The sequence below is a fragment of the Oncorhynchus kisutch genome, linkage group LG11 (assembly GCF_002021735.2).
Source record: "Oncorhynchus kisutch isolate 150728-3 linkage group LG11, Okis_V2, whole genome shotgun sequence".
Taxonomy (NCBI): Eukaryota; Metazoa; Chordata; class Actinopteri; order Salmoniformes; family Salmonidae; genus Oncorhynchus; species Oncorhynchus kisutch.
In genome coordinates, this window is record NC_034184.2 from 22646532 (window position 1) to 22714955 (window position 68424).

A 68424-nucleotide genomic window follows, 5' to 3' on the forward strand; every position below is an offset into this window, starting at 1 on the left:
AATGCCTCACACCCATTGCCTAGCAGCCACACAGAAGAAATCAACGGACCAGCACTGGACACTCCGGCCAGCAAGTCCTCAACTGGGACGTACTGGCCTGTGCACTCAGACATAGTAACACCCAACCTGGAGTTAGGATGGCCGATGGTCATGCATGATAAACTCCAAACCAATATAGATCTGCTTTTCCATCCAGCTAGACTAAACAGCCCCACCATCAAAGAGGTGATCCGTAAACAGATTCAGGGTGCCAGACAGGTACTGTAATCCTGCAATGCATTGTGTCCACAACAATGGTAATGCTAATGCTTGTTTATGGTGTGCAAATCACAATATTGTATTTTTGAAAGCTGCTGATAGTACCTTTGTGGACTAATAGTAGAAAGCCTCATGTTTAGCTAATATTGCCTGCTCCCCAACTGGGACTGTCACTTTGTGTGTGAATGTGATAGCTCAAGAATCACAAATGTAAACTATTACAAGACAAAGTGACAAATTCAATAACCAGATTCCTGGCCCCATTTTATTTAACTCCCAGAGAAAAATTATACACGATTCCTTTTCACTAGTCAGTAGTGTCTGAGAAGGTCAGGGCAGGTCTATAAAATCAGGTTTTGCAACTTACCTTCATGAGTAAAAGTGTAGGTGCCCTGCAAAAGAAACTTTAGGTTACTTGCGTAACCCCAATTTGATGAAAATGCGAGTGGGATGTGTCACTTAAGGGTTGTTAACAAGCCCACCAACATTCTCGACCATGTCTCTCTTCCTTGCGCTCTTGCAAGCTGGGAAAGGTGGTGACAAATATTATTCATATTCTCATAGAACCGGGGTTACGTTTCCTTTCAACGTGTCACTTAAGGCATATGGCCAACACCTGTAATGCAGACATGCTCTCCAGGGTAGTTCCAATAGCATCACCCCTCAGAGGCTTCAACACTGAGGGAGAATGCTCCAGGAAGATGCAATGACATCCAGTCGGTAAAGACTTCAGAAACGTATGAGGGCTGGCCCAACATGCCATAGCGCAAATCTCCCATAAGGAGATGTTTTACAACAGTGCCTATATTTTCCAATGGAATAGCCTCCACTATCTTAAGATAGCTGTTGGAGGTGCCCAAAAAGCACAGAAGTCATTGTCACTCTAGAGCAATTCTGTCACTTTAATCTAATCAAATTCACCAGGCACATTCAGGACACAAACGGTGGAGAAGCTCTACTTCCGTAAACTGGGTGTGAGGTACCCAGGAGGACCCTGGGCAAACTGAAGGCATGAACGGTGGGTTGACAGTGAGTGCAGCCCACTCACTTGCTTTGCAGGCATAGGTCAGACAGTAAAGTGGGTTAGAAAGAGAAGTATTACATCTCCCCGCTTTCCAGCGCCTCAAGCCCAATAGAAGGGTCCCAGTGATGGAGCTAAAAGCTTGGAGACTGGTTTTGTGTTAGCGACACGCACCATAAAAACGACATAACAGAGGCTGTTACCCTACTGTGCAACTGTCGAGGGCTGTGTGACAGGTGAGATAACAGTTAACTTTTCCTTTAGAGATCTTCATGCTGTCCAAAAAAGGTCCTGCAATGAAGCATATAAACCTTGCAAACAGAGGGTTAGGGTTAGAAAGGGTTATGAATGATCTGTGTAAGTTACACCATTTCTCCAAAAAACGCATTGTCTCTTTTTCCAAAAAGTGGACGTATAGGAGGGGCACTGGAACTCTAGATCGTGAAAGATTTTCAGGTGCCAGCTTGTCGCATTCAGATTTATCCTCCCACTGGTCATCCCCAGAGTACCATGGCTACTGGGTGAGGGTGGCAAGTCTTTGCGTATGTTTGGGTCTGCAGATCCCTGCGTAACAATGGCTATCAGGACTGGTTATAAAGCAGGAGAGTGATCTCTGCTAACCAGGGCCTGTGTTAGGTCTCTTCCCTGCCTCGCTCACTTAGAGTAATGGCACCTGGTAGTAAAGAGAAGGTGTTAGTGTGTTGCTCGTGCACTAGACGGTTAGAGGTGAAAATGCCATAAGGCGAGGGAAATGGTTGGCCATAGTAAAAAGGCAAATGGCAATCTGTCATCTAGCTTTGTATGTCTGAAGAGACCCGAGGGAGAGTGGACATGCTGACTTCCATCCCTGGATAGAACCTGAGAAGGTGCTGAGGGTCCAAGGGGGGTAAGAACACTTGGGGGTAAGAATGCACATCCTCCATCATCCCATGTGAGCAATGTCATGCAAGTGTGCTGTTACAAAGGGAATGTTGTTTTTCCCCCAATGCAGATGTTCCTCACCACTGTCGGGCGAGACAGAGATGGGGACGGGCGGCTTTTGTTAAACCCGAGAGAGACGGGTAGGGCAAGGAAGCCGTAGGCTTTGCAAACTATCCTGCTCTGCTGCTTAAGGCTGTGCCCTAGGGTGGCTGGCCCATCCTGCCCCCCTTAGGGTGGTTAAGAGAGTGGAACTTTGCTGTGGCCACAGCAAAGGACTGTTTAACTCCAGGTTGCCCTGGTTTAAGAGCTTAGCCTGGGTATTGTCAGTCTGCTGTGTTGCCAGGGGTCTTGGGCCAACTTGGTACCCCTGCCATGCTGTGAGGCTGGGGTGAGTTGCAGTGACCAACGGGCTGCCACAGGGCCTGGGTTTGTGGGGCAGGCAGAAGTTGAAGGCTTTGCTTTCTTTCTTACGCATGTCACAAATCTGCCGCTTGGTGTAGCATGTCACACTTCTGCCGCTTGGTGTCGACAGCGGGGTTAACCTCTCTGGGATATGTGGGACGATAACCGAAGTCTAACTGCCCACACGCGGTTCCCTCCGGCCAGCACTGTGCTAGCTACACCGCACCTTAGCAAAGGTAGCTGTTAGCTAGCTAACGCAACACTAACCTCGCGGCTGTAGTGTGCCCACGTTGCACACCCTAGGTAGTATTAACTGCAAGGCTTCTACTAGCTAGCTTACGCCTACTAAAGATGAAGAGCTTACACGTTGTTTTTACAACAGGAATCTTAGCATAGCCCTGTTCTGCATAATGGCCACTGCTTCTCCATCCCAAAACGAGCCTAGAAAAGCACTCGAACCCCTCCTCGGCCGGTGGCTGAAAGGGGAGGGGTTAGAGACAGCAAAGCATTTTAACCTCCTTCTCAAACCCACTCTAGAGTCATTTACAATGCTGACAGGAGTTGTGGTTCTCGAGTTCTTCCTGAGCATGTTACCTTCCCAGGCAATGTATGCATTGAAGGTGAAAATCCTTCCCTGCCATCATGGAGGATCAAGCAGAAGAACATGGGGGTTTGAGTGCTTTTCTAGGCTCGTTTTGGCATGGAGAATCAGTGGCCATTAAGCAGAACAGGGCTATATTTTTCGGGTAAATATTCTCCCACTACCGTAGAGCTGTGAGGCTAACCAGTTGGTCTACTTAACATGAACAAGTAAATGCAGGTTTGAACCAGATTAGAGAAGAGTGCTAGCAATACTGGTACCGTGATTGCAGATAGTAGTGCTGGTGTGGTTAGCTCGCTCTCCTAGAATTTAGAAAGTCTACAGATCAGTCTGATTTTATTGAGAAATGAGGTCAGCAAAATGGATATGTACATGTGCAGGCATAAGCTATAGTTTTACTGTGGTTTCTCAAGTGATTTAGACTACATTGTCTAGACTGTACTAGTTACAAGTATTCCAAGTATTAGCCAGATGAGGTGGGTGTGTACTGTACATAGGTAATACTCCCATCCATATGTCAAACCAAGTCAAACCTGTCACAGGGAATATGGTAAACACAGAGTGGCCATAGCTTGTGATCACACACTAAGTCACTCCTTGAGATACTATACAATATATATTTATATTTATATATATATATTTTAAAGGAAGCACAATGTGACATATTGTGTATATTATGAACATTTTTCAACCAGGTCTAATAATGATAGGACTCGGACACAGATATTGTAATGTTCTGTGTTTTTTTTCTGATGAACATTTACTTTGATATACTGAGTAATTTAATAACCTCTAGTGACTCCCCATCCCGCATGAGGGAGCGTAATCATCAACTGACACTAATTAGCATAACGCAACGGACATAAATATTCCTAGAAAATATTCCTATTCATGAAAATCACAAGTGAAATATATTGAGACACAGCTTAGCCTTGTGTTAATCACCCTGTCATCTCAGATTTTCAAAATATGCTTTACAGCCAAAGCTAGACGAAGTAGAAGTTTATTGATAGCCTAGCATAGCATTTTGTCCAGCTAGCAGCAGGTAACTTGGTCACAGATATCAGAAAAGCAATCAAATTAAATAGTTAACCTTTGATGAGCTTCGGATGTTTTCACTCATTTTTCCGAAAATTGTATTTTTGTAGGCGAAATGGCTCCGTTTGTTCTTCACCTTTGGCTGAGAAATAACACGGAAATTGCACGAAAACACCGAAAAATATTCAAAATTAGCTCCATAATATCGACAGAAACATGGAAAATGTTGTTTATAATCAATCCTCAAGGTGTTTTTCAAATATCTATTCGATAACATATCCACCGGGACAATTCGTTTTTCAGTAGGACCGATTGGAATAATGGCTACCTCTGTATTTTACACGAGAATCACTCTGGGAGCCATCAGGTGACCAGTTGCGCAATGTAGCCGCTTACGGATATTCTTCAACATAAATGCCCTAAAACTACGTCATAATGCTGTACACCTTGGGGAATACGTAGAAAAAGTAATCTGGTTGATAGCCCATTCACTGCTCAATAGGGATGCATTGGAACACTTCCTTTCAAAACATGAACAGGATTTTTCTCAGGCTTTTGCCTGCAATATCAGTTCTGTTATACTCACAGACAATATTTTTACAGTTTTGGAACCTTTAGAGTGTTTTCTATCCTAAGCTGTCAATTATATGCATATTCTAGCATCTGGTCCTGACAAAATATCCTGTTTACTACGGGAACGTTATTTTTCCAAAAATGAAAATACTGCCCCCTAGTCACAACAAGTGACACAAAAAAGGGATCAAAGCTTTCACCTGGATTTACCTGGTGGGTCTATGTCATGGTACTGTACATCATTTGAACTCTAAAACATCAATTAATTAACATTTTTACACATTATAAGGGCATGCAGGGGCATGGTAATCACAGTCACAGTAATCACATAGAGCTCCTGAGCTTACAACAATGCCTCACAAAAATATTTTGACACTTTATTTTACACTTTTATTGAGAGGGGGATACAGGTACACTACCGGTCAAACTTTTTAGAACACCTACTCATTCAAGGGTTTTTCTTTTTTTTTAAACTATTTTCTACATTGTAGAGCAATAGTGAAGATATCAAAACTATGACATAACACATATAGAATCATGTAGTAACCAAAAAAGTGTTAAACAAATCCAAATATATTTTATTTTTGAGATTCTTCAAATAGCCTACCCTTTGCCTTGATGACAGCTTTGGCACACTCATGGCATTCTCTCAACCAGCTTCATGAGGTAGTCACCTGGAATTCATTTCAATTAACAGGTTTGCCTTCTTAAAAGTGAATTAGTGGGATTTCTTTCCTTTTTAATGCATTTGAGCGAATTAGTTGTGTTTTGACAAGGTAGGGGTGTATACAGAAGATTGCCCTATTTGGTAAAATACCAAGTCCATAATATGGCAAGAACAGGTCAAATAAACAAGGAGAAACAACAGTCCATCATTACTTTAAGACATGAAGGTCAGTCAATACGGAACATTTTAAGAACTTTGAAAGTTTCTTCAAGTGCAGTCACAAAAACCATCAAGAGCTTTGATGAAACTGGCTTTCATGAGGACAGGCACAGGAATAGAAGACCCAGAGTTACCTCTGCTGCAGAGGATAAGTTCATTAGAGTTACCAGCCTCAGAAATTGCAGCCCAAAGAAATGCTTTACGGAGACACATCTCAACATCAACTGTTCAGAGGAGACTGTGTGAATCAGGCCTTCATGGTCGAATTTCTGCAAAGAAACCACTACTAAAGGACATCAATAAGAAGAAGACACTTGCTTGGTCCTAGAAACACGAGAAGTGGACAGTAGACAGGTGGAAATTTGTCCTTTGGTCTGGAGTCCAAATTGGAGATTTTTGGTTCCAACCACCGTGTCTTTGTGATACGCGGTGTGAGTGAATGGATGATCTCTGCATGTGTATTTCCCACCGTAAAGCAAGGAGGAGGAGGTATTATGGTGTGGGGGTGCTTTGCTGGTTACACTGTCTGTTAAGTATTTAAAATTTAAGACACACTTAACCAGCATGGCTACCACAGCATTCTGTAGCAATATGTCAGGTAAGACACTAAACAGAAAACAAGACCCCACAAAACCCAAAAGGAAAATAACAACTTATATATGATCCCCAATCAGAGACAACGATAAACAGCTGCCTCTGATTGGGAACCACACTCGGCAAAGAACAACGAAATAGAAAACATAGACTTTCCCACCCGAGTCACACCCTGACCTAACAGAGAATAATAAGGATCTCAAAGGTCAGGGCGTGACAACTTTTTTGTTTACTACATGATTCCATATGTGTTATTTCATAGTTTTGATGTCTTCACTATTATTATACATATGTAGAAAATAGTACAAATAAAGAAAACCCTTGAATGAGTTGGTGTTCTAAAACTTTTGACCGGTAATGTAGGTGGGAGCAACAGTGGGAAGGGTGGACGTGGTGATTGAACCGCCAGTTTCCATTGGGGTGTCATATGTGACATGTGCTTGGGAGTGTTACCACAGCTCTACACAATCCCTCATACTTTAATTCACAAAAGATCAAAAAGGAGGGTCCATCAACAATAAGGTGTTAAACTTGGTATGCTAATTATTTTTAAGAAATCATCATGTTAACCATAACCTTTTCTTTATTTTCCCTTATTTCCTTACAGGTTATTGCAATTGTAATGGACATTTTTACAGATGTGGATATATTCAAAGAAGCGGTTGATGCCTCCATCAGAGGAACTCCAGTTTATGTGCTTCTGGATGAATTTCATCTGCAAAGCTTTCTCTCAATGGCTGAGAATCAAGACATCCAAATCCCAAAACTTAGGGTACGTTCACATACTCTGTTACAATGTTAATTCATCTACTTGGTAGATGGTTGATAATCAAAAGTATCGCCTGATCCTCCTCTCATCGTATATACAGTATTGATTTGTCCTTGTTTTTTATTTTCACCAAAGAAAACAAGTGACTATCTTGAAGTTATTGAGGGATGATGATGTTTCGGCAACGTGAAAATAAGAATTCCAGCGTATGGTACCTCTGTATCCGATAGATAATGTACTATGTGAGGTGCAGCAGTGGGGAGGGTGAAGGTTATTGCAGTGTCTTGTGTTATATACTGTAGATGGATTTCAGAATTAACCTGAACCACTGAAAACTTAATTCTCACTCTATCTTGCAGGGCGAGGCAGTTTACAGGTTGAGGTAGTTATTACCAGAGGTATTTAGGACACAGCCAAAAGATTTATGCTTTCTTGTCATAGCATTTTACAAGGCTGCAATAAAGCTCTCTCGCTATTTCAGAGAGTCAATATATCTTTCATGCGAGAATACTGATAATAATCAGGCTTTGCATAAAGCGGTGTATTACCGTAGAATTGTCTTGCTAAGATGCCACTTTGACTGTCTTGTTCTACAGAACATGAGAGTACGCACAGTGAAGGGGCAGGATTACATCTGTCGTACAGGAGCTACATTTCATGGAGCAATGGAGCAGAAGTTTCTATTGGTGGACTGCCAAACAGTGGTGTATGGATCATACAGGTAAATGGAACTAGGAGGCCAGTGTTTCAGAATAAGGATTTCCCCATATTGATTAAACTGTTCTTTGGCTATAAATACAATCTACTTTATTGAGTCATTGTGATGTTCTTTCTTTGTATTGTAATTGTGACTATTTGAACAGGTTAAGGATTAAGTAGATAATTTTTTGGCTTTTTTTTTTTTACCTCTGTGATGTAAATAATGCATGGAATATAGGTATGAAAGCTTGGACAATTTAAAGATTTTTAGAAGTTCTGTTCAATGTGACTTTACAGGGCTTTTTGTAGAGACTGTATTTGATTTCTAAGTGGAACACAGAACTTTTCTTGAGATATGAAAACATTTAAGATTGGGGATTTGTGTCTGAAAGGGTTGACTTTTCAAAAAGAGTAACAGATAAAGCAATATTAATGCTCTACTTTAGACAGCCAAAGGCTTATCTTTGATAGAAAAATGTGCTATAACATAGAGATGAATTAGAGATGCTAAGGGTTGACAGCAGACAATTTATTGATAATGCAAAACTGTTTACCTTAGTTGACCTCGTGCATAGACTGAGCTGAACATGTCTGTTAGAGTTGACATTTGACACTGAAGTAATTGCTGCTCTACGTTTCTTCTACTCCACCCAGCTTCATGTGGTCCTATGAGAAAATCAACCTGAGTATGGTGCAGGTCATAACAGGCCAGCTGGTGGAGTCCTATGACGAGGAGTTTCGAACGCTCTTCGCTCGCTCCTCCATGCCAGCAGTTCTCGCCCCTCCCGAGGGTGTGCTACTAGAAAGGAATGGAAGGCATGCTCTGGCAAAGTATGCTTCTCAATCCAGCCAAGCCTTTGAGAGGAAGGACCAGTTGAGACATACCCTGGACACAGTGTATAGCAAAGCCTGTGAGAGACAGATGGGCATGACGAGCCCTATCAGAGAGATGGAGGAGAGACTTTATGAGGAGGAGCCATTTCAACACAGACCCATGGTCAATCATGGTGTGAGTGTTCAAAAACACATCCATCAGTTCCAGTCTGCAGAGACTGCAAACTTCCTGAAAAGACACAGTTATGCTGGGGAGAGACAAGAAGTCTTGCATGTTCCACACAACACAAGGTATGGGGCAAGCAACTGGAATGTGGCTGGAGATGAAGGTTATCACTGCGCCCCGGGAAGAAGCCACTTTTCCAATGCTATGGATGACAATTCTCAGGGGGCACAGATGTACAGAGGTCACAATATTCGGCAGTCCTACCACGGAAATGACAAACACTCCCGCTCCATGCAGCAGAACATACCAACTTTGGAGCACACGGCTAAGTCCTTCTTGAGCACATATAGGATAGAGTCTTACCTCAATAACACTGACACTCCTATTGGAGAATCATGTGATTATCTGGACCAGTATGAAGCTCTGGAAAACAAAGCTAGATCATTCATTCCCTCCAGAGTTAGGTCATCCCTTGTTTTCAAGTCCACTATTCCAGAGCAACCGGAGACAAACAGTTACTCAAAAAACTCTTTCATACGTCAGGTCGATCCCTCTGCAAGGCAAAACAATGCAACGTATTACTCATCAATGCAACGGAATCCAGCAACATCAATGGAAAACAGAATGAGACAGGATGAGTTTATAATGAAGAAGCAAAGTCTGCAGATTTTGGATGATCCTAGGAATAACATTGGCTATGGCCCAGGAAGAGACCCACATCAGTCTGTCTATGCCAGCCTGGGTAGAACCAAAGGGGGACTGGTAATCAAAAACCCTGAGCTCCTCCAAGACAACTGGCACAAAAGGCACAGTGTGGCAGACCCAAAGTCCAACATAGACTACAGAGACAATAAAGAGTCCTCCAGTCACATGTATGGTGGAGCCTTTGTGAGGACACAGGCAGATAGTGGTGGAATAAGAGTGGGTGCACAGAATGGAGGATATTCTTCAAATCTGATTGAGGATCAGAGATCTGTCTCTCAATATGATGTCAAAAACACAGTGGACATAAAGAGACCCCCTCTTTCCATTTGGAAAGAGCCTCCCTCCAGAACTGTGTCTGCAGCAGCCCTTGATATGAACAGCAAAGAGCCCACTTACAAGTCCACCAGTACAGCACTGGGCTCACCTCGTTTCCTCAAGAAGAGCTCCAAGAAAATCAGATCGTTGCTCAACATACCAGAGAAAAAAGAGGGTTCCTCTCTAACCAAGGAAAATGTCATTCCAAAAAGGGGTGGTAGCTCAGACACTATAGTGACTGAGGAAGAAGAACAAAGACCAAACAGAGAGAGGAAGGTTGCATCGCAGAGTGGCACCGCAAATCCAACCAGATCCCCTACCAGGCTAAAGATGGACAAGAACCACTTTGCAGATGATTTAGGTAAATCCTCAGCCCCTCGTTTCAGCACTGACGAGCTGCAGCAAAACCCTCCTGCCAGAGCTACATCCATTAGGACACAGGGGCAGCCTACTGCCATTGATGAAAGACATGAAAGGGCAAGCCTTGCATCAGGAAACTGGCGTAGTGATCAGGGGGGAAGTAGTCGTTTGTATAGCAGATTTGAGCCTTTCTGCTCATTTGAGAAGAAGGAACCCCACTCCTTACAATCTGCAACAGACCCTGCACCCATACATGCACTAGAGAAGACCAAGAGCATGCACTCTGCTAAAAGTAACTCCAACAATGAACAACACAACCACACTGGCCAGCAGACAACTAGCCACCATGAAAACAAACTGGGGAAATTTATACAAAGAGTAGGGAATTTCATTCACAAAAATAAGTAGTAGAAAAGAAAGTTAGCATAGTGAACCAAGCTTACTGGTTAAATGATGACATTCAAAAAAGCAATCAAATTGTTGACAGATTGGAAACAGTGTACTGCACCATTAAACTTGAAAACTATTCACATGAATAGCTGACATCCATTCAGGTCTATTTAGAGCAATGGAAAACTGATCATTACTTCAATTAAATATCAATGTTTTGATTATTAGTAAACTTTCTACGAGGCACAAACATACAAGCAGGGTCCGGGACAAGGTATCACGGACAGTGAACTCAAGTCAGAGGACCACAGCTGAAGTCAGACCAGCAGAACTGGGTCAGCAGCACAGTCAGGTGAACAGGGGACAGGGACAGCCAGGTATCGTCAGACCAGGTTGTCCTGAGGCACAGTCCTAGGGCTCCGGTCCTGTGGTAGGTGAGACATAGCGAGAGAAATAGAGGTCAATAAGAGGTCAGATGCAGGGAATCTGAGTGGAGAGCCGGCCAAGCAGAGACCACAAGGGGTGCCACTGCCAGACTACGCTCAATCATAGGACTGACTGAAGAGAGAACCTACTGGGCACAGACGTCAGTTCAATGTCTAGCTTCATTTACATTTGGTTGAGTTGTCAACTAACATGAAATCAACAAAACCTTTCACCATGTCATTGGATTTAGGTGAAAAGTTGGGTGAATAAAATACAAAATGACTTTTTTCAAATCCAATCAGTTTTCCACATTGATTCAACATCATCACACATATATATATAAACAATTATGACGTGGAAACAACATTGATTCAACCAGTTTTCTGTCTAAGACGAAAAGAGAAAAGCTAAAAGAGTGTGTGTGCGTGTGTGTGTGTGTGCGTGTGTGTGTGTGTGCGTGTGTGTGTGTGCGCGTGTGTGCGTGTACACTGCAGTGAGGAAAACACTGAACACAATTTGTTAAATCGTATTTGCTCCTCGAGTCCATAATCTGTTACATCAAATGAATGAGCCTCATAGAAAGTGTTATTTAGTTTTTCAAACCCAAAACTAGATCAGCTACTCGAAGGCTGTGATGAGAGACTAAAAGTTAACTGTGTTAGATAGGATCGATTCATTTATTAGGATTTATGGTACAGTAGCTTAATTTCCATATGAAACACATTAAATGTCATTCAATTTTAAAAGATCACAATAAAGCTGTGATCACAGACAGTGCAAAATATTTTGTCACAATATTAGACAAACCTATCCAGGATTTACAGTGCATTGCATGATTGGGTGAATGAGTAAATGTTTGTTTTTTACCTTTATTTAACTAGGCAAGTCAGTTAAGAACAACTTCTTATTTTCAATGACAGTCTAGGAACAGTGGGTTAACTGCCTGTTCAGGGGCAGAATGACAGATCTGTACTTTGTCAGCTCAGGGATTTGAACTTGTAACCTTTCAGTTACTAGTCCAATGCTCTAACTATCCTAGACTATCCTGCCACCCCAGTTTTTGGCATTATTGCAGCATCTGGAGTTGTTTTGATGACTAGCTTTCTTGGTAAAATGCTTTGGCAAAATATGCTTGAAAATAAAGTTATATTTTGTTCTACTGTGGCTGCATGTGTTGTGGATACAGGTGTTGTGAGAAATGTAATGGTACAATGGGACAATTTTAGGGAAATGTACATTGTATGTCTTTGTAAATATAGTTGCTTTTTCCAAATAAATGTCATTGTGTTTCCTTTGATCTGTTGCTGTATGTAACATAGACCTACTGGGCAGCAAGGTTATTATAGTTTTGTGTTTTTATATTAGGTTTGACTTCTAGTAGTTTTAAGAGTTTTACAGATTATCTTTACTAGTTTTTAATGAGTTTAAGTTTCATCAAAACATTTCAATATAATTTTTATAAGCTTAAGTTTAAGTTTTATAAGCTTAAGTTTAAGTTTTAGTGTTAGGGACAGAAAGTAACCTATGTGTGGGAGGCTGGGAAACATTTGTGTTGTTTAGTTTTTTTTTTTTTGTCTCTTCTTGCCACTGTGGGGTAGTAATGCATAAGGTGATGGGTCAGGTCATAGGTTAAGTTAGGTTTAAAGGTAAACTAAGTGAGATGAAGTTGATCAGTGGTCACCAACAGGTCGATCGCGATCTTCAAGGCATTCCTAGTCGATCACCAAACATTTCTGTAGAAAAGCCAATGATAAAGACATACAGGATTGCGTTCCTTTTTTTCCCTTGTGTTGCGTTTTTTGCAGTAGGCATATTTGATTCAGAAGCCCTGCGCACCGGGTAGGCAAAGAGATCCAATTTTTAACCACTTAATTTCTCTGAAAAGACAAACTGCCTACTCGGCAGACTGGGAGATCTGTGGCTAAAAGAGTGTGCCTACTGCCCTGGCCAATCGGATAGCTCAAATCACTGTGCCTCCCTGCAGCTGCCACAACCCCAGCCACAGCAAAGTTTGATACTAGCCTGCGGGAGATTTAATAACTTTTAAAACTATGACCATAGAGAGACTGTCAAAGAATACAGCAAAGAGCTGCTGTTTTTGAGTGTGTTCATGTCAAATCAAATCAAAACAAATGTTATTGGTCACATACACATCGTTAGCAGATGTTAATGCGAGTGTAACGAAATGCTTGTGCTTCTAGTTCCGACAATGCAATAATATATAATAAGGATTCTAACAATTCCCCAACAACTCCCTAATACACACAAATCTAAAGGGGTGAATGAAAATATGTACATAAACTCAGCAAAAAAAGAAACGTCCTCTCACTGTCAACTGGGGCGGCAGGGTAGCCTAGTGGTTAACGTGTTGTACTAGTAACCGGAAGTTTGCAAGTTCAAGCTGACAAGGTACAAAACTGTCGTTCTGCCCCTGAACAGGCAGTTAACCCACTGTTCCTAGGCCGTATTTGAAAATAAGAATTTGTTCTTAACTGGCTTGCCTAGTTAAATGAAATAAAGGTAAAAAATAAACTGCATTTATTTTCAGAAAACTTAACGTGTAAATATTTGTATGAACATAACGGAACATTTCTGGGGGGAATGGCCCTAGCCCTAGCCCCCACCCTCCAATCCAACAGGTCCCAGACGTGCTCAATGGGATTGAGATTCGGGCTCTTCGCAGGCCATGGCAGAACACTGACATTCCTGTCTTGCAGGAAATCATGCACAGAACGAGCAGTATGGCTGGTGGCATTGTCATGCTAGAGGGTCAGGGTACCACATGAGGGAGGAGGATGTCTTCCCTGTAACACACAGCATTGAGATTGCCTGCAATGACAAGCTCAGTCCGATGATGGACGGACCCTCCACCTCCAAATCGAGAGCTCCGACTTTCCATCCTGAAGTTCACTGACGTTGTCACGTATACTCCTTCTCAGGCACTCAAGGTCACCAGGCTGCTCATTATTATGCACACCTCGAATCAAATCAAATTCCAAATCAAATCAAATGTTATTGGTCACATACACATAGTTAGCAGATGTTAGGAGGATGTCTTCCCTGTAACACACAGCATTGAGATTGCCTGCAATGACAAGCTCAGACCATGACGGACGGACCCTCCACCTCCAAATCGAGAGCTCCGACTTTCCATCCTGAAGTTCACTGAAGTTCACTGACGTTGTCACGTATACTCCTTCTCCGGCACTCAAGGTCACCAGGCTGCTCACTATTATGCACACCTCGAATCAAATCAAATTCCAAATCAAATCAAATGTTATTGGTCACATACACATAGTTAGCAGATGTTACTGTGAGTGTAGTGAAATGCTTGTGCTCCTAGTTCTGACAGTGCAATAATATCTAACAAGTAATATAACAATTCCACAACAACTACCTAATACTCACAAATCTAAAGGGATGGGATAAGAATATGTACATAATATATGAATGAGCAATGACCGAGCGGCATAGGCAAGATGCAATAGATGGTATAAAACACAGTATATACATATGAGTTGAGTAATGTAAGATATGTAAACATTATTATTATTATTATTATTTATTTTTTTTACCCCTTTTTTCTCCCCAATTTCATTGTATCCAATTGTTGTAGTAGCCACTATTTTATCTCATCGCTACAACTCCCGTACGGGCTCGGGAGAGACGAAGGTTGAAAGTCATGCGTCCTCCGATACACAACCCAACTGCTTCTTAACACAGTGCGCATCCAACCCGACCAATGTGTCGGAGGGTACACCGTGCACCTGGCAACCTTGGTTAGCGCTCACTGCGCCCGGCCCGCCACAGGAGTCGCTGGTGCGCGATGAGACAAGGACATACCTACCAACCAAGCCCTCCCTAACCTGGACGACGCTTGTGCGTCGCCCCACGGACCTCCCGGTCGCGGCCGGTTACGACAGAGCCTGCGCGCGAACCCAGGGACTCTGATGGCACAGCTGGCGCTGCAGTACAGCGCCCTTAACCACTGCGCCACCCGGGAGGCCTATGTAAACATTATTAAAGTGACATTATTAAAGTGACTAGTAATCCATTTATTAAAGTGGCCACGTCATTGATCTTCAGGTCTTAGCTCTAGAAAGAGGCCGGATTTGCAATTCCGAGTTGGATGTCCATTCAAAACGTATTTTTCCAGTCAGAGCTCGTTTATTCCCGACTTCCCAGTTGTCTTCAACTCACTGAAGTCAAGTTTTCGCAGTTCCGAGTTAGTTGTTTTGAGCACGACACAAATCATGCTTCGTTGAAGGCATGGCCAATGTTGAATGTTTATCATTTTAAACTTGGAAAAGAGCCCCTTAATCCCAGATTTGGGACCACACAGCCATTGTCACTGATTCCAAACCACCCATTGTTGAATTTGCGATTTCCAACTTGTTGTGTAATGTTTATGAGCACCGATACATTTTATATATAATTTCTCTTCATACAACAAGGATTTGCCAGTAGATTGTCAACCTGATTCATGATGATGACTACTAGCTAAGATTTTGAAAGTATTTTTTTAACCTTTATTTAACTAGGCAAGTCAGTTAAGAACAAATTCTTATTTTCAATGACGGCCTAGGAACAGTGGGTTAACTGCCTGTTCAGGGGCAGAATGACAGATTTCGTACCTTGTCAGCTCGGGGATTTGAACTTGCAACCTTGCGGTTACTAGTCCAATGCTCTAACCACTAGGCTACATGTATGATGTTGACATGATCAGTCCAATCAAAGCTACTGTACATATTACGTGATTTGACATAATTTTATCTGTGGCCAATGACCTTGAGCCTTCTTGGATGGGCACTTGTAATCTAACTCTATGGAAGCACCCAAGGGGCTACAATTTTCGAGGTCTACCCTTAGACTTTGCGGTGACGTAGTGTCTCCATGAGTGACAGAACACTGAGCCAATCACGGCGCATTTTCTGCTGGCTTGCCCCACCACCACAAAGAGCACTAAACTAGGCTGAAACACCTGCATTGTGGAGATGCCTTACTCAAGGAAACAAAAAAGAGACCATGTTTGTATGCAACTTTATTAACACAATGATATATTTTTTGGGAATATTTTCCGTGCCAATGAAGTGTATCCCCTGTGATATGCGTGCTAATACTTTTCAGTCTGTTTCCTTTCAGGGCTGGGTTTTATTTGAATGTTACCACCCACCAGCATAGCATTGTTTACTACTCAGAAACACCTGCAAAATACTTATTCTTCGTGAGTCGCAACTGAGCTGAGCAATATAATAGATCATCTTTGGCTGAGCCAATGCTTTTCACCGTAGCCTACACCTGGCCGTCTGAGCTATGGAGAAAATTCAAATAGGGGATGCATACTTATGTTTTTGCATCCAAAGTGTATTGGATAATTTGTCAAGTTTAACAATGATTTTTGCTAGTCCATATTTAAAAAATTGCTTGGGATAGGATTGCATTTTGGAACCCCGCTACCCCCGTCGCCCCAAGATGAATGGTTTTGAACACTCTCCACTGACTTGATTGATGCAGCTAGAAATCACAAGTGTCTACCAATGAAAAAGCACCCGCAAATGAAAAACTGTTGTATCTATTTTGTGCTGTTACATTTTTATTGATGTTTAGTTTCGTGTCTGATATGCTCAGGGTGCTGTTGCATTTTTATTGATGTTTAGTTTCGTGTCTGATATGCTCAGGGTGCTGTTGCATATCATTTGCGGCGTGCATCATGAGCAGTCATTTAAGTCTATCATTTCACTTCATCTAGCTGTGAGAACCCATATTAGCTTGGGTTGACTTGGCATGGGCTGACTGCCAGGAGCCTCTACCAAAGGATGCACCGTGTCCATTACATTGTAGGAAAACGCATCTCTAGTCCAATCCGTTCAATAGGCTATCCATATTACTGAAGCTTCATCTTATTCTTTCTATTTCTATGACGGATTCCAGGCTGCAATTTATAGAACATGCCAAAACATTGTAGATAACAATAGATGACAAAGTCAAATATATACTAATTTCCCTTATTCATCTGTTGCAAAGTGTTCCCTAATGCTTATGACAAATACATCTCCAGAACCAGAACCAGCCATAGTCTAGCCAGCTGGCTAATCTTTGAATACTATACTTTGAATATTGTAGCAACAACAGATAACATTAACTAGCTAGATAAGGTTAGCATGCTAACTAGCTACACTGACAGCTGTCAGTGCTCTACTTGTTATTTCTTCACTCCACTTGGAGATCACCACAATGTTCCCACCCCCAATTCATGAATATCTATTAGCAGCCTGTGTCATTCTTCGGAGGTGGAACCTAAACGAGAATTTCCACTATAGGTCAGGAATTACATAGAAATAGGGGCAGCATTGCCCTCTGGTGGGACATTTAAAGCTAAATTCCTACACTTCTACACATTTTGCCATGACTTATGCCATGTTATTATCATATCGGAATGACAATGACAATGACTAACAAAATCTATGGGGGCCACCTGAAAGTCAGGGCCCCTGGGCACGTGCCCGGTTAGTATTCAGCCATGATTACTATAAGTTTAGATAGCTGGCTAGACTAACTACCAATCTAAAAATGTACATGGCTCATTGTCAGGTAATTGAGTGACTGACATAACAAGAGAAACTGCTGATGCAAAACCAAATTTCGAAATTGCACCTGGTGTATTTTACTATTCTTACTCTTAATAGTAAGTTGAGACCCAGACCCAGAGTTCCAAAGCGACTGCTTATGTCACTTATGCCTGGAGCTGGCCTTGGGTGTCAAAGATAGTTGCAGTATAGTTTCAGGTTTTCAAATGGTTTTGTTAAGACCTACATAACCAGGTGAGGAGAGTTCCTAACTAATCAGTGAGCTGAACTGATCAACCAGGTACAAGGGAGGAGTGACCTTGCAGCCACTCTGACCTCCGTGGAATGAGTTTGACACCTGTGGTCTAAAGTTACAGTATGCCTTCTTTGCAGTTCATTCCTGTCAATGATTCAATTGTTATTTCTTAAAGTGTAGAATCTATTCTTTGTTCTGCTGAACCTTTCTGTAATGGGAACCATATTTCAACACAATCTCATTCCCTTTGACATGCTTTGTCTCTGACAGTTCTGTCTTGCCACTCATTTTAGCTTCATGCACAGTAACTACAAGCTCATGCATGTTACTGATATATATGTACATAAAAAAGGCTTCATAAACACATGAGCTTGTAGTTACACAATATGTTTACATTTAACATATTGTGTAGTAAATATATATATATATTTTCCTTTGTGCATCGCATTGCGCTGCATTCATGTCTGAAATGTAAAGATAAATAAAGCTTGATTTGTTTCGATGTTTGTTTCCCCTTGGCATTTTACAAATTATCACCATGATTCCTACCTTAGCACCGCCCTATCAAGATCTATGTCATATTTATTTACAAGTAAAATTTCATTCTCCCAACAGCTGATGTCTACCCCAAGGTGTATCACATCTGTTCTTCATTGCCACATACTTTGCGCCGATCTGTCTTATGGTTCTGGCATACATACAAATATGTTATAAGCTGTGGTGTCAACAGGCATCTATGTAAATTCATGTTTGTGAACAATAACATACATTTGCACTGTTTCTTGGCAATATGGCTATTTGTTTGCTGATTCTCCAAATATATTTCTTGATCATGGAGTCACCAAGTTATCAGTGTCAATTATGCTTGTAATTATTTGACAATGCACTCTCAGATCATGCACCCCACTGTTCAGATCCATCCCATTGAGTGTTTTAAAAGTTTTTGTTTTAATGAGTCTGTCAACCAAAAGCTCTTCAAAGACAACAGTCTGATGTTCTGTGGGTTGTGTGTTCTGTAAACAGATTCCTGGAATGTCATCTATGCTGCAGAGGAAGAAAAAGTCTCTCCAGAGTTCCACTTATCGTCCAGTACCTGGGGAGTCCGTCAGGCACAGTGTCCGCTGAGATCGAACAGGTCCGGTTCCCAGTAGTCCCTGGTAAACATTGTGTTTAGAGAAAAAGGTGATCACATACTGAGAACTGATCTGTAAACATTAAATTAGCATACCTAGATCAGATATGTTCTAATCTATATCAACACGATAAGCAAACAAATGTTTGATGTCTGACACTCAGGATGCATATTACTTGTTAGTTATTCAAAGAATGAGGTAGAATTTAAAGTTGTCTGAACTCTAATATTTGTTACCCCCCTCCATCTAGTAAATATGTACACTTGCAAACACCTGTCAATAAGCTATAATTCTATTTACAGTGTCAACACACTTCATTTAACAGCCTGGTGTCATTCTTTATGAGGTCTCACTGATGTTACCTTGTCATTGCAGAGTGCTTGGGATGTTTAAGAACACAAACAGCAGATAGACTGTGTAGGCCTGGTTCATGTCCTCACATTGGCTGATATACTGTATGTTAACAGTGCTGCAAATCCAATTATCTATAACTTTTTAAGTGGTGAGTTTCTGGCTCATCTCAATATACACTGAGTGTACAAAACACAGCAGGGGTTTAGAAACAGCAGGGGTTCAAACTTAAGAACCCAGTTCCTACATTTGAATATAAAAATAGATTTTATCAACCAAAACTATGCTACATTTAATCTCTGGGACCCTCAGGATGATACATCAAAGCAAGATTACTTAAACAGGGTATGGTTTGTAGGTGCCAGGCACACCAGTTTGAGTGTGTCAAGAACTGCAATGCTGCTGGGTTTGTCACACTCAGCAGTTTCCCATGTGTATCAAGAATTGTCCACCTCCCAAATGACATCCAGCCTACCTGACACAACTGTGGGAAGCATTGGAGTCAACATGGACCAGCATCCTTGTGGAACACTAGAATCCATGCCCTGACGAATTGAGGCTGTTCAAGGGGCAAGAGGGGGGTGCAACTAAATATTCGGAAGGTGGTCCTAATGTTTTGTACACAGTGTACTTCATGATTGTATTGCCCCATCTGCTGGACAGTACAGCATATCACAAACTTAGTGGGGAGCTTTGGAAGTAGGCTTTGACGTTCCAGCATAAATTGCTCAATCTATTGTAATGGTTAAAAACCTAGTACTGTAGTGGTAGAATTAACATAATTGCCTGATTTGAATTCAAAGTGCCATTATGGATTAACATTTATTGCTCTTCACATACTTTAGATTTTAATTAAATAATTTAAAATCCGTTATTTAAATTAAAATGTGAATAATAACTATCCTTACGCCTCAATATAATAATTGCAAATAAATGAAAACTGTACGTACTGTTAACTGTACTGTAGAATCCCTTAGAGTCTATGTCCGCACCCACATAGAAATCTAATTAGGATCATAACGAGCTTCAATGCTAGTAAAAGTAAATGCATGCTCTTCAACCGATCGCTGCCCGCACCCGCCCGCCTGACTAGCATCACTACTCTGGACGGTTCTGACTTAGAGTATGTGGACAACTATAAATACCTAGGTGTCTGCCTAGGCTGTAAACTCTCCTTCCAGACTCATATTAAGCATCTCCAATCCAAAATGAAATATTGAATTGACTTTCTATTCCGCAACAAAGCATTCTTCACTCATGCTGCCAAACATACCCTCGTAAAACTGACTATCCTACTGATCCTTGACCTTGGCGATGGATGCAGTCTATCAGAGTGCCATCCGTTTTGTCACCAAAGCCCCATATACTACCCACCACTGCGACCTGTATGCTCTTGTTGGCTGGTCCTCGCAACATGTTCGTCGCCAAACCCACTGGCTCCAGGTCATCTATAAGTCTTTGCTAGGTAAAGCTCCGCCTTATCTCAGCTTACTGGTCACATAGCAACACCCACCCGTAGCACGCGCTCCAGCAGGTATATTTCACTGGTCATCCCCAAAGCCAACACCTCCTTTGGACGTCTTTCCTTACAGTTCGCTGCTACCAATGACTGGAACAAATTGCAAAAATCACTGAAGTTGGAGACTTATCTCCCTCACTATCTTTAAGCATCACCTGTCAGAGAAGCTTACCGATCGCTGCAGCTGTACACAGCCAATCTGTAAATAGCCCATCCAACAAACTACCTACCTCATCCCCATATTTGTTTTTGTTTTTCTGCTCTTTTTACACACCAGTATTTCTACTTGCACATCCTCATCTGCACATCTATCACTCCAGTGATAATTGCTCAATTGCAATTTCTTCGGCACTATGGCCTATTTATTGCCTTACCTCCTTACTTTATTTGCACACACTGTATACAGATTTTTCTATTTTGCTATTGACTGTATGTCTGTTTATCCCATGTGTAACTCTGTGTTGTTGTATTTGTCGCACTGCTTTTCTTTATCTTGGCCAGGTCGGAGTTGTAAATGAGAACTTGTTCTCAACTGGCCTACCTGGCTAAAGAAAGGTGCATTTAATTTTTTTTTTTTTTAAGTAATTCTCCATCAGCTCTGTTAAAGTGTCTTCCGCATCCGCCGATATTGGCCTTCTGCATCTGTGGTGGAAGATGGCAGTGCACCAGCGGTATTAGGCAGACCAGGAGACATCCCGAAAATGGATCTTATCACAAATGTCTGTAGAGTCAGAATTGTTTGGGCTTGTTAGGTTCCCCAATTAGAAACCAAAAATCATGCTCAACAGAAAAAGAGAACTAACAAACTGACAACCCAAATTGAACATCAGGGGTTTTAAAATGGGTTCTGAAAGGCATCCATGGAGTGCTGACCAGGCAACTCCAGATGGGTCTTAAAAGGTCACCATAATGTGCAACCTCTGGATTTGCCTGTTATCAGACAAACTAAAAGAATACAAATTGGGAGTGAAAACAATAGTGGAGCAAACACAAACAGAGGAAAACAAAGGTAATATGCTCTGTTCAATGACCTGAAGCACTAAACAGTGGTGTAGTTCTTCCAACATCTATTTTTCCACCTGAAGCATTGGGCAACAACTCTTAAATATCAGTTATTCAAGCAGAGGTGAAAAACCCATCTGACTAACGAGGACAACAGATGCAGCACATCCTGATCAGCGAAGATGATTCTAATCAGTACACCACACCCAAATAGAACCAACCACGAAACTGAAATAGAGAGAAATTAATAGAAACTAATATGACCCCACTATGGAAAGCTGAGACTCTCACGAGCACAATGGTTTTCCTCCACGACCCCCACAAGCTTCACGGGACTCATCTTAAGTTGGTACTGCAGATGTCCCAACTTCTGTCTGTAGCACCAGAATGGTTTGGCCTGCAAAAACGAATCAAAAGCGTTGACTCTCACAATGTTTTGCTCTACGACTTCCACAAGACTCACAAGACTCGTCTGAAGGTAACCCAGTACTGGGCCGAAAGATGTATGGAAGTGAAAAGGGCATTTCCACGTCAAAGGTATATGGGTCATTCCACGTTAAAAATAAATACAAAATCCTGAGCTTTCATTTATCTCAGATATAGGACAAACACTTCAAAACATACTTCCTGTTGCTTCATTAAAAAAATGTATTTAACTAGGCAAGTCAGTTAATTAAGAACAAATTCTTATTTACAATGACGGCCTACTGGGGAACAGTGGGTTAATTGCCTTGTTCAAGGGCAGAACGACAGAGTTGTACCTTTTCAGCTCAGGGATTCAATCCAGCCATCTTTCGGTTACTAGCCCAATGCTCTAACCACTAGGCTACCTGCTGTCCCCTAATAGCAGTAAGGCCAAATTCAATGTTTCAACAAATAATTTGTATCTACAGCGGTCGTAAAATTCTAAATCAAATACCTAATGATCCTTGGTCTTAAAACCAGTGGAGGCTGGTGGGAGGAGCTATAGGAGGACGGGCTCATTGTAATGGCTGGAATGGATCAAGTATATAGAAGCACGTTTGACTCCGTTCCATTTATTCCATTCCAGCCATTACAATGAGTATGTCCTCCTATAGCTCACCCAACCAGCCGACTCTGCTTAACCCCCCCCCCCCCATAAGGCTTAAACTCAACTTTGTGCTTTTTTCCACAGGGAAACTTAGAGTGGAATTCAAAGCAGCATTTTTCGGGGAAGCATTAACTTTACCATTATTGACTAACGAGGTTGTCTGGGCTATTGTTTCAATGACTGTGTCACGAGTTCTGCCGAAGTCGATGCCTCTCCTTGTTCGGGTGGTGCTCAGCGGTCGACGTCGACGTCTTCTAGACATCGCCGATCCATTTTTCATTTTCCATTTGTCTTGTCTTGTTTTCCCACACACCTGGTTCTCATTTCCCTCATTATGTGTTGTGTATTTAACCCTCTGTTTCCCTCATATCTTTGTGTAGTATTGTTTATTCTGTTTCATGTATTGCGCACGTTAGTCTGTTGCGCTGGGTTATGTTAACCCATATTGTTATTTTGTGTTCACTTTGCCCTGTGTTTTTGGTTCGCCTAAATAAAAGGCTCCGTTGGCTACACCATATCTGCTCTCCTGCACCTGACTCCCTTAAAACCATTTACGCATACCTGACAGACTGAATATACCCATCTCTTACATCATTATCCGCTCACGTTGAGAAAAGTGGATACAATGCTGCGTTTTCTTATACTACTCATTTATTAGTGATGTTTGTATTTCACCCTGTCTTAAACATATTTTGTCATGTCAGTAACCACGAGTTTGACAACTTTCAACATCTTCAATTAGAATTAACTTACATTTCTCTCAGAATATTCCAAGTAAAAGTTACCAAGTGATTTACCTTAATAACACAGGGCATGAAACTTTTATTCAGCCTGCTCAAGACTAGACATAGACTAGACATAACATAGTCAATTTAAATCCAGGACCCTCAAATTTGTATGATATGTTACGTTTGGTATGGTTACATAAGACCGAAGGTTATTTAAGGCAACAGTGAAAGTAGGGTGGATGCATTTTAGCCAATTAGCAACTTTGCAACTACTTACTAGTTTTTAGCTACTTTGCCACTACCTAGCATATTAGCTAACCCTTCCCCTAACCTTAACCCATTAACCTAACTCCTAACCCTAACTTTAAGCCATAACCCCTAGCCTATCTAACGTTAGCCACAGCAAATTGGAATTTGTAACATACCATGTTTTTTGAAAATTCGTAATATATCATAAATGATGGACATCCACAAATTAGTACAGTACATACTAAACTCAGCAAAAAAAGAAAAGTCCCCTTTTCAGGATCTTGTCTTTCAAAGATAATTAATAAAAATCTAAAAAACTTCACAGATCTTCATTGTAAAGGGTTTCAACACTGTTTCCCATGCTTGTTCAATGAACCATAAACAATTAATGAACATGCACCTGTGGAAAGGTCGTTAAGACACTAACGTTTACTGACGGTAGGCAATTAATGTCACAGTTATGAAAACTTAGGACACTAAAGAGGCCTTTCTACTGGCTCTAAAAACACCAAAAGAAAGATGCCCAGGGTCTCTGAACATCTGTGTGAACGTGCCTTAGGCATGCTGCAAGGAGGCATAAGGACTGCTGATGTGGCCAGGGCAATAAATTGCAATGTCCGTACTGTGAGACGCCTAAGACAGCGCTACAGGGAGACAGGACGGACAGCTGATCGTCCTCGCAGTGGCAGACCACGTGTCACAACACCTGCACAGGATTGGTACATCCAAACATCACACCTGCGAGACAGGTACAGGATGGCAACAACAACTTCACGAGTTACACCAGGAACGCACAATCCATTAGTGCTCAGACTGTCTGCAATAGGCTGTGAGAGGCTGGACTGAGGACTTGTAGGCCTGTTGTATGGTAGGTCATCACCAGACATCACTGGCAACAACGTTGCCTATGGGCACAAACCCACCGTCGCTGGACCAGACAGGACTGGCACAAAGTGTTCTTCACTGACGAGTCGCGGTTTTGTCTCACCAGAGGCGATGGTCGGATTCGCGTTCATCGTCGATGGAATGAGCGTTACACCGAGGCCTGTACTTTGGAGGTGGAGGGTCCATCATGGTCTGGGGTGGTGTGTCACAGCATCATCGGACTGAGCTTGTTGTCATTGCAGGCAATCTCAACGCTGTGCATCACAGGGAAGACATCTTTCTCCCTCATGTGGTACCCTTCCTGCAGGCTCATTCTGACATGACCCTCCAACATGACAATGCCACCAGCCATACTGCTATACTGCCATCAGTGTTCTGCCATGGCCAGCGAAGAGCCCGGATCTCAATCCCATTGAGCACGTCTGGGACCTGTTGGATCGGAGGGTGAGGGCTAGAGCCATTCCCCCCAGAAATGTTCAGGAACTTGCAGGTGCCTTGGTGGAAGAGTGGGGTAACATATCCCAGCAAGAACTGGCAAATATGGTGCAGTCCATGAGGAGGAGATGCACAGCAGTACTTAATGCAGCTGGTGGCCACACCAGATACTGACTGTCACTTTTGATTTTGACCCCTTACTTTGTTCAGTGACACATTATTCCAATTGTTAGTCACATGTCTGCGGAACTTGTTCAGTTTACATCTCAGTTTTTTAATCTTGTTATGTTAAGATTGCTGAAAATAAACGCACTTGACAGTGAGAGGAAGTTTCTTTTTTTGCTCAGCTTATACGAAACATAACGTATCATACTAATTGTAGTGTTTCAGACTCACATTTACTATTTTACATTTGACCCTAGGTCCAAACAGCTGCACCTCAAACTCTAATTCACTTATCTGTGTAATTACCCATAACCTCAGAGGTATAAGTACTTATCCTAGAGCCCTCCTGCAAGTCAGACTGCCTTTCAACTGACTTAATAGCGATTGGCACGCAACAGGAGAAATCGCAGCTGCAAAGATCGGAGCTGTCCACTTGAGGAGGTCCTAACTGAAAGGGAAGGGATAGTGTTACCATGCAGCGAACGACAGGTGTGAAAACCACGGTGGTAATTTGTGAGTATTTAAAGTATGACTGTGATTTGAGATATTTTTTGCATCTTTTCACTGAGCCTCAAATGGGTGAATAAGGGACAAGCTTTCCTTGATAGCAGAAACGACTACTTCTGTGATAGCTGACCTATTTAGACAGTCTGAAGCTTCCTACTGAAGAGTAGCACAAGTGCTGAAGTTACAACATTTGACGATTATAACTATAACAGTAGCACTTACTCCAAACCCTTATTTTTCAATTCATGACAGTGGAGGATCCTGTCTGCAACAGATGACAATCTGCCTCCACAATGAGGTCTGCAAAGGGCACGTGGTTCCTTTTGTGCAAGCGTGTTCAGCTGGTCTGCCATATAACATTGCAGAGATGGTTGTCCTCTATGAATGCGACCCAGAGGATCAGGATGGTATGCATATTAAGGGGGGTCTGCACAGTGGCATATGTGGAGAACATTTGGAGGAGGCCAGGACCAAGATCTGTCTGGAAATCTTTGACAACTGCCTGGGGGAAGCGCTCTGCAGGTCTGTATTGGACAATCATGATAAAACATTTCTATAAGGCTGCAGGTGATTTCTCTGATGTTTCCATGTAGACATTGTAGTACCTGCCTGGGTGTTTTTTTTTGTGTGACTTATTATGTCTACAGTATTTACTTTTTAAATTCACAGAAAAAAAATGAGAATAATGGTAGAGCGAATTACTTATTTAAACTTTTATTTATTACATCACATTCCCAGTGGGTCAGAAGTTTACACTCAATCCTGAGCGGTATGACAGCTGTGTGGTCCCATGGTATTTATACTTGCATACTATTGTTTGCACAGATGAATGTGGTGCCTTCAGGCGTTTGGAAATTGCTCCCAAGGATGAACCAGACTTGTGGAGGTCTACAATTCTTTTGCTGAGGTCTTTTTCCCATGATGTCAAGCAAAGAGGCACTGCGTTTGAAGGTAGGCCTTGAAATACATCCACAGGTACAACTCTAATTGACTCAAATGATGTCAATTAGCCTATCAGAAGCTTCTAAAGCCATAACATCATTTTCTGGAATTTTCCAAGCTGTTTAAAGACACAGTCAACTTAGTGTATGTAAACTTCTGATCCACTGGAATTGTTATGCAGTGAATTATAAGTGAAATAATCTGTCTGTAAACAATTGTTTAAAAATTACTTGTGTCATGCAAAAAGTAGATGTCCTAACCGACTTCCCAAAACTATAGTTTGTTAAACAAGAAATTAGTTGAGTGGTTGAAAAATGAGTTTTAATGACTCCAACCTAAGTGTATGTAAACTTCCAACTTCAACTCTATATGGCCAATATACCGCAGCTAAGGGCTGTTGCACAATGCAACGCGGAGTGCCTGGATACAGACCTTTGCCGTGCTATATTGGTCATATACCACAGCCCCCGAGGTGCCTTATTGCTATTATAAACTGATTACCAACGTAATTAGAGCAGTTAAAATACATGTTTTGTCATATCCGTGGTATACAGTCTAATATACCACGGCTGTCAGCCAATCAGCATTCGGGGCTCGAACCATCCAGTTTATAATTTTGCATATGTACTACTTGTTGTAGTAGTCCTGTTGGCAGTCGTTATTGTTTTTCGCAGACGGTAGTGTAATATATAAATAATAGAATACAGTGCAGAATATTTCGAATGCAGAGAGGGAACCCCCTGATAAGAATTGGGTTGTAACTTTCTGACCCTGTTGACACTCAAACATGCTTGTATCTGTGTATATATTGTGTGTATGATGATGGTACAGTATGCAGTGGTATTTTTATTTTATTTTGTTGAACCTTTATTTAACTAAGTCAGTGAAGAACACATTGTTATGACGGCCTACCCTGACCAAACCCTAACCTGGACGATGCTGGGCCAATTGTGCGCCGCCCTATGGGACTCCCATTAATGGCCGGTTGCTATGCTGACTGAAATCGAACCAGGGTCTGTAGTGACGCCTCTAGCACTGAGATGCAGTGCCTTAGAACGCTGCACCACTGGAGCAAAACAATCTGTGCCCCGACCGGGAATTGAAGCTGGGTCGAAAGAATGGGAATCTTCCATGATACCACTACACCAGTGGCGCTTACGGTATACGTTTTACGATAATGCAAAACTTGTCTAATTTAAATGATTTGGTATCTAATGTTTTTTTTTACTTAGTATTCTAAAATGCCAAAACATGCTTCAGTTTTAAGATAATTTTGTGCAATTAAAACAAATGAACGGTCATAAGCCTAGCATGCTTGCTTCTGTGAGTGTCATAACACAGCGGCATGGTTTACACGATTACTCCTGGAAAAAGCGGATAGCACTCTCGTAAGTGGTGTGGAAGTGACATACAACTGGTTAAGTCAATGATGGTCAATGATGGTCAAATAGTGACTCTTCCCTATTAAGTGATGTTTTTTCCCCTGCCTCCATTGTCACTCCAATACTGTAGAGCTGATTCAACCTAATTATAAGAAAAATAATTCAGAATCCTTACAACCCTGTTTCAGCTGTTTTTTACCTGGTATTTTGTGAAGTAACAAGTACCTTGTAGCTTGCATTGCTACTTATTTCAAAGAGAAATAAAGTGTTATGTTTCGTCTTTCAAAGAAAATAAAAAACCTTGTAAGTAGCAGAGTGTAGAATAAATGAATAACCATCCCATTTTCCCAAGGGAGCAAAGATAACAAGATATTTGTTGTATTATACAATACGTGTAATGTATTACCATTAGTTAATTATATTTGCAATATGCTAGCTGGCTACATGTATACAGACTGTGTTGGAGAATTGCATAATTAGGTTGATATATGAGGGTTGATGTTGGTATGTAGCAGATGTTTATGTTTAAGGTCTTGTCTTTGCCCTGTCTCATGTCTGATAAGATGCATTGCTTTGTCATGTCCCCCTTTTCATTGAACCACAACACCTTAATCCAGATGTCTACAAAATGTATGATGTGCCTCCTTAAGCTCATTTTAAGCAATGGGGATAAAACATTGTATTCTAACTTTCATAAAATATTTTGGTAAAGCGTATTAAATGATGATTGTATGTTTTATCCTGTGATCAAGGATATACCCTTACAGGAACATATGTAAAGGGTACTAAATGTATTTTTTTTTGTACTTATCTCAAGTAAAATAATCATTAAAGTAATACAATATTGTCGCAAAATTACAATAACAATGCTTTCATGTTGGTGAAAGGTTGGGCTGAAGGGGCCAATATGCAGGCAGCACTTTAGGCAAACACAGAGTTTAGAAGGTCATGTGTGATCCGAAATCTACAGTAATAAGCATGTTGGATTCACCAAGTTACCTTGGTTTGCAAAAACAAAATTACTTTTCTAACTATTTATTAGCTATTAACTATTAACTCTTCATTTAATTTATAATATATATGTCACTCTTCTTGAACCCATAGAATAAAGGCACTACATACATTCAATATATTACTTATTATTATAGCACTTTGTCACTCAATACATAATACTCACACAATACATAATACTACAGTACATTCATTACTATTAAAAAGCAAATTAATAAAATACTTTACTCATGGATACTGACATTTGCTCAACTTATCTGCAAGAGTAAGGCGTTTAAAAAGGAGGACTGTCTAGTGGAAGGGAGGTTAAATGCTTTGTTATACAACAAAGTTAATGTCGGGATTTAATTTACCAATATTTGATATTGTTCAGTGTTCTTATAGATATTGTCAGGCCTACTTCTACCAAAAGTAGCTGATGAGATGCTTCACCAGCTAAAATACATTTGTCCCTTCTGACTATTGCAAATACAATAGTTCAACACAAAGCTGCCGACTACTGTCCATTTAACTCTACAAAATACAATTAATGAATGACCTTATCCAACTTATGGAATGGGGTCATGTACTGGTGAGAAGGATGAAGAGAGAGAAAACAAATACATATTTCACATGTGAAGGCGGACATACTTCCATCTTGACAGAGCAAGCGACTTAGGAAATGAAAATACATTTTGAGGGAGATAATGATCGACCCACACTGGTTTTAAACCCAGCAGGACTCCCTTAACCCTCTCAGGTCCCCTTGTCTAATTGTAACCACATTGAGCTGGAAATGAATGGGAAGAGACCCCAAACAGAAACATCATGAATAACTTTCACAACTTAGTGAGGAGTCATCTCTTTTACCTCCTATCAGACAGACTATACAGTGATACAAGTTATTTGGTTTGAAAAGTTTACAGTTATTTCTTGAATTTAAGTAGGCCTTATCCATTAACACTTTAATAAAGTGCCTCTGCTAAATGGATACACATTTTTGTCAAAAAAATGAAGTATAGTGCACTTTGTATTGTATAATTTGCTATCTATATGCAGCATGAAAAGGAACAATGTTCAAAAGGACAAGATGTCAAGTATTTATCTTCTTCATGCGGCAATGCATAGAGTTATCGCCTCTTGCTTGGGCTACCTTGGAGTTGGTCTTGCGGTTTAAGGCTTTGCAGATGAAGTCACCTGCCTCGATTACTTTGGACAGATCCACTCCCTGGAATGAAAGAAACAAGGTATCAAAGAAGAAAGAATGGCACCCTGCCAGCAGGGGGAGCAATTGCAATAGAAACAGTTGTGGAAATGGAAACAGCAGGCCTACACAAACACATGAAAGTTATGCAGAAACCACTTTATGTACAACACATTTGAACAAGAAATCTATCCTATGAATGAAGCTTTCTCAGATGAAGGGGGAGGGGAGGTTCACTAGGGATTGCAAAGCCGATTGCAAGGCTATTTTCAGGTTATGTGAAGCAACACTCACGGTTTTAATGCCCATCCCATGGAGCATATAGAGAACATCTTCTGTTGACACGTTGCCAGACGCCCCCTGGGCATATGGGCACCCTCCCAAACCTGCTACAGACGAGTCCACTGTACAAATCCCCATCTGAGGTAGACACATACACATACACAGGAGAAACATTCAGCAACCACACGCACAGGGCACGCAGAAGGTAAAATCCCATGCAGAACAATGTCCCCTGTTCTCCTGTATTGTAATCTGTTGGTATAGTGTGCCCTTCCAGGGTTGTGTTTTTTTTATATGCAGTTAGGAGAAATGTGGTCTTCGTTTCTTTGAGGTGAGCGGGCGCAACAGCCTAGTGTCCCCCCACAGTTCAGCTTACTCAACCTCTTTGTCATACTAAAGCAGTGACACATCATTTGCGGCATGTTTTTGGTAATAGCAGACTTTGTAAATGCACAAAGTTCGTAATTGTTTTGTCATGTTTTCTGATCCTCATGGGGGCTTGTGTTTTTCTGCACCACCTCTTTTTTTCTGCATACCTCACAAAATATACATTTGTGTACATACATTTTTGTTACTAGGCACAGCGATCTTCATATACATCAAGTGTTACTCAATTGTAACTACACTACTCTTGTTACAATCCATTCACTGGATAATTAGCCTTCTCCCTATGGTACGTTTCTAAATGGGTAATTCCAAAGGTGTGTGTTACTAAGCTTTGAAAAAGGGGTTGTTTAAATTCAAGGCTATAACTCAATTTCAATGACACCCTCTGATGTCCTTGAATACAATGTCTCAGTCTTTTCCGTGTCCTGAATAAATAGAGCACACCCATATGTAAAAATAATCACTTCTAAAATGTATTTCTTGTTTTGTTTAACGTCTCCGACTTCAATTTTGTTCATGCACAATGTCCACAATAAAAGTAATTGTCATAGAGAGTTCAACTTTCTGTGGGGAAATGCTTTTTACAGCCTGGCTACCAAGTGTCTGGCCTCCATATGAGAATTAATGATGCGTTGTGGGTTGTTCCCCTGCATGTCTGCGCTTTTGTTGGACCACAGTACCAAACAGCCAGAAAATTTTGCTTAGCAAGGGATAGGCTTACTGTTTTATGGTTGAACTTCGGTGTTTCAGGGGAAAAAAAGCTTTATCGTTGTAAAACATTCCCAAAACATCCACCTCATGTGGTCCTGTGGAGAAGAATCCGTATAAAGAGCACAAAAAGGCATAGCGACATGTTGTCCCCTCAGAGATAAGCAAAGGAGACAGTAGGCCTCTGAGAGAGACAGTTATTAATTTCCAAGTTATGTAGACTACAAAATAGTTGAATCAATGTTGATTCAGCATAATGTATCAATGCATTGTGACATGCAATCTACATGGAAAATACATTGGATTTGAAAAATGTTTTGAGGGTGAAATTTCATCCACGGGATTATGTCATCATTGTAACCAATGTTCAACATAGACAAACCTTGTATAAAATGTTGAATTAGTACTTTTGAAACAACATCAGATCTCCAAAGTTACATCCACTATCAGAAAAAAATAGGCTTGGCAGCACTTCCTACTGGAGAGTTGACATATCTACAACTATTAATTTTGTCTCCCATCCAAAGATTTAACACAGCCCAAGTTAGCTTTGATATTTGTCAACGACTACTACCAATGTGCTATCGTGAGAATGGTTATTGAGAGATCTCTCAATAACTAAATATATTCACTGTTGCTATCGAAGTCATTCCAAACGGTAGGTTTAACAGTGCAAATGAAATGTAAAAATAATTTATATAATCATATAATCATATATAATCAATGATACTATTTAGGCCTATATAGAATTTGAAAATAAATCAACAGCTATTGTTTCAGTTCAACTGTCACAGCCTACTAGGAGTGGTGGGTTGGAATCAGGCGCACCCAGCAGGGTTCTGCAGAGAGCAGGGTTCTGTAAATCTTAATTTATTCTCCGGCAAAAAACGGTCACACCGACATACAAGGCGCATAAAACAGACCAGCCCAAACACAGGACCAAACAGTCATGAAACATGAAACCACAACCAACAGTAACAAAAAAACAATCCCGCACAAAACAAGGGCGGGTCAAACTATTACATATAGGGAAGCTAATTAAACCAAAATACACACAGGTGAAACTAATAAGACAAAACCAACAGACAAATGAAAAAGGTATCGGTAGCGGCTAGTACCGCCGAGCACCGCCGAACAGGCAGGGGAGCCAACTTCGTGACATCAACCCAGGGTTCAACTACAAATAGACAATACATATAGGCCTAAGGTTTCAAACCTTGGTTGATTTCACATTTAATTTTCAAGTTAATCATTAATATGTTGGATTCACGTCTCCATCTCCAGCAGAGCCGCACAGCTTGCTTTTCATTGTAATCAGAGGGCTAATATTAATACGATGCATGCCAGTCTCTCTTGGTTAAGAGTTGAAGAAAGACTGACTGCGTCACTTCCTGTTTTTATAAGAAACATTCATGTTTTGGAAATTCAAAATTGTTTGCACAGTCAACTTACACACAGCACTGACACACACACTTACCCCAACAGACATGCCACCAGGGGTCTTTTGACAGTCTCCAGGTTCAGAACTATTCAAGGAAGCGCACAGTATTATAAAGAGCCATGAGTGCATGGAACTCCCTTCCATCTTATATAGTGCAAGTGAACAGCAAACCTGGTTTCAAAAAACGAATAAAGCAGCACCTCATAGCACAACACCTTTCCCCATTTCAAATCAAATCAAATTGTATTTGTCACATGTGCAAATACAACAGGTGTAGTAGACCTTACAGTGAAAAGCTTACTTTCAAGCCCTTAACCAACAATGCAGTTTTAAGAAAATACCTAAAAAAAAGTATGAGATAAGAATAACAGTAGTAAATAACAAAAGCGGGGCTATATACAGGGGGTACCGGTGTCAAGGTAATTGAGGTAATATGTACATGTAGGTAGAGTTATTAAAGTGACTATGCATAGATAATTACAGAGAGTAGCAACAGCGTAGAAGGTGGGGGGGGGGGCAATGCAAAGTCTGAGTAGCCATTTGATTAGTTGTTCAGGAGTCTTATGGCTTGGGCGTAGAAGCTATTTAGGAGCCTCTTGGACCTGGACTTGGCACTCCGGTACCGCTTGCCTTGCGGTAACAGTGAGAACAGTCTATGACTAGGGTGGCTGGAGTCGTTGACAATTTTGACACCACCTGGTATAGAGGTCCTGGATGGCAGGAAGCTTGGCCCCGGTGATGTACTGGGCCGTACGCACTACTCTCTGTAGTGCATTGCAGTCAGAGGCTGAGCAGTTGCCATACCAGGCAGTGATGCAACCCGTCAGGATGCTCTCGATGGTGCAGCTGTAGAACCTTTTGAGGATCTGAGGACCAGTGCCAAATCTTTTCAGTATCCTGAGGGGGAATAGGTTTTGTTGTGCCCTCTACATGATTGTCTTGGTGTGCTTGGACCATGTAGTTTGTTGGTGATGTGGACGCCAAGGAACTTGAAGCTCTCAACCTGCTCCACTACAGCCCCGTTGATGAGAATGGGGGCATGCTCAGTCCTCCTTTTTCTGTAGTCTACAAGCATCTCCTTTGTCTTGATCACGTTGAGGGAGAGGTTGTTGTTCTTGCACAACACTGTCAGGTCTCTGACCTCCTCCCTATAGGCTGTCTCATCGTTGTCGGTGATCAGGCCTACCACTGTCATCAGCAAACTTATGGTGTTGGAGTCGTGCCTGGCCGTGCAGTCATGAATGAACAAGAAGTACAGGAGGGGACTGAGCACATAGCCCTGAGGGGTTCCCATGTTGAGGATCAGCGTGGCGGATGTGTTGTTACCTACCCTTACCACCTGGGGGCGTCCCATCAGGATGTCCAGGATCCAATTGCAGAGGGAGGTGTTAAATCCCAGAGTCCTTAGCTTAGTGATGAGCTTTGAGGGCACTATGGTGTTGAACGCTGAGCTGTAGTGAATGAATAGCATTCTCAAATAGGTGTTCCTTTTGTCCAGGTGTGAAAGGGCAGTGTGGAGTGCAATAGAGATTGCGTCATCTGTGGATCTGTTGGTGCAGTATGTAAATTGGAGTGGGCTCTCGGCTGTGCTTCCCTTTGTAGTCTTTAATAGTTTGCAGGCCCTGCCACATCAGACGCGCATCGGAGCCGGTGCGGTACGATTCGATCTTAGTCCTGTATTGACGCTTTTCCTGTTTGATGGTTCATCGGAGGGCATAGCAGGATTTCTTATAAGCTTTCGGGTTAGAGTCCCACTCCTTGAAAGCGGCAGCTCTACCCTTTAGCTCAGTGCGAATGTTGCCTGTAATCCATGGCTTCTGGTTGGGGTATGTATTTACAGTCACTGTGGGGACGACGTCCTCGATGCACTTATTGATAAAGCCAGTGACTGGTGTGGTATACACCTCAATGCATTCGGAAGAATCCCGGAACATATTCCAGTCTGTGATAGCAGAACAGTCCTGTAGTTTAGCATCTGCTTCATCTGACCACTTTTTTATAGACAGAGTCACTAATGCTTCCTGCTTTAATTTTTTCCTGTAAGCAGGAATCAGGAGGATAGAATTATAGTCAGATTTTCCAAATGGAGGGCGAGGGAGAGCTTTGTACGCGTCTCTGTGTGTGGAGTAAAGGTTGTCTATAATTTTTTCCCTCTGGTTGCCCATTAAACACACTGATAGAAATGAGGTAAATTGAAGTCCCCGGCCACTAGGAGGGCATAGCCTCTGAACGAACGTTTTCCTGTTTGCTTATGGCTGTATACAGCTTCTTGAGTGCGGTTTTAGTGCCAGCATCGGTCTGTGGTGGTATGTAGACAGCTACGAAAAATACAGATGAAAACGGTAGATAGTGTGGTCTATAGCTTATCATGAGAAACTCTACATCAGGCGAGCAAAACCTTGAAACTTCCTTAGATATCGTGCACCAGCTGTTGCTTAAATAAATGCATAGGCCCCCGCCCTGTGTCTTACGGGGCTGCTGTTCTGTCCTGCCGATAGAGTGTACAACCCGACAGCTGTATGTTCTTTATGTCGTAGTTCAGCCACTACTCAGTGAAACGTAAGATATTACAGTTTTTAATGTCCCGTTGGTAGGATAAACGTGCTTTCAGTTCGTCCCAATTATTTTCCAGCGATTGAACGTTAGCTAGCAGGATGGAAGCCATGGGCAGATTAGCCACTCGTCGCCTGAACCTCACAAGGCACCTTGATTTCTTTCTGCGAAATCTGGGCTTGGTCGGGTGTCTGGATTATATCCTTCCTGTCCGACAGTTTGAGGTGAGCAATTGCAGTTGATGTCCAGAAGCCCTTTTCGGTCATAAGAGATGGTAGCAGCAACATTATGAGAAGATGGCAGCCTTCCCCCCCAGCAACCATTACTGCCCATGTGACCTACTTGTTGTTTGTATGTACTGACAAGTATGTGTAACTGATAGATGCACACACACACACTACAGTGAGGGAAAAAAGTATTTGATCCCCTGCTGATTTTGTACGTTTGCCCACTGACAAAGAAATGATCAGTCTATAATTTTAATGGTAGGTTTATTTGAACAGTGAGAGACAGAATAACAACAAAAATATCCAGAAAAACGCATGTCAAAAATGTTATTGATTTGCATTTTGATGAGGGAAATAAGTATTTGACCCCCTCTCAATCAGAAAGATTTCTGGCTCCCAGGTGTCTTTTATACAGGTAACGAGCTGAGATTAGGAGCACACTCTTAAAGGGACATTTAACATTTCAATCCTTAATATGTAGACAAACTGGAATTAAAGCCAGACTTGTCAGTGGCACAAAATAAATACCTCCTTCAAATGTTGATACTTGGTTGCGTTGACAACTAAACATAATTCAACATAACTTTTGCAATAGAGTAAATAGTCTATTGAGTTGTCAACATGTTAACAAAGCATATGTTGGATTCACCTCTCGAGCTAAACCAAAAATACAAGTTATAGAATAAGATTAAGCCAGTGACACAGATGAAACTATCCAAGCATTAGAAATGTTCATATTTGGTTATGATGCCAACCGTATTTATTCAACCTTAAAGTGAGTAACATCTATGGCCACATTTTGAAGTTAGCCTACTGTAACTATAAATGTCTTACGTAATCATAGTGCATGTTCAAGATAGCATGCAAAGGTCGCAGGTCTGTGGAGATCTTTACAATTGCTATAAAATTTTGTGCAGAATCTCGAACAGCATGGACCATTGGCACTATATGTAGGCTACTTTTAATATAATCTCAACTGCAATCCAGGTCATGTATTTGATTGTGCTATTAGATGAAGCACAGTGATAACACATTACATTGTTGTATACTGTAAATACAAAATATCTGACATTGTATCTGACATTTGAACTTTCTTGTGCTTTTAAATAGTTGAATGCACAGTGATAACACATTTAGATGACAACTAAACCAAAAATCAGACATTGTTTTTCATTGGAATTTGGCTGTGCTTTTAGATGGTTGAAAGCATAGTGATAACACATTGGGAATTCAACCAACTTCTGGCTGACCAATGGCTCAACCAAATATTACCCCAATTTCCACATTTAAATGACGTGGTGTATTCAACCCACTTTGCTAATTCGTCTTCAATTAAATGTTAACCTTGTCATTCAGAAAAAGATTGTGAGCTTGCTTCATCCAAAATGTTGATGTCATAAAAACATCTTCAGTCTGGTAGATAAATTTAATTATTCTTGTCGAATACCTTTACGTTTCATTAAGACATTATGAACCATAGAGAAGTTTTACCAGATGTTTATTCTCATATCACAGGATATGCTGTTGTTTTTAGGTTGGCTTTTAAACATGATTTATATGCTCCAATAGAGAACCTGAGTTTTATACAGTAATCAACAGCCACGTGATAAAAACGTTGTAGGCCTGCCTACACAGCTTCACTTGTTACTTTCAGGATGGGGGAAAACGACTATATGATATGCCTCTGAGGACCTCGGGCCTCAAAGCTATCAGGTTATTTACAACAGCCTCGGAACCTTGCGTCTTCATCGGGACAAATTATGAAGCCAAGCATCTATTTTTCAGAAGCATCGCAGATTAAGATATCCGCAAGGTTTTCCACATAACAGCAACCGTCAGGAGAATATTAAAGACGTTTTCCTGCTTCCTTGGCAGAGCCAGATGTCAGAGGATCCCATGATGAGACAAAATTAACTCGCTTATCCTCCCACTGACCCCGCTGTGGCACGGGGACACATCAGACTGAAACCATGAAGGACTTCTGTCCTTGAGGGACAGACCCAAACAAACAAAAATAATGGAAGCACCGTTTGTTCTCTGACTAACGGTCATAATTGGTGCCTTTTCTCAGAGAAAAGGGTCTATTTTATCCAGGGGCTGTCTCAGCCGCCTGTAATTGCTGTTTGTGTTGGCTAAAGTGATCCACTCCGGTGTGCACTGCGCAAGAGATTTCCAGACCTTAGTTAACTCCAGGGCAGGATATTGTATTGGGCAGACTTTTTTGTTGTGTAAACACAGAGTTGTAATTTACCGTGCCAAACCTCTCGCATTCTGCCGCTAACTGCGAGAGTGCCAGATGGTCTCCGGTGGACCAGGGCACACCAAGAGCACAGCAATCACTTTCGACAGTACGTCTGATTCCTGCTGCTATATGGGACGAAATACGCACAGGGACTGGTGGTCAGAAGGTCCAAATTGCCAGCATTCAATTAGCCTCTCACAGCTCAGAAACCAGATGTGAACTGGCTGTTAAAGAGCCACATTCAGTGAGCCGTGGAGGTATAAAAACAATGCATTCCTGACAAAATAAACTTTATGGTGTGCTCTGGCTGTTCACATCACATGATATGGGATTATGGAAGGCGGCTTATATATTGTAAGTGAACAACTTGAGAGATGGCCACACTCTTACCCAGTATTGTTTGTTTTAAGTGTGGCCGTGCGTCAGTTGGGGCAGAATAGGTATGTTCATTGAAGGGTTTGAGGCAGCAAGGTTTCGCCAACTCAGCCTTGACATTTCTCTACATAAACTGTGGAACTGAAGGAGATTGTATTCAATGGTAGCTTGCAAGGCTGACACATTTCTAACCTGGGGGCTGCCCTTTCCAGCAATAAATAAATCCTGCCACTGTAAAGCCACAACCTCTTCCTTGATATTTGTGGCTAATAGGGAGGTAGACAAAAACATAAATGGATTACTCAGAAGACCTTAAAGCATGAAAACCATCTATTGTCTTGTTTGACTATGGAGGTCATTGGCCAAGTAGAGACCACGCTCTTAAAGAAAGCACCTCTTACATTATAAACCACTCAAAGCATTTGACTACCAAGGTTTGTACAGTAAGCTGAAGGAGTAATTCAAACTAAATTAATACACAATTTTGCCTCATGGGCTAAACCACTTCCTGTGCCAATCTATCCTTGTTGTTTGTAGAGTTTACTTTAATATGCGTGGTTTTTAGAATATTAAAATACACATTTTCCACCTTGGGATGCAGCAAGTACTTCATGTTAACATAAGGTTACTCTTTAATAAGGCACCATTTATTTGTGTGTTCGTGCTCTAAAGAGACCATGCAAAGGGAAACGTTTTCTTGGGCCTGGATTCAATCCGTATCGCGGAAGTATCATGGACGATCCGCATTAAAATGTAAAGATAAATTCCGATTGAGCAGACATACTGTATGCACCGTTTAGCATGAATGCAGTCAGCGTTTAGCGTAAATGCATTCTCCGGGAACGCTGGAACATTGCCATTAAATCAAAATTGAGCTATTAAGTGAATCTTCCTTGATACTTCTGTGATACGGATTGAATCCAGCCCTTGATGCTAAGCGCACACGGAGAGGAATATTTTCCACCAAGTTACTGGCTTTCCTCATTGTGGTCACCTGGCACATACACTGACTCCTGTACCACAAGCCTATTCTAATAAGCTAATATCCTCAGCAGGCAATTAAATGGGAGTTCCTTGTAGTCTGTCATGTTGGCAATGTTGCCAGATCACAAGCCATTTTTAGGGAAAGGTTCAAGTATTGTCATATGACGTGCTGTTGGCTAGCTAGCTATAGCACTAAAAATGCTTATGAACATCGCCAAGACTGTTCCAAATTCTTGTTTGAAGAGCCATTAACATTCACCTAATGTTAACACTCATTATTCCAGGGGTCTTTGCTCCTTGACCTATGAGTAAGGCTTTCGTAATCAACCATGAAACCACATGAATGGACCTGTCTAAATGTTTTGTCACTTTGTTGAAAATTGGCTGAGTTGTTTACCACTGACAGGTCTTTACACCCATCTCACTTCACTTTCATGACGCTCAACATTAGACCTACACAGCTCAAATGTAATGTCCTCTGGATTGTATGGGTTAACTCAAAACCATAGGTATTATTGGACAACGTGCCTGTTTGATTTGTCATGACCACGGTTATGAAACATTATCATTCTAATTTCAATTTTGTCTCTGTCACTAGTGGTTCCAAAACACTTTGGTTCTGGGACCATTTGGGAGGTTTCTTGTAAACCACAAGTGAACATAAACATCTCTATCCAGGACCCCGGCAAAAATCACTACCCAGCAGGAATTAGCTACAACCCATTAGTGGGTCTCTCAAGTCACCATTTGTAAAACACTCATCTAGAGTATTTAGATGTATTGGACAAGATGGAATAGTGTCCCTTACTGATCCACTTACACCCATTATCAGAATAGCATCCATACTTTCCACTAAATATTTAGAGAGAGTCACAAGATTAAAACCCTGTCAATGAGCTTTGGCTCGGACTTGTTTTCCTTAGTGTAGAGGAGCTAACCATGAGTACAGATGTAGGATCATAATTTGACCTATATTGTCACAGCAAAACAATCCTGCAGCAACAGGATTTGAATGTTTAGTCCATAATGTTGCTTGATCGGTCGCTAGGCTATTAGCTGGCCAAAAGTAGTCTACATGAAAAGTGAAATACTGTTAATATAACCATGTGTTAGTGTGGGTTGTCAGTGAATTTATGTAAATCACAAAGCTCATCCGCATTTCCTGCGGTGCAGGAAAATTCTCAGCAAGATCCTACATCCGTAAGAACAGGTCTGAATTCTCAGCCAAGAGCGTCTGGCTACACTGAGTTCTATCAATAGCCCAGCAGTCAGCTGCAGTTTACATGGAAACGTTGGGCCGGATCAAATCTATTTCCCAGCAAAGTCTGAAAAATAAAGTACATACTTTCTCATTGTGTGACCCACCAAAGGTGGGTTCGTAACAAAGCCCCCCAGAACTTCCTCCAAAAAAGGTACAAAGAGCATGGAATGTCTTTATCGTGAACAAAAGCAGAGGTAACACGGTTCTGACAGGGGATGGTGGAATTCATTTCTCTCCCAGTTGGTGGTGTGGACAACTGGCACTCAGTAATGAAAAGTCTATGATAACATCTTTCATTTCCACTGAGGTTGTTGAGATGGGAGGAGGACAAATGGTTGTCTAAATATCCACGCCTGTTATTATTTTCAGTGGTCACGGGGCAGCTGTGATAAATCAATTTCAATGTGATCCACAGAAAGGAATTTCACCCACCCTCTGGTTCTTCTCACCCCTTGTCAAATGTGCCCAACATTAGGATCTGTTGTAACACTATTTTTAAATACAAACCAGAATGCTGTTTGGTGAACATGCACAATTCTTTGAACATGGAAGTAGATAAATTCATAAGTAAAGCCATGAACCGGTGCTAAAAGTTATGCAGACTTTGGGTTACTTAGGGTAAGAGGGATTGCAACACAGCATTGAAAATGGTCATAGATTTTCTTAAAGGAGAAATCTGCGGTTTAAACAATAACAAAGCCACTGATTTTGTAAATAGCTGAGGGACGGGGCTGGCGAAATGTTCAAATTCATAGACGGAGTTATGGAAGCAAGAACTGACCATCCATGAAATCAAAATTATCGTTTTAACCATCTTTTGAGGCTATAGAGTGTGTGTTTACAATTACTTTCTTTACAAATAATTTGTAAAACAAGCATATATTTTGTGTTCTGATGAGGTAAGTTAATTGAACTAAGCTCATTATGCATTTATAAGTTATATTCGTCAAGAATGAATAGCTATATATTATTCATTTAAAATTCCCCAAATGGATGTAGCAATCACAGATTTCCCCTTTAAGTGGATAATTCCTTTTTCTTGACATTTAGATTTTTCTCTTTTTGAAATGTCTTATACACTTGACCGTGACTCACATTTCTAAATGAATCCAGCGATAGTCACTGCAACCTCCCTGGCTCAGTTACATAGTTGCTGCTGAGGACGGGTTTCTTTCACATTCTCCATTTGCCATGTGTTTCTTAGCAGGCCAATGAAAGGATCATTTTCCCTGTGCCCTTTAAGTGCAGCATTGTCAGACAGTTCAACAACCAAGCGACAGATGAGTTGGGAGCCCCTCAGGGCTGGCCCGTCTCCCCCTCGCACTCAGTACCTTTGTCAAGGCCAGGGCACTGTCATGTGAAACAGACACCGAATAGGTAAGCCTTTGTGTGAACCCCCTCACATCTGCTGACCCACCCAGCCCCCAAAGAGCATCCCTCCACTGCCGAGGATGACAAACTGGGAGACAGAGCACAATGGGTGCCCCAGAGAACTGATACAGCCATGTCTACATTACCGCTAGTTATGTCCCGACTGAATCTCAAGTTATAGGTTCAGTCAGTCGGAGGTGGTGAAAAACACCATAGAAAGAGGGCTATTACAGGAAGCTTTTGTACAACTTAATTAGATTTTGTGGTCTAAGGAAAGGATGAAGCTTTATTAATGATCCGTGAAAGACTCTTTTATTCTCTTTTAATGTAGGTGCTGGTAATAAGAGAGCCAGTGGACCTATCTTATGTTCATTATGATTCTGGGATTTTTTGGGGTGGGCAGTTTTTGTATTATTTTCCTTTGTTGGGGACTCCCAGATCATGTTCCCAATTCCAAATTGAGTGATTTGTCTCTCCTATTTTCATATGTCGTATTGTAACAGATACCTTTGTTTTTGTTATTTATGAATATATTTTCCGTCACGCAAACAATGCTTCCTCAATTCTCACATAAAACTGAGCACATAAGTTTGGCACACAAAATAGGATACCATCTATGACCGACCACTTGAAAATGTCACACTACCACATTGTTACTTACCATGCAGCCTTTCTCAAAAATGTTGCTAGATTTGAGTAAAACCCCACTTTATCAGGGTCTCTAAAAATAACATGATTGACATAAACCATATTGCGCCTTACTGTCAGTGGTTACCTGCAGTGCGGTTAGGATGTTGGCCAGGGCCTGGCCGTAAGTGTCATGGCAGTGAACGGCCAGAGCGCTGCTGGGTACCTCCTTCTTGACGCTGTGTAACATCTTGGCCATGGAGCCTGGGGTGCCCACGCCGATAGTATCCCCCAGAGACACCTCGTAGCAGCCCAGTTCATACAACCTCTTCACCACCTATAGCCAAGAATAGAGCAACTTAACAAAACAAGTCCCTTGGACATACAGGAGAAACAGACAGGAGCTCATAGCTACAGCATTACAGACATCTGAATGTTTTCTCTTTGTCTAGAAAAGGAAATGGGTCCTTATGGGGATTTGACATTGTTTAGATTACATGTACACATTTATGGGGATTTGACATTGTTTAGATTACATGTACACATATAAAGTAGGCAATGCAGAAATTGTGTCTTACCTCTGCAACTTTAGTGGATTCAATGGGTCCCTCATATGGACATCCTAGTGCACAAGAAACATATCTAAAAGAAAACATACATGGGTCATAAACACACATGGCATATATTAATACATGGGTCATAAACACACATGGCATATATTAATACATGGGTCATAAACACACATGGCATATATTAATACATGGGTCATAAACACACATGGCATATATTAATACATGGGTCATAAACACACATGGCATATATTAATACATGGGTCATAAACACACATGGCATATATTAATACATGGGTCATAAACACACATGGCATATATTAATACATGGGTCATTAACACACATGGCATATATTAATACATGGGTCATTAACACACATGGCATATATTAATACATGGGTCATAAACACACATGGCATATATTAATACATGGGTCATAAACACACATGGCATATATTAATACATGGGTCATAAACACACATGGCATATATTAATACATGAGTCATAAACACACATGGCATATATTAATACATGGGTCATAAACACACATGGCATATATTAATACATGGGTCATAAACACACATGGCATATATTAATACATGGGTCATAAACACACATGGCATATATTAATACATGGGTCATAAACACACATGGCATATATTAATACATGGGTCATAAACACACATGGCATATATTAATACATGGGTCATAAACACACATGGCATATATTAATACATGGGTCATAAACACACATGGCATATATTAATACATGGGTCATAAACACACATGGCATATATTAATACATGGGTCATAAACACACATGGCATATATTAATACATGGGTCATAAACACACATGGCATATATTAATACATGGGTCATAAACACACATGGCATATATTAATACATGGGTCATAAACACACATGGCATATATTAATACATGGGCCATAAACACACATGGCATATATTAATACATGGGTCATTAACACACATGGCATATATTAATACATGGGTCATTAACACACATGGCATATATTAATACATGGGTCATAAACACACATGGCATATATTAATACATGGGTCATAAACACACATGGCATATATTAATACATGGGTCATAAACACACATGGCATATATTAATACATGAGTCATAAACACACATGGCATATATTAATACATGGGTCATAAACACACATGGCATATATTAATACATGGGTCATAAACACACATGGCATATATTAATACATGGGTCATAAACACACATGGCATATATTAATACATGGGTCATAAACACACATGGCATATATTAATACATGGGTCATAAACACACATGGCATATATTAATACATGGGTCATAAACACACATGGCATATATTAATACATGGGTCATAAACACACATGGCATATATTAATACATGGGTCATAAACACACATGGCATATATTAATACATGGGTCATAAACACACATGGCATATATTAATACATGGGTCATAAACATGTAAACTTTGGCAAATGTCACCAAGTGAATTGTACTAAAATGTAATCTCTCTCTTGTCAAAAACTCATATAATTTATTCTGTCTGTCATTAGAATTATGGTAGAGCATAAAATGAACAGCTCTTTTTTTCTCGATTCACTAGCCGCTAACTGCCAGAGCAATATAGACTTCACATTTTATATCGAATTGGTGTTGAATATCTTGTTATATGTTCCTTATGTTGTTGACAGTAGTAATGAGAAATGATGCAGGGGGATGAAGCAAACTATATGTCTATTCCATATGTGTAGGAAATGTTCACCGCTTGAAATAGTGGACAACATGTGAAAAGTAGAAAATGTTTCTCTTGGGCTCTCGGTCGTTAGACGATACTTCAGTTTGTAACCGGAATTTCCAGCAAGTTCTAGCTGGACTCCAGGGAAGGGAGTGCTGCCCTAACCATCTCCAACAGCCGGCATTAAATCACATTTGCCAGAACGCCTGTGTCAAACTGATGCGTTGCCATGTCAATGTGCAGTTGTTTGGGTGAAAGGGGTGCTACTGTACCACTGAATTTAAACATGCTTCATGTCAGCGGTTCTGTACTGTACATCTGGACTTGTAGTTGTAGTAACACATAGAGCGATGCAGTGCACATCTGGAACTTCGCTTATTAACCTATTATTTCTGGAGTCATTTAACGCTGTGTTCCTTTGCTAATAGAGAGAGTAACAATAGGCCTCTGAAACATTTCACTGTAGTGTTTTCAATGTCTCAAATTGTTAATGTAAACATACACTATTTCACAACACACCTGCGAAGTGAACACACATGTTTAACTAACTATTTTGTTTATCATCAACATCAACTCTTGCACTGATAACTTGATTGTAATTTGAGTAAAGAAATTGCATTTTGCATTGTTCATGGTTGATATCAGCTATAGAGCCTATGGAATGAATGCAAGATGTTAACGTCAAATGGTTTTACTCTGGTGAAGAAGCAAGTGAGGAATGATACAAACCCACGGACTGGAATCTGTCGTTGTTTGGCAGTGCAAATTACTTCCTCGAACCTCAGAATGCTCTCATCTATAGAGCAGTTGATGTTTTTCCTACTGAAGGTCTCAGATGCAGACCCAAACACGGCCACTTCAGTAGCACCAGCTGCAACCTTCAACAGGACAGAAGGAAGTTGCAACAGATATCAATTCTTTAGATATAATATTATGCAACACACAATCACTGTAAAACGTTTCCATTAATCTCAGGCATAAAGTGTACTCAGCTTTGATATAGCACTATATATATTAACGGTAGTCATATCGGGGGAGCCTGGGGAGATATCTGTTCATTTTGAAGAGTGTGATTTATTGCATGAATAATGAAATGCTTACAGCATCCTGAAAGCCATGCATGTTGGGTGTCAGAACTGGATAACGAACATGAGAAGATCTGTGGATGGCTTGAAGTACTTCAGTGTGGTCCGCCATCTGGACAACAGACAAAAGCATAAGCATGTTTACAAAACATATCAACAAAGTATAGTCTCTTCCCATAGCTGCTGGTGAAGCGCCCTGCAACTGGCAAGTGAGACTAGCATGTAAAACTTATATTTACCAGAAGCTCATATAGAAATAGAGCTAGCTGTTCCACATCATATGTCTCAATACTCAATACTAACACAGTCATCTGTAGTTTATTTAATCAAATCAAATCAAATTTTATTTGTCACATACACATGGTTAGCAGATGTTAATGCGAGTGTAGCGAAATGCTTGTGCTTCTAGTTCCGACAATGCAGTAATAACGAACAAGTAATCTAACTAACAATTCCAAAAAACTACTGTCTTATACACAGTGTAAGGGGATAAAGAATATGTACATAAGGATATATGAATGAGTGATGGTACAGAGCAGCATAGGCAAGATACAGTAGATGATATCGAGTACAGTATAACATATGAGATGAGTATGTAAACAAAGTGGCATAGTTAAAGTGGCTAGTGATACATGTATTACATAAGGATGCAGTCGATGATATAATGAGGTGAGATGTCTTATATTTTACATATGCAAACAAAATAAAGCTGCTTGGAATAGGCCTATATCTCAGCGTCACACTGCTATGCTTTATCTTGGCTAGGTCACAGTTGTAAATGAGAACTTGTTTTCAACTAGCCTACCTGGTTAAATAGAGTTGAAATAAAAAATAAATAAAAAGGATTCCCCCCCCCCCAAAACATCTGCGGGTCTAGGGAATAACTGTGATGATGGAGAAGCAGGTTTCCCCTCCGTAGTCCTGGGGAGAACAATAAGAGCCTAATAAAATCACTCAGCACACTTTCTGGGCACACAAAGAAGAGTTATTACCTGCGGTACCCACTTTGAAGACACAAAACTGGTGGCCTCGATCACAGGCAGGCCTGTTTCTGAGAGCATGTCTATCAGCTGGATTTTGACTCCTGTTGGAACCATTTCCTGGAAAACAATGACATGGAGACCAGCTCTTTCAGGATCTGATTCTGATCCCCTCTCAAGATTGAAGGTATACTTGGAGTGGACATCTGGGCAATTCAGCTGCAATGTCTTTGCAATCAGAGTAATTTACAGCACTCACCTGCTACTTGTACTTATTCCAAACATATTTCCTACAATTACAGCGTGTACTACCCCCAGAGTTTCACTTTGTCATCATGTCAATCTGTACAGCCACAGCAGACTTGAATATGGGAATGATACATTTGTGACATACTATACTCATACTAAACATTCAACATATGAGCCATCTGGTAAAATTTTGTCATGTTTCCCATAGATTTCAAGGGCAGTTGGTGTTCATTTGATCAATCACTTTTTTGAGAAGAAAATGTGAAACACATGCCTTGGGTAATCATAGAAAAATAATCCATATGTTTAAGGGGATCATCAAATCAACCCGGAATCAATCAAAAGGATTGTTACATAATACAAAACTAAATGTGGGCTTGCCACAAAGGAAGTAAGCTTTCAGCTTTCAGCTTTCAGATGTCATATTGAGTTTGTAATGGTGTAGTGTGTAGTGAACATAAATCATTTGTAGGGGAGACCGAGGTTGTTTTCACACGTTTTACTCTCATGTGTATTCCTCGGGACCAATATATCTTAGAAGACTCTTTTCAATATTATTTATTTATTTATTTTTATTTTACCTTTATTTAACCAGGCAAGTCAGTTAAGAACAAATTCTTATTTTCAATGACGGCCTGGGAACAGTGGGTTAACTGCCTGTTTTTTTATTTTTTTATTTTTATTTTTATTTTTTTAACCTTTATTTAACCAGGCAAGTCAGTTAAGAACTCATTCTTATTTTCAATGACGGCCTGGGAACAGTGGGTTAACTGCCTGTTCAGGGGCAGAACGACAGATTTGTACCTTGTCAGCTCGGGGGTTTGAACTTGCAACCTTCCGGTTACTAGTCCAAAGCTCTAAACACTAGGCTACCCTACCCTTGCAACCTTCTTGGGTCTTGGGTTGAAATGGGAACATTTTTATCCTCATATCTTATACCAACGTGGAGTTATTTGCCATCAAATAATGTGCGTGTGCATGCGTGTGTGTGTGCGTGTGTGTGTGTTTGTGGTTTTGTAACAGAAAAAGATGTGTTTGAAAGAGAGGCAATGAAGGGAGCTCTTTATAGCACAAGCACAAAAAAAGCTTGGAATTTATTGTATACTGGCAGTGGTAATGTTGATAGTGACAACCAACCCCATATTCCAGGTGACAACCATCCCCTGAGACACAGGGCCATAACTAGGATTTTTGTTTTAGTGAGGTCCAGAAGGGGGGACTATCTCAGCCTCACCACTGAGCGTCACATCACTGTCTGTCTCAGGAGCCTACTCTCTTTAAAGCAATGTTATTATTAGAACTTAGTAGTGTATTTTTTGCTCCTGCTGAGGTAGGCTCCGTTTAACGTTAGCTTCTTATTTCATCCTTCTAGCTAGATAAGAAATACTAACCAGAGACCTTCAATGTTACTGCAATAGAAGTATCTGCTGGCAGATAGCCACCTGACTGATATATCTATAAGTGACTATTTACCAGTTGGGCACTTTCTGAGAGTCTGTAGGGATGTCTATAGACACGTCAGGAGTCACGGGACGGCTTTCAAATGGCCTTTTGTCCGATATCCCGCAAACACACTGTCAGCAGCATCTCTAGACTAGTTGCCTATTGAGCTGACTGAGAAATGGGGTAGTGTATTTCAGGTCACCCTCGACCTGTGCAGCGAGAGGGCTTAGTTAGACGCTCGAGAGAGTGGTGAATGTGCTGCTAAAAAGGCAAAACATAACGAACAAACCACTGTTTATGATTCCACTCGTTTGGAAAGAGGCAGACATGATTAGATCTCAGTCAGATCAAGAAAGTATAAGAAATCTGCCCTTATGATTGATTTTCTTCATGGTATACATTTTTTTATTGTGCACAATATATATATATATATATATATATATATATATATATATATATATATATATACTGTATATATACAGTTAAAGTCGGAAGTTTACATACACCTTAGCCAAATACATTTACACTCAGTTTTTCACAATTCCTGACATTTAATCCTAGTAAAAAGTCCCTGACCTAGGTCAGTTAGGATCACCACTTTATTTTAAGAATGTGAAATGTCAGAAAAATAGAGGGAATTATTTATTTCAGTTTTTATTTCTTTCATCACATTCCCAGTGGGTCAGAAGTTAACATAGACTCAATTAGTATTTGGTAGCATTGCCTTTAAATTGTTTTACTTGGGTCAAACATTTCGGGTAGCCTTCCACAAGCTTCCCACAATAAGTTGAGTGAATTTTGGCCCATTCCTCCTGACAGAGCTGGTGTAACTGAGTCAGATTTGTAGGCCTCCTTGCTCGCTCACTCTTTTTCAGTTCTTCCCGCAAATTTTCTATAGGATTGAGGTCAGGGCTTTGTGATTGCCATTCCAATACCTTGACTTTGTTGTCCTTAAGCCATTTTGCCACAACTTTGGAAGTATGCTTGGGGTCATTGTCCATTTGGAAGACCCATTTGCGACCAAGCTTTAACTTCGGACTGATGTCTTGAGATATTGCTTGAATAAATCCACATAATTTTCCATCTTCATGATGTCATCTATTTTGTGAAATGCACCAGTCCCTCCTGCAGCAAAGCCCCCCACGACATGATGCTGCCACCCCCATTCTTCTTGGTTGGGATGGTGTTCTTCTGCTTGCAAGTCTCCCCTTTTTCCTCCAAATATAACGATGTTCATTATGGTCAAACAGTTCTATTTTTCTTTCATCAGACCAGAGGACATACAGTGCCTTGCGAAAGTATTCGGCCCCCTTGAACTTTGCGACCTTTTGCCACATTTCAGGCTTCAAACATGAAGATATAAAACTGTATTTTTTTGTGAAGAATCAACAACAAGTGGGACACAATCATGAAGTGGAACGACATTTATTGGATATTTCAAACTTTTTTAACAAATCAAAAACTGAAAAATTGGGCGTGCAAAATTATTCAGGCCCTTTACTTTCAGTGCAGCAAACTCTCTCCAGAAGTTCAGTGAGGATCTCTGAATGATCCAATGTTGACCTAAATGACTAATGATGATAAATACAATCCACCTGTGTGTAATCAAGTCTCCGTATAAATGCACTTGCACTGTGATAGTCTCAGAGGTCCGTTAAAAGCGCAGAGAGCATCATGAAGAACAAGGAACACACCAGGCAGGTCCAAGATACTGTTGTGAAGAAGTTTAAAGCCGGATTTGGATACAAAAGCACTGTGCAAGCGATAATATTTAAATGGAAGGAGTATCAGACCACTGCAAATCTACCAAGACCTGGCCGTCCCTCTAAACTTTCAGCTCATACAAGGAGAAGACTGATCAGAGATGCAGCCAAGAGGCCCATGATCACTCTGGATGAACTGCAGAGATCTACAGCTGAGGTGGGAGACTCTGTCCATAGGACAACAATCAGTTGTATATTGCACAAATCTGGCCTTTATGGAAGAGTGGCAAGAAGAAAGCCATTTCTTAAAGATATCCATAAAAAGTGTTGTTTAAAGTTTGCCACAAGCCACCTGGGAGACACACCAAACATGTGGAAGAAGGTGCTCTGGTCAGATGAAACCAAAATTGAACTTTTTGGCAACAATGCAAAACGTTATGTTTGGCGTAAAAGCAACACACGCCATCACCCTGAACACACCATCCCCACTGTCAATCATGATGGTGGCAGCATCATGGTTTGGGCCTGCTTTTCTTCAGCAGGGACAGGGAAGATGGTTAAAATTGATGGGAAGATGGATGGAGCCAAATACAGGACCATTCTGGAAGAAAACCTGATGGAGTCTGCAAAAGACCTGAGACTGGGACGGAGATTTGTCTTCCAACAAGACAATGATCCAAAACATAAAGCAAAATCTACAATGGAATGGTTCAAAAATAAACATATCCAGGTGTTAGAATGGCCAAGTCAAAGTCCAGACCTGAATCCAATCGAGAATCTGTGGAAAGAACTGAAAACTGCTGTTCACAAATGCTTTCTATGGCGGTTTTGGATCAGTGGTTTCTTCCTTGCTGAGCTGCCTTTCAGGTTATGTCGATAGGACTCATTTTACTGTGGATATACTATAATTTACTGTGGATACTTTTGTACCTGTTTCCTCCAGCATCTTCACAAGGTCCTTTGCTGTTTTTCTGGGATTGATTTTCACTTTTCCCACCAAAGTATGTTCATCTCTAGGAGACAGAACGTGTCTCCTTCCTGAGCGGTATGGCGGCTGCATGGTCCCATGGTGTTTACACTTGAGAACTATTGTTTGTACAGATGAACGTGGTACTTTAAGACGTTTGGACATTTCTCCCAAGGATGAACCAGACTTGTGGAGGTCTACAATTAATTTGCTGAGGTCTTGGCTGATTTCTTTTGAGTTTCCCATGATGTCAAGCAAAGAGGCACTGAGTTTGAAGGTAGGCCTTGAAATACATCCACAGGTACACCTCCAATTGACTCAAATTATGTCAATTAGCCTATCAGAAGCTTCTAAAGTCATGACATCATTTTCTGGAATTTTCCAGGCTGTTTAAAGGCACAGTCAACTTACTGGATGTAAACTTCTGACCCACTGGAATTGTGATACAGTGAATTATATGTGAAATAATCCATCTGTAAACAATTGTTGAAAAAATGACTTGTGTCATGCACAATGTAGATGTCCTATCTGACTTGCCAAAACTATAGTTTGTTAACAAGAAATTTGTGGAGTGGTTGAAAAACTAGTTTTAATTAAAACTAGTATATATAATTAACTATTTTTAATTAAAACTAGTATATATATAAATATATAGTACCTGGATCAAACAGGGAATAATAAAAAAACAGCCATGGTGAGACAACCAACCCCAGTCTCCCCTAAATTAACATTACTTATTTGGGTGTTCATGGGTGGTGGGGGTTCTGTGTATTGTCAGATGGGTGACTGTGACTAAAAGATTTACCTTTTCATTTTGAAGTCCGTCTCTTGGCCCGACTTCAACAATTTTAACATACTCTGGGTATTCATGTGTTAAAGCGAGCTAAAAAGGGAAAAATGAAAATAAAGAGTAATGTTAGATGTTGAACATATCATTTTTAGATCTGTTGTCACAAACACTAATCAATCAATCAATCAAACGTATTTGATGAAGTCCTTTGTACATCAGCAGATGTCACAAAGTGCTTTACAGATACACAGCCCTAAACCCCAAAGAGCAAGCAATGCAGATGCAGAATCACGGTGGCTAGGAAAAACTACCTAGAAGGCAGGAACCTAGGAAATAACCTAGAGAGGAACCAAGCTCTGAGGTACAGCCAGTCCTCTTCTGGCAGTCTCTTCTGGCTGTAGCACTAACACATGATTATTTGTACCTTCAACTCTGTTTCTCTTCTCCCATATTGTGTGTTACAACCTTAATCCCTTACGCCAGAACAATTGAGCTTCAGGTCACTGCTGGCGCTTTAATAATGCATGAAATGTTTTCTTTAAACTGTCAAATGTGTGTCAGTTTTGAGTATCTAAATGTATCTGGTAAATTTGACAGTTGACAACAAAACCAGTCTACCAACAACAATATTACAGAGTTTGGGATGTTATACCTGACTAGTAACTCATCTAACTATAGTAGAGGGAACAGATGTGCGGACGAGCGGAAGTAAAAGGGTTCTCACTTGATGCACTCTCTCTATCTGACAATAAAAATACTTCAAACAGACAATGCGGGAGGAACAGGATCCTGCTTTTAGGCCTCAAGTCAACAGTGGTACAATACTAAACAAATTGGTTATTACTTCATTGGCACACTAATTATTTCATATGCTCTTATCACGACAATGGAATTTATTCCGAAATAGAGCATTTGCACAATGTGATGTCACTTAATATAGTACCTGTTTCTACGTCCCTGGCTGATTTCCCCTCTCTGTCCTTTCACATGTCCCCGCCCTGCACCCTCCCTTTATGTCATGAGTGAGTCATGTGCGCAGAGCAGCAAAAGCAAGACAACAACCCCCACCTTCTCCTCCTGCAGCCAGCGTGCTAGCCATGGATAATCCTGGATTAGTTCCTCGTAGCTCAGGCAGTGCTTCACCGTGGTGGGAAAGTTACCCATCTGAAAGGCTCCCGTTCGACCTGTAGAGCTCCCCCAGGGTCATCTGGCTCCGACACCCGCAGTGATGGATCTTTACGTTCGACTGAATCGACTGCAACAAATGTACGTGTTGGAGTACTCTGACCAATATGCTCACGCTTGCAGACAGGGTGGATGACTGAGGGCCTGGGTGCCACCCTCACTAAAACAATCACATTAGAGGACGGCAGCTGAGAGCAGAGAGCCGGGAGTGACTCAGCAGTTGCTATGGCAGCCGCATCCCTAGCAGGGAATGGATGGAGACTGAGAGAGAGGAGCGAGAGGAGAGAGAGAGAGTCAACGAGAGAGAGGGAGAGATACTAAAAGAGGGGGTGAGACAGAGTGGCACATGGATGGGATGGGAGGGTCAGTGGCTAGGTAGTTCACTGGGGACTGAAGTGTGAGCAAGTGTTTTGTCTGGACTAGCCTGACAGTGTTACAACCGACTGTGTGTGAGCTGAGCAGTCAGAAAGCGCTCAAAGGGGGAAGTACTTGCTTGCAGAGTCTCTGGGCTTTAGAATAAGAACAGTCACACAATGCTTATTCTAGGTCCCTCACTTCCCCGTTTCAGGATGAAATCTAAGGCTTCAGGGAAACAGGCTGCTTTGATTGATCTCCTGTGACTGAAACAGCTGAAGGTTTTCCATTGCCAGGCGTGCCAGTAGCTGCCAATGTCAACGTCGTAGCGTAATAAAATCCCCTTGTAAAGCCGGGGCACAATTTACCAGAGAAAGACCCATTCTTCCTCACCCAGATGTTAACAATAGAGAGGCTTAATGAAGTCCTAGAACTGAACCCTTTCACCACAATAAGCTGCCCTGCGATGAGAGACCCCTACCCCCCACTCAGGGGGAGAGAGGGAACTTGTATGACCGTCCTATGAAAGGTCTCCAGGTCTCTTTGTGTCACTGGGCTCCCAGGTTTATGTCCATCACTTGTCACCTCCCTAAATTTGAAAACTCCCTCATGGCAGATCATTTAGAATCCCGCCCACAACCTTCTTCCAGGCCACTGAAAATAGGGAAAGGATTCAGAAGGGAATGCCAACCCTGCCATGTTTGCAGATGGTTTCCATGATAGGTGCATAAATCACTGTTAAATAGGAAGTAAGAGTTTAAATGAAATTGAAAGGTTGCTATTGTCATTTTAGTCAACTCAATCAAAACAGTTTGGCTGTAGGTTTACTATTCCGTGGAGTTTCTGAGGCAAGAATGAGGACACATACATTTCCTTTAAAAACTCACAACACTTTTGCTTTTTCCAAATTTTGTTGTGTTACAGCTTGAATTTTAAATGTTTTTAATTGAGATTTTGCATCACTGATCTACACACAATACCCCATAATGTCAAAGTGGAATTATGTTTTTAGAAACTTAAAGAAATTCATTAAAAGTGAAAAGCTGAAATGTCTTGAGCATTCAATCCTTTTGTTATGGCAAGCCTAAATAAGTTCACGAGTAAAAATGTGCTAAACTTGTGTGCAATAATAGTGTTTAACATGATTTCTGAATAACTATCTCATCTCTGTACCCCAGACATACAATTATCTGTAAGGCCCCTATGTCGAGCAGTGAATTTCAAACACAGATTCAACCACAAAGACCAGGGAGAATGAACAACATTGTAGTTACTGCACAATACTAACATAAATGATAGAGTGAAAAGAAGGAAGCCTGTACAGAATAAAATAGACCAAAACATGCATCCTGTGTGCAATAAAGCACTACAGTAATACTGCAAATAATGTAGCAAAGAAATCAACTTTTTGTCTTGAATACAAAGCATTACGTTTGGGGCAAATCCAATACAACACATCACTCTTCATATTTTCAAGAATGGTGGTGGCTGCATCATGTCATGGGTATGCTTGTGATTAGCAAGGACTAGGGAGTTTTTGTGGATAAAAATAAGCGGAAGAGAGCTAAGCACCAGCCTGGTCTCATAGACTAGACTTAAATGTAAATCCGGGACACAGAAATGATTATAATATGTTATGTTTGGTATGGTTAGATAAGACAGATGGTTACTTAAGGCAAAAATGAAAATAGGGTTGTTGGTCTGTGTCGATGGGTGGGCGTTTAACACAAACGTCTAGCAACCCAAAGGTTGCGAGTTTGAATCTCATCATGGACGACTTTAGCATTTTAGCTAATTAGCAACTTTTCAAATACTTACTACTTTTTAGCTACTTTGCAACTACTTAGCATGTTAGCTAACCCTTCCCCTAACCCTAACCGTAACCCTTTTAGCTAAGCCTTCCCCTAACCCTAACATTAACCCTTTTAGCTAACCCTTCCCCTAACCCTAACATTAACCCTTTTAGCTAAGCCTTCCCCTAACCCTAACCTTAACCCTTTAACCTAACCCTAAACATAACCCTAACCCCTAACCCTAACCCTTAACCTAGCTAATTTTAGCCAGCTAGCTAACGTTGGCCACCTAGTCACCTAACTAGAATTCATAACATATCATACATTTAGCAAATTCATAACATATTGTACGTTTCACAAATTCATAACATTTGCACATTTTGCAAATTCGTAACATATCATAAGAAATGATGGATGATGGACACCCACACATTAATACATACAATACAAAACTAACATATCATATAAAATGGAACACAAACGATTTAGGTACCGAATAATATGAAATGCTCTGAGATCAGGTTGTAAGCACAGGTAAAATCCTAGAGGAAAACCTGGTTCAGTCTGCTTTCCAACAGACACTGGAAGACAAATTCACCTTTCAACAGGACAATAACTTTAAACACAAGGAGTTGCTTACCAAGATGACAGTGAATGTTCCGGAGTGACCTAGCTGCAGTTTTGCCTTAAATCAGCTTGGAAATATATGGCAAGACTTGAAAATGGTTGTCTTGCAATGATCAACAACAAACATGACAGAGCTTGAAGGATGTAAAAAATAATAATGGGCCAATATTGTACAATCCAGGTGTGCAAAACTCTAAGAGATTTACCCAGAAAGACTCACAGCTGTAATCACTGCCAAAGGTGATTCTAACATGTATTGACTCAGGGATTTGAATACTTATCTAATCAAGATACAGATACATTGTTTCATTTTCTTTTTTTTTTAAATTGGCAAATTCTTCCATTTTGACATTAGAGAGTATTTTGTGTAGATTTCTGACAAAAAAAAGACAATTAAATCCAGCTTAATCCCACTTTGTAACATACAATACTTTTGAAGGTAGATGTAGGTACAGTATCATTATAATGTATACCTGCATTACTACTCCATTTTAGATAAATGCATTAAATTGTAAAGAATTCCCACAGCAATGTGTTATTGCCAAAGCAAGTTTTCAATTCTACTCTATAGTACAATGTTATTATCTGGGGCTTGGATGAATAAGAATTGCCTCTACAGGGTACAATTTCAAAAGGCTGGAGCTGAATCTCTGACAGCTGGAGTAAACTACTTACGTTCAATGTCCCTAACTGGGCATTTAATGTTTCCCTTACATGAGAGCTATGCAGCTAAAAGAACAAAAATGTAGGCTCATCTTGACAAATGCCAGCTGCTAAGGGTAACTTTTAAAGGGGGGAAAGGCCCCTTAGGGGAATCCCTGCTCATTGAAAGCAATGCAGTGCAGGTGAGTGAGGATGTTTTATGTTCAAGATGCATATCAAAAGGATATTAAGATAGCTTTTTTTCTTCTTTTTTAAATTGCTTTTAATGATTCATGTTAAGAAGGAAAATGAGACATTCTTCAGATCTATTGGAAAGTTAATTTAAATCTAAATCTAATTACACATGTTTCAACAATGCTTTCATAGCAAGTATATATATAAATGAATCAATGGATATGTCTGTTAAGAGCACAGAAGCACATTGGCAGTATGTCAAAACATTTCTGCACTGTTTTACTGGTAATTCCCTTGTGTGTAGAGGATCAATCTCCAGTTTAAATACAAGTCCTATACAGAAATCCCAATACACCTCTTACCGTAAAAGATAAGGCACAGTATTCATCTATTAGGGCTAAATTATATATATTTTTATCACCTCACACACTGAAGAGTAACTGATGATACAACTAATGCACATCTTGAATATTCAGGCATATGCATGGTCTGAAAGGACTCCTCCTTTCCAAATGCTTTAATTGATCAATGTTTCTCAACTTGGGTGCCAAAATAAAGATCATTTACTGCCAAGAAGTGTACACCAAACGAAATAAATGAATCTCACAAAACATGATGACTTTTCTTAATTAACAAGTGGTAGGCCTACACGTATGCAACCACTCAGCATAGCATGGGCTAACAGCTATAACACAATATCCTAACAGGAAAAAGATGCATCTGCATTCCTTTGTGTATCTCTTATGCACAATATATTTTAAGCATTAAACTCTTGGAGAACAAACAGATGATGAACAAATTTAGATATCAAAAATAAAAACTCAATGGCAAATGCCAACAGTTATCCTGTTAAATACCCATCTTATCTGGAAAATGTTGCTTATGAGAAATTGAGAGTATATCTTTTTATCTTCAGAAAGAAACAGATGTGGAAAAATACACTTTATAGGGAGCAGGTTTTTCACATGGCATGAAAGGGTTTTGAGCTCTCAGTATACTGAAAACAAAATGGAAGAAAGAAAACAGGATCCAGATTAAATCAATTTTCATCCCTCCACCCGTCTTCAATTCTAAACCTCGGATTTGATTGAATTGCTTAAAAACACTGGTTGCAACAGAAGAGCCTTGTTCATTCTTCAACTGTGAATGCTAGAATAAGTTTCAACAATGTCCATTATTTATGGGCAGCAGGAAAGCTTTATAAATGTACTGTTCAACCATGGAAAGTTAGCACTAAATTAGCTTCCCAGTGATTATCTGGTTGCAAAGGTATGTGTCAGCTAAATCTGGTCAGAATGGATGGATTGAGATGTGTATGTAGTCGGCATCAGATATGCTGAATAGATACAATGTGATTAAAATAAATAGATCTGTGATACATTTGTCAGAACACTTGAGAATGCATTAAAAAAACAGAATGGTTCTTAACTATTTCACATTCTACCCAACTCAACTGTGTGTAAAAGAGAGAAAAAAATGACCTCAGGGAAATATTATTTTTTGCAAACGTAAAAGCCTTTATAAAAACAGCGGGTTACCTTATACAGTTCCTTCAGGAAGGTCGACTGGCCGGGGCCAACTTTCCACAGCTTCCCTCAGAGACAGCATGTGTGTTAAAGATTACTTTGCAGTAGTCACATTGCCTAGCACCCCTTGGTTTTTAGTTACAAAAGTCACTGACCTGTGCATTGGGGCCACTGTCCCCAAATGACCATCAAGTGAAGGGCTAAGAGGGTCACGTAGGACATTCAACTTTACAAAGTAATTTCTCAACAGATTTGGATGCTCATTCCACTAAGCCGTAGTTGGCTTCGAGGCCCCTCGACCGCTTGACATGGCCTCTATGACAGCTCTATGTACAAAGCAGCAAACTGTTGATTGTTAAAGTATTGCTCAGCAGGTGGGAATGCAGAATAGCTTACCGTGCGTTGCATCATTAAAGCTTGGAATCATAATTACGCCGAAAAGTAAATTTTTTGCTTAAACATTATGGATTGGCTGTAAGAGTTCTACATCATGGTCGATTTGATTCCTGAGAAGACTGCTGGCTGGCTATTAAATAGAACACTACTGTAGGTAACAACAGGTTTGACATTGATGTAACTGGGCAGATGTTTTAATGCAGTTTAGGCTGTATTGTGCAGATTGGTTAATTGTACAGTAGAGGGTCCACTTGGGTTATAAATGATGATCTCTCAAACTGTCCCATCTCTGTGATGGAAAAAATTATATTTCATAGCATTCTTGACAAGAAGCTGAACAAAAATGAATAGAGTTAAATGACAGCTGTTGATATCTCTATTTACTTTCTAAGTGTCTTGAATCTCTTTTTCCAAAGCAAACATATCTTCCTCGGGTGTTGTGAGAGGATGAAAAGACAGTGGAGAGCATAACTCATCTCTTCTGGTGAGGTTTAATGCATTTTACTGACCTTCAGAACTTCACAAGAAAATGATCTGATTGATGAGGACCCCAATGCACAACGTATTTTGTATCCAATGCAACAGTATTATTCCTTGTGCCTAGAACAACAGACAGAAGCTAGAACTCCTGCTATCATTCCCTTGCATGGTAAATTCATTTTACTCCACCTATCTGTCTTACACAACTCGACACATTTTGATGAAATATGTGTCTTGGCTACCGCAACAGTGATGAAGATTGACTAAGGAAATTATATTTTCTTATTTTATCCAAAGACTGAAACAACCAATTCTGTTTCAATACACATCATTTTGGGATACTCTTGATCATCAGGTTTCTGTTGTCAAGGAAGTTACTTCTGGATATTTTTATTTGTTGTATTTTTATTTATTTAACTTTTATTTAACTAGGCAAGTCAGTTAACAAATTCTTATTTAAAATGACATCCTACCGTCATTGCAATAGTGTTTTTTTTTTCACTTGGGTCCTAAAGCCAGGTGTGTTTGACTTCTGATGGACTCTGGAAGGAGATCCGACTTCCGCTTTTGAGTCTTGATGATACATCAGTTTGATTGATACAGGGTTTCGATGTCTGACCTCGTTTTGAACCTTTTCAGAAGAAGATGGTTAATATACTGTATAGCAGATTTAGCCCTTTTCCCCCCCTTACTATCTTTTTCCTTCTAGGGAATTCTCCACTGCAAAACACATAGCTAATGGTCATGTTGTTCTGTCCTGGGGTAGTATTGGAGAACATGCATACTGTTTAAAAGCCCTCTTGACTGCAGACTTATGACCATGGCTGATTGTGAGGTACAGTAGCAGCCCTATAGCCTTGTACAGTAAGAAGAAAGCACGCATTCTCTTCCCAAGTGCCCATGATGTGGTCAGAAGCTCTGACTGATTCATGTTGGAATACAGGAACAAGTGAGAGGATCCAGAAGCTAGCCAGTTTGACTTGAGCCATGCATTTGAACGGCAGGTTTACGAGAATGTATTTATTTAAGAAAATGATTTTATTAAACCAGTCACACTTTAAATGAAACAGCAGTCTTTAACATCTTTACAGCATTGTACATACATTTTCATGGCATGCTTCCTGTATTAGTCTCAACAATAGTTTATTTTTATTTTGATGAAAACCATAACAAAACACAGCATTCCATAACTGAAAGTAAATCGCGAAATCTCTACAAAAAAAAGTAAACATAAAATGTGACAGGAAAATATAAAATGAGGAAATATGGCATGATTTGGTAAGCAAGTCTCAAGAATAAATGACTGTAAAAATGTTGTTTAAGACTGATAGCGAGATGTTATCCACTGATCTTTAAACAGTATAGGCTGATTGATATGAAAGAAGGAAATTCACATAGGGTTGATGTAATCCTCAATTTATGTTTGTAGCGATAGAGGGGAACCTTGAATTTGTCCTAAATTTGCAACAAGACACAAGTTTACATTGGGAAAAAGCTTGCTTCTCATGAAAGGATGGCTGAAGATGAAAGTCAAAGTCACAGGGCAAACATTACCAAGGCACAGGTGCTTCATTTTATAATGATTGCAAAAGACATTTCAGGTCACATGCAGTTTTTTGCAACAACACCCCATTTTTATAGTTCAGGAAACAAATGTGCACACAAGCACACATACATCTAGACGTATTAGGAGACATTCCTTGTATTTCTTGCCTTGTCATACCCAACAACATGTAAAAAATCTGACCCAGATGTACGTGCTTTTCAAGAGACACTGATTGAGCTATAATGGAAGTTCCAGCCCACCCACAGAAGACAAATATGGAGAACCATATGTGGACCGATGACTAAAGTAAACTGCAAAACATTGTTATTAGATACAATTTCACCAGCCTTGTGGACAGAGTGCAAGCTGACACTTTGAAAATAAACTGTGAGGCAAAGAAAAATATAAAAAAATCCTGTAGTTTACCGAAGGGAAACAGAAGTGGGAATTACCCAACATAATGTACAATGGCTGTTGTTTTGTGGCAATTCATTTACATGTATTCATTAGATCACTGAGAAACCAATGTTAACCCTAAAAGTGCCAACAGGGGTACATTTTGAACCCAAATGGTCAAAAATGTCATAATTTTTTAACCTTTTTTTATCCCTCAGTAATTTTGGGACTTTGTCAAGCAACTAGTTACTGACAAGAAAATACAATTTACTATGATTCCTGTGTTAACATGGAGGAATTAACAAATATGTTTTCTAGTGCGTAGCTAAGCTGAAAATGTAGACTCAATAGTAGACTTTGTGATAAAAGCACTACATTTGGCACAGAGGTAGATGTACATAACCTGAAAATATATATATTTTTATTTCACCTTTATTTAACCAGGTAGGCTAGTTGAGAACAAGTTCTCATTTACAACTGCGACCTGGCCACGATAAAGCAAAACAGTGCAACACAAACAACGAAACAGAGATACACACGGAATAAACAGTGTGTGCAAATGAGGTAAGATAAGGAAGATAAGGCAATAAATAGGCCATAGTGGCAAAATAATTACAATTTAGTGATAGATGTGCAGAAGATGAATGTGCAAGTAGAGATACTGGGGTGAAAAGGAGCAAAAAAAAAAATAACCGTATGGGGATGAGGTTGTTGGATGGGCTATTTACAGATGGGCTATGTACAGGTGCAGTGATCTGTGAGCTGCTCCGACAGCTGATGCTTAAAGTTAGAGAGGGAGATATGGGTCTCCAGCTTCAGTGATTTTTGCAATTCGTTCCAGTCATTGGCAGCAGAGAACTGGAAGGAAAGGCGGCCAAACGAGGAATTGGCTTTGGGGGTGACCAGAAATATACCTGCTGGAGTGCGTGCTACAGGTGTGTTCTGCTATGGTGACCAGTGAGCTTAGATAAGGCGGTGCTTTACCTAGCAAAGACTTATAGATGACCTGGAGCCAGTGTGTTTGGCAACGAATATGTAGCGAGGGCTAGCCAACGAGAGCATACAGGTTGCAGTGGTGGGTAGTATATGGGGCATTGGTGACAAAACGGATGGCACTGTGATAGACTGCATCCAATTTGCTGAGTAGAGTGTTGGAGGCTATTTTGTAAATGACATCGCCGAAGTCAAGGATTGGCAGGATAGTCAGTTTTACGAGGGTATGTTTGGCAGCATGAGTGAAAGATGCTTTGTTGTGAAATAGGAAGCCAATTCTATATTTAATTTAGCATTGGAGATGCTTAAAAACCTCTTTGGGCTAGGTGTCCCACTAGCGTTCTACAACGACAACATCCTGTGAAATTGCAGAGCACGAAATTCAAAATACAAAAATAGTCAAATTAGTAATTCATGAAAGTGTCATACATCATTCTTTAGCTTAAAATCTTGGTAATCAAACCGCTTTGTTCGATTTACAATAGGCTTTACGGCGAAAGCATAGCATTTGATTGTCTGAGGACAGCGCCCCGCATACACCAGCATTAAAAACATTTTTCAAATCTGCAGAGGCGTCACAAAAATCTGAAATAGTGATAAAATAAATCACTTAACTTTGAAGATCTTCCTCTGTTTGCAATCCCAAGGGTCCTAGCTACACACAAAAATGGTTGTTCAGTTCTGTTACACTCACAGACATTATTGTAACAGTTTTAGAAACTTTAGAGTATTTTCTATCCAATGTTACCAATTATATGCATATCCTAATTTCTGGGCCTGAGTAACAGGCAGTTTACTTTGGGAACGTCAGTCATCCAAACTTCCAAATACTGCCCCCTAGCTCAAATAGGTTTTTAATGTGAGTCTGGAAGGAGAGTTTACAGTCTAACCAGACACCTAGGTATTTGTAGTTGTACACATTATCTAAGTCAGAACCGTCCAGAGTAGTGATGCTGGACGTGGGGGCAGGTGCGGGCAGCGATCGGTTGAAGAGCATGCATTTAGTTTTACTTGTATTTAAGAGCAGTTGGAGGCCACGGAAGGAGAGTTGCATGGCATTGAAGCTCATCTGGAGGTTAGTTAACACAGTGTCCAAAGAATGGCCAGAAGTATACAGAATGGTGTCATCTGTGTAGAGGTGGATCAGAGTATCACCAGCAGCAAGAGTGACATCATTGATGTATACAGAGAAAAGAGTCGGCCCGAGAATTGAATCCTGTGGCACCCCCATAGAGACTGCCAGAGGTCCGGACCACAGGCCCTCCGATTTGACACACTGAACTCTGTCTGAGAAGTAGTTGGTGAACCAGCCGAGGCAGTCATTTGAGAAACCAAGGCAGTTGAGTCTGCCGATAAGAATGCAGTGATTGACCAAGTCAAAAGCCTTGGCCAGGTCGATGAATACAGCTGCACAGTATTGTCTCTTATCGTTGGTGGTTATGATATCATTTAGGACCTTGAGTGTGGCTGAGGTGCACCCATGACCAGCTCAGAAACCAGATTGCATAGTGGAGAAGGTACGGTGGGATTCGAAATGGTCAGTGATCTGTTTGTTAACTTGGCTTTCGAAGACCTTAGAAAGGCATGGTAGGATAGATATAGGTCTGTAGCAGTTTGGGTCAAGAGTTTCTCCCCCTTTGAAGAGGGGGAAGACCGCGGCAGCTTTCCAATTTTTGGGGATCTCAGATGATACGAAAGTGAGGTTGGACAGGCTAGTAATAGGGTTTGCAACAATTTTGGCTGATAATTTTAAAAAGAGAGGGTCCAGATTGTCTAGCCCTGCTGATTTGTAGGGGTCCAGATTTTGCAGCTCTTTCAGAACATCAGTTGTCTGGATTTGGGTGAAGGAGAAATGGGGGAAGCGTGGGCATGTTGCTGAGGGCGGTGCAGGGCTGTTGACCAGAGTAGGGGTGGCCAAGTGGTAAGCATGGCCAGCCGTAGAAAAATGCTTATTGAAAATCTCGATCATCGTAGATTTATCTGTGGTGACAGTGTTTCCTAGCCTCAGTGCAGTGGGCAGCTGGGAGGAGGTGCTCTTATTCTCCAAGGACTTTACAGTGTCCCAGAACTTTTTGGAGTTTGTGCTGCAGGATGCAAATTTCTGCTTGAAAAAGCTAGCCTTTGCTTTCCTAACTGCCTGTGTATATTTGTTCCTAACTTCCCTGAAAAGTTGCATATCGCGGTGGCTATTTGATGCTAATGCCGTACGCCACAGGGTGTTTTTGTGTTGTCAAGGGCAGTCAGGTCTGGAGTGAACCAAGGACTTTATCTGTTCCTGGTTCAACATTTTTTGAACGGGGCATGCTTATTTAAGAGGTGAGGAAAGCACTTTTAAAGAATAACCAGGCACATTCTACTGACAGAATGAGGTCAATATCCTTCTAGGATACCCAGGCCAGGTCGATTAAAAAGGCCTGATCGCTGAAGTGTTTTAGGGAGCGTTTGACAGTGATGAGGCTTAGTTGTTAGACCGAAGACCCATTACGGAACCAAGCAATGAGGCAGTGATCGCTGAGATCCTGGTTGAAGCCAGCAGAGGTGTATTTGGAGGGCAGGTTGGTCAGGATGATATCTATGAGGGTGCCTGTGTTTACGGATTAGGGGTTGTACCTGGTAGGTTTATTGATCATTTTTTGTAAGATTGAGGACATCAAGCTTAGATTGTAGGATGGCTGGGGTGTTAAGCATGTCCCAGTTTAGGTCACCTAACAGCACGAGCTCTGAAGATAGATGGGGGGCAATCAATTCACATATGGTGTCCAGGGCACAGCTTGAGGCGGACGGTGGTCTATAGCATGCGGCAAAGGTCAGAGATGTTTTTCTGGAAAGGTGGATTTTTAAAAGTAGAAGCTCAAATGGTTTGGGCACAGACCTGGATTGTAAGACAGAGCTCTGCAGGCTATCTCTGCAGTAGATTGCAACTCCGCCCCCTTTGGCAGTTCTATCTTGTCGGAAAATGTTATAGTTAGGGATAGAAATGTCAGGGTTTTTGGTGGCCTTCCTAAGCCAGGATTCAGACACAGCTAGGACATCTGGGTTGGCAGAGTGTGCTAAAGCAGTGAATTAAACAAACTTAGGGAGGAGGCTTCTAATGTTAACATGCATGAAACCAAGGCTTTAACGGTTACAGAGGTCAACAAATGAGAGGTCCTGGGGAATGGGAGTGGAGCAAGGCACTGCAGGTCCTGGTTTAACCTCTACATCACCAGAGGAGCAGAGGAGGAGTAGGATAAGGGTACGGCTAAGGGCTATAAGAACTGCTCGTCTAGTACGTTTGGAACAGAGAGTAAAAGGAGCAGGTTTCAGGTCGCTGTAGAATAGATTCAATGCATAACGTACAGACAAAGGTATGGTAGGATGTGAATACAGTTGAGGTAAACCTAGGCATTGAGTGACGATGAGAGAAGTTTTGTCTCTAGAGACATCAATTATACCAGGTGATGTCACTGCATGTGTGGGAGGTGGGACAAGAGAGTTAGCTGTGGCATATTGAGCAGGGCTGGAGGCTCTACAGTGAAATAAGACAATAATCACTAACCAAAACGGCAACGGACATTAGGGAGTGGCATGTGTAGCCGTGTGATCATAGGGTCCAATTAGTAGCTGGAAGGGCTGGAGACATGGCGATTCAGACAGCTAGCGGGCAGGGGCTAGCAGGCTCGCAGAAGGGCCTTAGAGGGACGTCGCAACGGAAGAAGTCTGTTGTTGTAGCCCCCTCGTGCGGTTATGTCGGCAGACCAGTCGTGCTGGATCAGCAGGGGTCTGTGTAGTAAAAGGGTCCAGGCCAATTGGCAAAATAGGTATAGTAGCCCAAGAAATGACTGATGGACCATTTCAGCTAACAGTACGGTATGCTCTAGACAGCTAGCGGGCCATGGCTAGCAGTCTAGCAGATGGGCATTCAGGGGACGAAGGAGCCTGTTGAAAAAACCCCTACGTCAGTAGTCCAGTCGTGATGGATCGACGGGGCTCTGTATCGGCAATAAAAGGGGTCCACGCCAATAGGCAAAATAGGTATTGTAGCCTAAGGAGTGGCTGATGGACTTCTTCAGCCAGCAGGGAGATGGGCCTAGCATAGGCTAGCTCCAGGCTAATTGGTGATTGCTTCGGGACAGAGACGTTAGCCAGGAGAAGCCAATCGGATAGCAGCTAGCTAGCTGCGATGGTCCAGGTGAAGAGGTTCAGAGCTTGCGGTAGGAATCCGGTGATATGGAGAAAAATGAATCTCTGGATTAAGCTCTGAACCTGAATAAACTCTGGATTGAAACACGCTGTACAGACTGGGAGTACTTGTCCTGGCTAAAGGTTAGCTGATGACCTCAATCAGTGGCTAGCTGATTACTAGCTAGAAGCTAGTTAGCTGGCTAGTTTCTGTTGGGGGCTCCGGTTCTAAAGTATAGAAAATAGAAGATCCATACCACATTGGGTGAGGCATGTTGCAGGAGAGTATGTTAAAGTTGGGGTTAAGAAAAATATGAAAAAAGATATGCGAAGAAAAAATATTTAAAAAAATATATATATAAAGATATATACACAGGACACGACAAGATGAAGACAAAAGATGCCTGACTGCTACGCCCTCTTAGATGTTGTATATAGATATGGAGCCATCCAAGATTTGCCTCTGGGGGCATGGCAGCCACTACAACACAAAAATGTAAATACTTATTTAGCCTCCACCCAATGTATTTTGACTAAGTAGAGAGTATTGTCCTTCAGATGCAATTGGAACTGAATTGATAGTCCACCGGGGTCCAAAGTTAGAGCTAAAAGTCTAATGGCACCTGCAACCATATCGCCAATATCGTCCAAATTTGTGGCTACCATGTCAGATTAGTTTAAACGTCAATTTCTCAGCTTCTGAGTATCACAGAAATGCATAAAATGTGACTATAAATGTGCACTTTTTTATATATACAGTGGGGCAAAAAAGTATTTAGTCAGCCACCAATTGTGCAAGTTCTCCCCCTTAAAAAGATGAGAGAGGCCTGTAAATTTCATCATAGGTACACTTCAACTATGACAAACAAAATTAGAAAAAAAAATCCAGAAAATCACATTGTATGATTTTTTATGAATTTATTTGCAAATTATGGTGGAAAATAAGTATTTGGTCACCTACAAACAAGCAAGATTTCTGGCTCTCACAGACCTGTAACTTCTTCTTTAAGAGGCTCCTCTGTCCTCCACTCGTTACCTGTATTAATGGCACCTTTTTGAACTTGTTATCAGTATAAAAGACACCTGTCCACAACCTCAAACAGTCACACTCCAAACTCCACTATGGCCAAGAATAAAGAGCTGTCAAAGGACACCAGAAACAAAATTGTAGACCTGCACCAGGCTGGGAAGACTGACTCTGCAATAGGTAAGCAGCTTGGTTTGAAGAAATCAACTGTGGGAGAAATTATTAGGAAATGGAAGATATACAAGACCACTGATAATCTCCCTCGATCTGGGGCTCCACGCAAGATCTCACCCCGTGGGGTCAAAATGATCACAAGAACGGTGAGCAAAAATCCCTGAACCACACGGGGGGACCTAGTGAATGACCTGCAGAGAGCTGGGACCAAAGTAACAAAGCCTATCATCAGTAACACTCTACGCCGCCAGGGACTCAAATCCTGCAGTGCCAGACGTGTCCCCCTGCTTAAACCAGTACATGTCCAGGCCTGTCTGAAGTTTGCTAGAGAGCATTTGGATGATCCAGAAGAAGATTGGGAGAATGTCATATGGTCAGATGAAACCAAAATATAACTTTTTGGTAAAAACTCAACTCGTCATGTTTGGAGGACAAAGAATGCTGAGTTGCATCCAAAGAACACCATACCTACTGTGAAGCATGGGGGTGGAAACATCATGCTTTGGGGCTGTTTTTCTGCAAAGGGACCAGGACGACTGACCCGTGTAAAGGAAAGAATGAATGGGGCC

General features: G+C 40.9%; 2 protein-coding genes across 4 annotated transcripts in view; one reads left to right on the forward strand and one right to left on the reverse strand.

Moving 5' to 3' along the window:
- Positions 1-12255, forward strand: part of LOC109898908 (protein FAM83B-like) — an 18449-nt gene extending 6194 nt beyond the window's left edge. Inside the window, exons 2-5 of the mRNA XM_020493965.2 lie at positions 1-258; positions 6902-7066; positions 7660-7784; positions 8417-12255. The exon at positions 1-258 is cut by the window's left edge and continues 245 nt beyond it. Of these exons, the coding sequence (XP_020349554.2) occupies positions 1-258; positions 6902-7066; positions 7660-7784; positions 8417-10550 (2682 nt within the window). The 3' untranslated portion in view covers positions 10551-12255. The remainder of the gene's footprint in view (positions 259-6901; positions 7067-7659; positions 7785-8416) is intronic.
- A 16914-nt stretch (positions 12256-29169) lies between these two features.
- LOC109899863 (3-hydroxy-3-methylglutaryl-CoA lyase, cytoplasmic-like) lies at positions 29170-58798 on the reverse strand. Of its 3 annotated transcripts, none has more exons than XM_020495468.2 (10): positions 58695-58798; positions 53429-53615; positions 52376-52453; positions 47221-47328; positions 46245-46340; positions 45873-46021; positions 43381-43444; positions 42951-43139; positions 30639-30764; positions 29170-30368 (listed from the first exon to the last, which is right to left on the reverse strand). In XM_020495468.2, exons 2-10 carry the CDS (start codon positions 53522-53524, stop codon positions 30234-30236), a joined length of 1041 nt encoding a protein of 346 aa, XP_020351057.1. In that variant the 5' UTR covers positions 53525-53615; positions 58695-58798; the 3' UTR covers positions 29170-30233. The 3 variants fall into 3 exon arrangements, with proteins under 3 accessions (XP_020351057.1, XP_020351056.1, XP_020351058.1); XM_020495467.2 differs by having other exon boundaries at positions 53429-53806; positions 58695-58796; XM_020495469.2 differs by lacking the exon at positions 53429-53615 and having other exon boundaries at positions 58695-58796.
- Positions 58799-68424: the final 9626 nt, after the last annotated feature.

Bases quoted from the DNA above. Each gene is read 5' to 3' on its own strand.
- LOC109899863 (XM_020495468.2), bottom strand. From the start codon at position 53,524: ATGGGTAACTTTCCCACCACGGTGAAGCACTGCCTGAGCTACGAGGAA. The intron at 46,341-47,220 runs GTAATAACTCTT...TCTGTTGTCCAG, and splicing joins CTTCAAAGTGGGTACCGCAG to ATGGCGGACCACACTGAAGT. The intron at 46,022-46,244 runs GTAAGCATTTCA...GTCCTGTTGAAG, and splicing joins TGCATGGCTTTCAGGATGCT to GTTGCAGCTGGTGCTACTGA.